This window comes from Centroberyx affinis, unplaced genomic scaffold, assembly GCF_046629955.1.
Source record: "Centroberyx affinis isolate AG114_WGS23_722 - 3 ecotype Tasmania unplaced genomic scaffold, CSIRO-AGI_Caff_v1 ptg000746l_1, whole genome shotgun sequence".
Classification (NCBI taxonomy): domain Eukaryota; kingdom Metazoa; phylum Chordata; class Actinopteri; order Beryciformes; family Berycidae; genus Centroberyx; species Centroberyx affinis.
In genome coordinates, this window is record NW_027279359.1 from 5,815 (window position 1) to 77,903 (window position 72,089).

The 72,089-nt window shown below is 44.1% G+C and overlaps 1 protein-coding gene across 1 annotated transcript; it reads left to right on the plus strand.

Annotated features, from left to right (window-relative positions):
* The first annotated feature begins 37,211 nt into the window (after positions 1 to 37,211).
* Positions 37,212 to 54,815, plus strand: LOC139644498 (axin-2-like). The gene is made up of 11 exons (XM_071519868.1): positions 37,212 to 37,408; positions 38,363 to 39,303; positions 41,988 to 42,128; positions 44,961 to 45,063; positions 47,113 to 47,253; positions 47,938 to 48,359; positions 48,501 to 48,650; positions 48,775 to 49,008; positions 49,165 to 49,269; positions 50,035 to 50,160; positions 52,910 to 54,815. Exons 2-11 carry the CDS (start codon positions 38,474 to 38,476, stop codon positions 53,034 to 53,036), a joined length of 2,379 nt encoding a protein of 792 aa, XP_071375969.1. The 5' UTR covers positions 37,212 to 37,408; positions 38,363 to 38,473; the 3' UTR covers positions 53,037 to 54,815.
* Positions 54,816 to 72,089: the final 17,274 nt, after the last annotated feature.

Genomic DNA, 72,089 nt, shown 5'->3' on the forward strand with positions numbered 1-72,089 from the left:
TGGAAGGAGATGGGACAAGACAGAGGGAGAGAGAGAGAGAATGGAACGGGGCAGTGCGGAAAGATGGAAACGAAGGCAAGTGAGGAGGAGATGGGATGGAGGGAAGAGGGGAGATGTGGAGAAGGAAACCGAGGAGAGGGGATGGTGGAGTTTGTGGGTGTTTCTCCTTTTATTGTTGTTTCCTTAGAAAATAGCTTTAGACTCTGCGCTTGGCTGATAGCACTGGCATTGGCACATGAACACACGTTATGCATGCACACACACACACACACAGACACACACACACACACACACAGACACACATCCCCCCCTTTGCTTGCTCTGCATGGCAATCACCATGGTAACAAAATGTACAGAACACAATCGGGGTGGGATATTTTTAAGTTTCAAAGGCATGGAAACAACAATAGGGACGACAAAGGGAGGAAGAGATGAGAACTGTGGAGAGAGAAAGGGAAAGAGAGTGAGAGAGAGAGAGAGAGATCAAGAGAGAGAGAATGAGAGTTAAGCCAATCTAAGTGCGAGCAGATGGACGTGTCTGTGTGTGTGTGCGTGTCTGTGTGTGTGTGTGCGTGTCTGTGTGTGTGTTTGTGTCTGTGTGTGTGCGTGCACAAGTGTCCAAGGTCACAGCCCAGAACCATCTGTATTGGGAAAAGGGGAGAAAGAGGGATGGAGGATGAAGGGAGCGGAGGAAAGGACCTGAAACACATCAAGATCACAAAAACAATGCTAAGGAAGAAAATGAGTTTGGCTTATAAGACCTCTCTCTCTCTCTCTCTCTCTCTCTCTCTCTCTCTCTCTCTGTTTCTCTCCCCATTTCCGTACAAGGCTTTTGAGGCCTAGCAGTTGCGAGAAGTTGTAAGTGTTGCATTTCCAGAGCTTTTTTTTTTTATCCTATCGCACAATATCTTTGCGCACGTGTTGCATTCACATATGTGGTTATGTGTGTGGTTGCGTACGTGTCTGCACATCTGTCTGTGTGTGTGTGTGTGTGTTCTCCTTAATAACAAGGCACCCCCCCCCCCTTGTCTGGGTGTAGATTTAGTGAGGACACCCTGAGTTCAGTTCAGAAGTTGAAGTGGGTCGCAGGTCAGGAACTGGTGCAGGTGGCCTCTTGTACACAGACCACCATCCAGCAGTTGCCAAATAAATCAGGCTCTTGCTGAGTGGTTTGGCGAGCGCGACATGCCTCCCTCCCACTCTCTCTCTCTCTCTCTCTCTCCATTCCATCTCTCTCTCTCTCTCTCTCTCCCTCTCACGTACACACACACACATACACACACACACACACACAGTGCCAAGCCAACAGCAACCCATAAAGCCCACATCTGGCCCACTTCTCCCCACTGGACATGAACAACATTGCCACCTTCAAAATCCCTTCCTTTATCCATGGCACTCTGACAGCTAAGTCACATTAACTCCTGCGTAATGTTCCAGATCTTTATTCATTTGATTTTGTCTCGGTTGGATATGGTTTGGCATATCATAGGTTTATTTATTTGTGTGTCTTTAGGCATACCAGCGCGCAGATCAAATCCAGATGTTACGACTTGCGCAGGGGGGCATTTACATAAGAGACGCACGTGAACACACGCGCGCGAATGAATGTGCATACACTTACATGCAGGCATATGCACGTAGACACACACACACACACACACACACACACACATACTCCAAGTACACGTTCCTGTATTAGAGCCTATGGGCAGCAGACGGGGGTGAAAATTCCCTTCCAAGCGTGAGGCTCCATGCTGAGCTCAAAGAGTCGAGCGGAAGCCTTACTTCTGTAGATCTGGACGGGACTAACAGAAACGTGGCAGGAAGGTCCCCGTCAGTCCCGGGCTCGTTTATAACACCGAGCCCGTGTGACTCCTACCGCCCTCATTTTTGGCGTAATGGTACAAACTGGAGACGACAGACCAGCACAGTGTGCGACTGGAGATAGGGGCAGGTTGTGCTCCATCTGCGTGTGAGTTTTACCATGACGATATGCTTCAAAAGATAATTTGATGATCTGTGTGTTTTGCTGCCAGGTTATACCCCCCCCCCCCCCCCCCCCCCCCCCCAACCCCCCCTCCTCCCCACCCCTCCATCACCACCAACATCTCCTCCCAACCCCTCCTCCTCCAATTCCTTCATTGCTGCGGTAACTTATTAATTTCTGTCAGCTGGTTTTCCCTGCCATTTAGAGATACTACCAAATCACATTATGTCTGTCATGGATTATGTGTACAGGCAATGCATCTCCTTGAAGAAGAAAGGAAAAAAGATCAAAGATGTTCTTACAATCACCTCTAAGTGGATAGGGGAGGTGGACGTGTTTGTGTGTGAGTGTGTGAGTGTGTGTGTGTGTGTGTGTGTGTTCTTCCCACATGTGTTTTGTGGAGATGCAGATAGCCCACAAAAAGGCCTTTCAGTATATTGACATCATACTCAATTTGATGTGTTCTGTAATGATTAAACCATTCTGTAATGATTGAACTATGGTTTGCAGACTGACTATTGATCGCTGAATACTTTTCCTGGGTTTCTGCTGAGTGCAATATCGAACATTTAAAAGTCAGCGATGCGCTTGAACTAGCTGCTGATCGAATGAAACACTGATTTGAGAGATTAATGTTTTACTGAGTTCAGAATCTAAAAGATCAAGGCCACAGACCCATCTTTCAGAAAGAAGGAAAAGGGATTGACTGCCTGTACGAGTGTGTGTGTGTGTGTGTGTGTGTGTGGCAGAGGATTTGAAGCTGTCACTTTGTAATTACCTCAGCAAATACAGGCTTGGAGAGAGTTGACTGAAGTCTTCCAGTTGGACAGCCCTGGGAGAAAATGAGAAGTGACAGACCACATAACACAGCGTGGGACGTAAATAACTTTTACCCCCCTTCCTCTCTCTCTCTCTCTCTCTCTCTTTCTCTCTCTCTCTCTCTGTGTCATAGAAACATGGATGATACTTCAAGGATTTTGAGAGAGAGGGAGAGAGAGATGAGCCGAAATGAGAGAATATCCCTCGCTTTCATCTTTAGAAAAAATCTCTCACATCCTCTCTCACTCGCTTTGATGAAAGTCTTTGGTTTTTTGGTGTTTTATCCTCTTACAGGAGGTGTATGTATTATAGTCTGTGTGTGTGTATGACTGTTGCACACACACACACACACACACACACACACACACGCACACACATGTGTGATGAATACTGGCATGCAATAATATAATTTTCTCACCAGAATGTGTGTAGGTGGCGTAAGGAATCTTTTGTGTGTGTGCGTGTGCGTATGTGTGCATGTGTGTGTGTGTGTGTGTGTGCATGTGTCTACATGTGTGCATGTATTGCATGCGTGTGTTTGCGCGTGCACGTGTGTGTGTGTGTGTGTGTGTGAGGGACTTTTCCTTTATAGACACCCGGTGCCAGTAAGCGTTGGAGGGCCTGAATTTTCATTCTGCATACTCCTCAAGTACACAAAGCCACAATCCATGGGTTTCTGTTCTGCCCACTGGCCAAGCCCACTCAGCTTCATTCTGTTGTCCATGACTTCACCATCCTGTGTTGTCTGGGCTCCGGGCAAGTTGTTATTGAGACAACGCTGCTGTTTTTACAACAGAAGCATGTGTCTGTCAGTGTGAATCCAGCATTGATCACTGAGAGAAGAAAGACTTCCGTATTCGTAGGGACTGATGGTATGTCTTCAAGCTATCGAGGATGTTACTCAACCCCCATTCAGTTCAACACTATTATGTGTGTGTGTGTGTGTGTGTGTGTGAGAGAGAGAGTACATATATCTACACACACACATATATATATATGCTTTCATGCTCTACTATCCTGCCTCTGGCTCTATACCACCAGTGTCTCTCTCTCCTTCTCTCTCTCTCTGTCTCTCCTTCTCTCTCTCTCTCTCTCTCCCTCTCTCTCTCTCTCTCTCCGCCGCCCTCCTTGCACCTCCACCGCTGTGCCTGGCGCGGGTCCAGCTATAGATTGTTAATTAAGGTTTGTACGTGATGCGCGGTCTCGCCTCCAAATACTACAGCAGTGTTCTTTGGCAGACATCAAAGTGTCGGTGTTTCATTCCATGGGGATTAGTGATAGTAGTGTGTGATAATGCCCCAGCCTGCTCGCTGAATTAAACGCCTGTGGCTGGGCGCAGGTACTGGGATCTAATGAACACGCACGCACACACACACACACACACACTCACACACACACACAGGCATTCATATACAGTATGTATGCTCAGAGACATGCACACACACACACACACACACATACTTAAAGAAGAAAAAAAAGACGTCAAAAACACACAACACAGAAAGGACACTCACACATAACAAACACCAAGCGAGTACAAGCCGCGCAGCGTAATTACAGAAAAAATATTCATCCGTCATGATTACATTGTGGGCTAAACATCCAAGCAAACTCTCATCCCTTTCATCATCCGTCTTCTTTCACGAAAGCCTTTATGTTGGTCAATATGTCCGCAGAGATCCCCAACACACTGACTGTCCTTCACTCATCTCTCATCTTACACCCCCATGGCAAATTGGATTTTTAAACGGCTCGCTTTTGATCATTCCCCCGCACTGATAATTGACTGTGGTTTTCTCTCTCTCTCTCTCTCTCTCTCTCTCTCTCTCTCTCACTCAATCTTTCTATTTTGCCCTCTCTTTCTCTCTCCTTCTCTTTCTCTGTCTCACCAGCCAACTTAATGAAACAAGAATCGGTTTTAAAAAAAAAAAGAAAAAAAAAAAAGAGCAGTCTCTATAGCAACTCTCGCCGTGATTTGTACAAAGGACGAATGACAAGTGTTTAAAGGGCTGCAGGGCGTTTTAATGTTCAGTTTGTTTTTTCTCTCGTCGACTGAGAAGGTCTCGGGAGACAGCAGAAAAACAGCCATGAAAAGAAAATTACAGAGAGAGAGAGACAGAAGGAGAGGGAGAAGGAGAGGCAGAGGGAGAGAGAGAGCGATAGAAACTCATCCTTGGTGATCAATGCATGTGCTATTGTCTATTCTGTTTCTTTGTCCACAAGGACGAAGGAAGAGGAGAGGAGACAAGTGATGCATATGAACAACGCTTAGGCCCTCATACCAAATGCCTGACCACAAGCTGGATATAGTAACTGCACTGGTGTGTGTGTGCATGCATGCGTGTGTGAGAGTGTGTGTGTGTGTGTGTGTGTGCCTGCGTGCTCACATGCATACACGTCAAATTTATCACTGCTGTCATGTGAAATTCTTGCACCTCTTTTGCTTTGGTCTTTTTTGGTTTGAATGAAAAGTTGATATAATGCTGAGTACATTTCAGCACCCTAGGGAACCTAACCATTCATAACTCATCTCAACCAATAGCATTATTTCAAAAATGCATGAGAATCAATTGGAAATCCCTCTAGAGTGTCAATAAATACAGTATTGTATGTTGAATGGCGAAGTACAACATATTTATTGTCCCAAAGGGAAATTGATTATGCAGTCAGGTAAACACAAGGGTAAAAACGACATGGAACAAACACTGTAGATAAAAAAAAAATGAACACATAAAAAACATATAACCAACAGAATCCCTAAAATAACACGTAAAACACATATAAGCATCAGAATCCCTAAAATAAGATCATTTATCATTCATAAAACAGTCCAGTGCCCAAAATGCCCTTGTAGTTCAGACATATATGCAACACCCAACATGCTTTTCAGCTTCTTATATTTTGGGGACAGAAGCTTTTCATCCATTAGCAGCATTATGTAGACTGGAGGCTACAGTAGCCTAAAAAGGTTAAAAAAAAAAGCATTGTTGTGACTGAAGTGACACTCTCCCCTCCCTTAACAACAACTGCCTGGAGCAAGGCACTTAGCCCTATTATTCGGCCATATCCAGCTTGTAGCTCAGTGGCCAGTAGTACAAGAGTGTGTTTGTATTGTGTAACTGCATTTCGCTGACAAAGAACAAGCATACAGAGCCAAACCTAGTTAAATCAAAAGAACCTTGAGCCTATTAGGCCAAGTAACAGTTACTATCCATGTGTAACCTGCATCAGTTATGTGATTATTTCTGCTATTCACGGGGTTTAAAATGTGTCTTGCTTACTGGCAACACTGTAATCCTCTCCTCTGTTTGTTGTGGTGACATCCTAATCATTGTCTGACATGGTTCATCGGCATACAGGTTGTCGTCCAGTGTATTGTCGCTTCTTGCATGTAAATATTGTTCAGATACAGTTAATGTGTGTGTGTGTGTGTGTGCGTGTGTGTGTGGAGTGCAGGATGAGGAGTAGAGAGAGAGACAGACAGACAAAGGGACAGAGACGGAAAGCGCCAGACAGAGACAAAGAAATGACCTTTATTTGTCCTTGTACACTGCTTTAACAGCACACACTGGTAACGGAAAGAAAGACACCGATAAGAAAGGGGACAACAATAGGAAGAGAGGGAGACCGAGTCTGAGAGAGATAGTGACAGAGGCGAAGATAAAAAAAAAGGGCAGACGGAAGAAACAGACAGAAAACGAAAGAGAGACTTAGCGACCAGACGAATACCTCTCTCTACCTGTAATCACCTCCAGCAGGTCAGCTGCTGCCTCGCCGCGCCACAATCCTCCAACTAACACTGAGCCAAGCCATCAAACGGCTATCTCTTCTTCTGCCTCCCCCTCCCTCTTTTCTCTTTACACAGACAGAAAAGACCTTGATGTTTTTCCAATAATTGGCAGCAGAGGTTGACTTTTTTTTTTTTTCTACTCCCCCCCCCACCCCCCACCCCCACCCCTTCTCTCTCTCTCCTTTTCTGTGTAGCCTATCTTTTATTTTTTTGCTCTTCCTCTTCCTTTAGAGATGAATAGTTGGCCGGGGATCAAAGGCAGACCCCTACCGGCCACTCTGGCCACCACAAAGGGGCGTTGGGCGCTGGCGTGGGGCCAGGTGCTACACATGGCCACATAGCCAGGGACAAGCCATGCAGATGGGGCCTGCAGGGCCCTTGCACCCCCCCTGCCCCCCCCACCCCTACCCCACCTCCCACCCCCACCACCCCTCCCTGTATATGAGAGGTCAGCAGCTAAAGTGTCAGAGCGTGTGCTTCCTGTAAGATGATCTGGTCTAATGTTACTAATTCTCTTTTTTTTCCATCTGTCTTTTCCCTACCCTTCTGTTTCTCGTATGCCAGTGCCATTCATATTTGTTTACTTCTTGCAGCTGTCCTGTTGCCTATTGTCTTCCTTCTCCGCATCTATCAAAACCTCTTCTTCTCCTCTTGTCCTCTTCTTCGTAGCTGTTCCAGAGTCCAGATCCGAGCCAGGCTGAGAGAGAGGCCGTGCAGCGGGAACAGAACCAGCTAAGGTAAACATCTCGTCCCGGCGGACAGGACCGTGTTTAAATGTTTGAGAAGACCCGACTGGAGTTCAGTGGAACACTTCCCTCTGCCCTCAACAGCCCTTGTTTAAATATATATGTGCTACGGCCAAGTCAGATGTGGCTGGGGCCAGTACAAATAAATTGAGGTGGAGGACACAAAAAGTGGGATAGATAAAACAAATGAACAAGCCCTTGTAATCCAAACATATATGCAACACCCAGCTTGCTTTTCAACCCCTTCAATTGACACGTTTGCAGAATTTCTCTAAGGATGGCCAAGATGTGGAGATGATGTTACTGTGTCGGAGAGGGATTCTTGGACTTTTGAACCACAGACCTTTTTGAAATTCACTTCACTAAAGCTGAGACAAGTGATGTGAAGAGACCAGAGTATAAACCCTCCCTGGTCACAACCTCTGAGAAAATATCCCTCTCTCTCTCTCTCTCTCTCTCTCTCAGAATATTGCTCAAATAATGCTCAAAGAATTCGGATACATCTCTCACCTATATTACATGTGGGGCAGTTGTAATATACTGAGATAAGAGCATACTGCATAGATCCATACTGCATTATGAGTCCCAGGATTTTCCCTCTATCTTGCCTCACAAGGTTTTTTTGTCAGAACCACCGAACTAACCTGTATTTTGTCACTTTCCATAACAAAAACACCTGTATTTCTTCTCCTGATTATTCAGTACTTTTGTTACTTGACATATCATCGATTCAGATAGTGTCCTTGTAGTGTCAAAATGTCTGCAAATATCAAAAGCATCCAGACAGTGAAGGACTAGGCATCCATTTTGGGGAGAGAAAAAAAAAAGACAACAGCAGTATTTTTCCACACTCTGCATGCTGTCATGCATGAATCCCCGGCTTCAACCATATGTTTAAGATTAGATGTACTCTTTTGTCAGCCGAGAACACAGTCAACAGAGTTCTGCTGCTTTCCCGCTGGTCATGAATCAACTGGACTCTGTCCACACCCTCTCCTTGTGGTCTTAATAGCATAATTAAATACTATGATAACAGCCGTTACATGTGTGAAGAATAAGGCAACATGTATGTATGATACTGCGGAGTATGCATCATATTGTAAACATGAGCAGATGTGTATGTGTTCATTTCTGGCATTAAACAATCTGAAGAGAAAAGGACAAGGCTACGTTTTATGCAAAAAAAACTGTCTGTTACGCAAATGTCTGAATAACAGCTCTTTAGTATGCTTCTCAGTGTTTTGTTTTGCATTAACCTTTCTCTTTCTCTATGCTAATACAACACAAATGCTAGTGGCCAAACTGCAGTGAGGTCTTTGTTTTGGAATGAAAAGCTGTGTGAATGGTAACTATAAAGGTAGCCCACAATCATTAACTGCCTCATGATCTATGGCTACTGCCAGAGCATGAGCTTTGATATATAAGATGATCTTTATCAAGTTACATAATGGCAACAAATACCTAATGTCAAAGGAAGTCAATGTGAGAGACTGAAAAAAATAAGCTATGACTAGCTGTTAGGGGAATAGCAAAGATCTGGAAACATGCCAAATTTCTTGATCCTTTTTCTGGCTCAAACTAGGGGCATGGAAATGAGAGATGTGTCCTTTGCTCTCTGGCTGCATTGGTAAGAGATAGACTGCTAAGTAAAGTTTATGTTCCTTAATGCATGAAAGTGTCGGAAACAAAGCAAGTTGTGGGTAGGCCTACTGTACATATAGCCCAGGTAAAGACAACCCCTGCTGCGGAGAGGTAAATAAAGCCAACTAAATAAAAAGACATGACAGACTTAATGCGACCACTATGGAAAAAGTAATTAGTTCCAACTCAGATAATGATCCACTTAGATAGAAAGCTTACTAATTAAAGCAGCAGAAAAAAAAATGATAATGCAATTATCTAAATAGGGTCAACTGGTTGGCTGTTTAGCTTCAGCGGTAACTTCATAGCTGTTAGAAAATTATTAGCAAAGAAGTCTGATGTTGTTTTGCCGTAATAATGGGCATTATTTTCACTTTTATGTGTTCCTCCTACAGAGAAAATAGGCCTGATCTCTCCCTTTGTGGTTGCTCCAACTGCTCACTTCCACCACCCACACAACACATTTTCCCAGGCAACAATGTTCCTCCAAAGTTTACACACAATAAATAACGATATGCCCAAAGCAGTTAGCAGTGGCCCCGCTCTCCGTTTCCTGGCTGGAGTTGAAATGAAATGGTAATTTTGACTTGAGGAGGATTTCAAAGGGATGGCCTCTACTTTTCATCTTGGTGCATACCACGAGCTCGCCGACACATTCACGCTGGGATTTGAAGGAGAAAAAAAAAAAAGTGAATTTTAAGTTTTTCTATGAACTTCCTTCTTTCTTTTTTTTTCTGCCATCTCCCCACAGAAAGAGAGATGTAACGTTCCCGAGATATCTCCCCCAGATGGACGGCGTTTATGTAAACAACCACCCCCGTTCGGGAACATTTGATTGATGTGTCATTGTCCAAAGATTGTTTCCAGGCATTTGAATAGATAATTCTGGGCATTTGATGTAGAAATTTTTCTTCAAAGGGGCAAAGGTCAGCTGTGGGGGTAGAGCAGGAGTGTCCTCTATCTCCCATGCTATTTTTGAATCGAAGGCTCCAACCAGCCTGTCTGTTTGTCACAGGGGAGATTGACTGACACTTCAATCGTCCTTCTGCTCAAGATTACAAGGTGGTTTCCAATGCTCCATCTAAGATCTGCTCACTCTTGCGCTCTGTTATGCAAAATATCTTTGTCTCAAACAAAAGCCTAACGCTGTGCGGATGTGTGCTGTGTCTGTTTGTTTTCCAGGTCTGCCTGCGCTGCCGACTGTCTCGCAACGAGATTGGAGCGAGACCAAAGATGCAGTGGAAGGATGGCCGATGAACTCCATTATCTCAGCAAAAAGGAATGAGAAATGGAATTAAAACGCCCAAAACAAGGTCTGTCACACATCATCAACACAGGCTGCTATCTTCCCCGGTATATAACATCTTCAGAAGTGCATCTACACACACAAAATACACACTGAAAATAACTGGATGAAAACAGCAACCCACTTTGTACAGTATCTTATTTCCTGCATCACAGCCATACCCCGTCTGACCCGCTAGCCAAAGCAATATCGAGGCTACACTTTCCCTGAGTCGGCCTATCACATTCCATTGTCAGTCAGCCATGAGGAAGTGTCAGGGTGACAAAAGCTGGGTGTGAAAAAAACGTTGGTGTCTTCATTATCTCCTAGCTTCTCGGCCCATGAACGAGGCCAGGGTTAATTGCTGTTGATTAAAAGTCAGTGCGCATGGTTGAGCAAGCATACAGATCGCATTCAGGGGGCCACAGAGGGAGAAGGGGAGAGGATGAGGTCGCTCACACACAATGATGTGAAATCAGTGTCAAGTGTTCCTCCTCAGTGGCTTCAGTTGGTCGGAAAGCAGATGAGGAATGTAAATGAAACATCATTTAGATGTACTTTATCTTGCGTTGTGTGTCATTACTGTATCCGTGTTTGGGTTTTATTGTGTTGGTACACGAATGAGGAGTTTCGCTCCAAAATGAGATTTGGATTTAGAAAAATGTGATGCCTGCTCTTACAAAATTATTGATAGCAAAAAATTAAAACCAACTATTAAGAATAAAAGGTAACTTGGTTAACAAAATTATAACACTTGAACATGCTGGACTATTCTTGTTTTTTTTTGGATATGTAAGTGGATATGTAGAGTTTGGAAATATAACTCTTCATATTTTATAGTCTTACAGCAAGTATGTGTAAGTCCAGCTGTCACTTTACATCTTATGTCCATTGATGCATCGATGTTTAGAAATTCACACCGACTTACCGAGCCAAAAGTTCTTGCTTGTGTGAAATGTAAACCACCAGCACTTTGTCAACAAAGACTTTTAGACTATAGCTGTTATGTCACTGAAATAATGTCTGTCTCTCAGTCAGTGTTTGAGTGTAACAGTTAAGTAAGTCTCAGGTCAGTACTGGGTTATATTTGTCTTCAATGCAGGATTGTATCGCTTTGCTGCTTTTGTAGCCATAATAATCACCACTATGAGGTGGTTTAGACTGAGGGAAGAGTGACAAGGAAACAAGGAAGGGCAAAACATTATAACCTTCACGCCGTTTGCAGAGTGAGCGCTTGCTTTGTTTAAATTTCCCAGATCAAAGGGTGCAATGCAAATTCCTGCAGCTTTCAAACCACCATTTGATGTTTCAGGGAGCCAAATTATTGTGGTGATTACAGTAGCCGTACACAACCGGTGGAGCAGGCCAAACAAGGGTCCTTATTGTGACTTTCAATTAGTGGTGTGACATCTCAGCACCCAGCATCTGAGAGGCATCCCACAATAAGAGAGGCTGTTTGGGCTGATAAAGTGATTTGGCTTGGTGGGGCCCTTTCATCTGCGCCGACAGTGGGGTATTTGAGGCTTCTGGGTATTCTCTCTGCACATCCTCACACCTCCCCTTTATTGTGACAATAGCGCCACTGTGTTCAGTGTTTCAAAGAGGCTATAGGCAGACGCTGGGTGCACTCTGAACAACTTAAGCTCGATTGATTTTCATATAGAGCAAAGCTACATTCACTTGGGCACACATTCTGAGGTATGAGGTGTGTGAAATTACCGGGGATATTCTTAAGAACTGAGATTCAAAAATACAAATCTGTAGGGATGCTGTAAAGTCACAATGCGGAATCATCACCGTTATATTATCAGCCTTTGGTTATGTTGTTCTTTTCTATTAGCAGCTTTACCCAAAGCAGACATCAGGGATGTCACACCATTAGCACTGCGGGTTCAAAGTGAAAAAAATTCACTGTGTATTAGTATTCTCATGTTGTCTGAATATTCAAACAACCAGCCATTTCTGAAGTTGACGACGCTGGCGTTATTTTTGTTTGTGTGTTATTGAAAGCCACAGTGAGTTGAAAGGATAACTTTGCCGGTGGGAAGGACAGAGCACCAGAGGATCAAGTTCAGCTGTATGTCTGATAACACTTTGCATTCTGGAGGCACTAGTGGCAGCTCTGATGCCTTGTGTTTGATTGTCTTCTTCATGTTCTCCTGCCTACAGTATAAACGGCACTGCTGGGGTGGAGGTGAACCAATGGCGAACGGACTACCGCAGTGGAGTCGAAGAGAGAGAGAGCTAGAGATTGAGATGTGATGTTTTTCTGCCAAGGTGAGGCACTAGAAGGCTCCAGGCTCTGACTCATATGTAGCAGTGAGTTGCAAAAGGCCCTGGTGGTAAACTCCGTCAAGTGCAATTAGCATCATGACACGGATGTTGTGCTGTGGACAACAGAGTGATATGTGCTAGCCCATGATCAAACGTGTCCTGTCCTGTGTGAGATGAGATGAGAAAAGCGTTGGCTCACTGTGAGATGAGACTCGGTGATTGGAGTCAGATGAAGCTCGTATCAAAAACAGGGTGAAGTTCACCATCTAGAAACTGTGAGTTCTTTTAATTCAACATAGTAGCACACATCTCACTCTCCCATGCCAGCAAATGCAAGTTTAAAAAACTGGCAATGTCTATTTTCTCGTCTCCTGTATTCCTCTCTATGCAGGGAAGTGGCATTGTGGTGACCTGGAAACGGCTATTCACTGCTGTGAGAAAGAGGCCCCCGAAACGCTCCTTCTCCCAAAGAGAAAAATATAACAGTATTAGATCTAGTTTAATTACACAGGGGCTTGCGGATGGGCCCCTCTTTTCTCTCGGCGGTGAAAACGCTTAGCGTTTGTTGTCGGTTCAAGGCTCTCTAAAGGATGTGCTGGCATGTGTAGGGTTCTGGCAGAGAGGAAACTTGGGGTGGTGGGGGTGGGGGGTGAACTGTTATTGTTTGAAAAGCATGTAAGCGGCCTTCACAACACCGCATCCACGGAAATGAAGCAAAGACAGAGAGAGAGAGGGAGAGAAAGAGGGAGAGAGAGCAAGAAAGAAAAAAAAAAACCCTCTTGCGCAGCTTTGACTGACGACTTAACAGGCGAAACCGAATTTTGTCTTTTGCCGGGAGATGTCAGATGCCTTGCCAGTGAGAGAGAGAGATGGAAAGAGGGAGAGAGAGAGAGGGAGAGGGAGAGAGCAAAAGCACACCACAAAATCTCTCCTGCGTCTTTTTCGCCCTCTCTTTTCTCCTCCGGTTTAAGACGGCTCGGTGAATGCAACAACATCAAAGGCCGAGCACTCAGAATGTACATTGTTGTTCCAGTAACCACATGAAACAGAAAGGGAGAGAGGGGGAGAGGGTTGTTTTTTTTTTTTCCTTCCTGTACATAAATAGGGAGCTATGGAGGGAATCGGTTTAGAAATGGTAGAAGATTAACTCTTTTATCTCTTCATTTCAAACGTCCTCCTCCGTCTCCTAACCACTGTCAGGATCTTCATGCCTGACCAGCAGCACTATAAAGCAGAGGTGTCTCCTGTATTAGGACACATAACTCCTCCACAAACAGAGCTGATGGGAGCAGAAATAGAGCTGTGGAGTTTTGGTGCGGAGGAGGTTTATATAGCTTCAGTCCTGACTCATTGTCATTAAGCAAGCCCTCTGTAATCGGAGCTAAACTTAGAAAGGAACAAGTTCTTACGCTGCCACAGACATTCCACATGTGTATAAAAGAGGGACTCTGGGGCTAACCTAACAAAACAGTCCCAAACTTGTGCTTCAACTTAACCGAGGCTTTATTCACGCTTGCCCTTATCTTTACACAGAGACCACCCAGGAGCAACAAGTCAGTTCTCACCTTTAGTCTGAGTGTGTGTGTGTGTGTGTGTGTGTGTGTGCTTGGTACTTTAGAAGTACAAGTGTATGCCTGTGTCTGTATACAGTGAGCACACAGCCCTGTGTGTGTGTGTGTGTGTGTGTGCGATTGAATGTGTCTGTTTTTCTGTATGTATGTGTGTGTGTGTGTGTGTGTGTGCGCGTTTCTACCTCCCACCATCTGGGCCCTGTTTGGAGAGATTTTCTGTAAAAATCACAGTCACGCCGTGGCAGGATTACCACTGTGAAAAGCAGCACCTGGAAGAAACTCTGCGCTCCTGCTCCTTTCCCTCAGATGCTCAAAGAAGGTTCTGGCTTCCCAGCTTGAGGCGCAGGATTTGTTTTTGACCTACATGGGCGTCCTAGGCCCCATGTTGCCTTCCAAAAAGCAAAAAAGCAAAAAACGCATCTCAAATTCACACTAGGTTACATCCAGCAAGGTTACAGTATCACCATGTTACAGTAAATAAACGTGTGTCTGTGTCTCTGTGTGTGTGTGTGTCTGTGTGGGCGTACATACTAGCATGTGTGTTTCCACCATATATATCATATTTGTGTTTTTTTTATGGCAAGCCAAGACACCAAAGGCTGATTATCCACACTAAAATATAAGCCCATGAATGAAAGAGTTCAATAATCCCAGATGGAAATTGAGTCGAAGCATCTTCACTGAAGATTTCCCATTAGAAATAATCTTAGTCCAGGATTAGCCGCAATCAAAACTGTTTTGATGCCCCCCCCACCCCCACCCCACCCCACAACCCCCCCCCCCCCCCCCCCACCCCCACCCCCACCCCCCCCCACAAAACCCCCACCCCATCATACACACACACACACCCCACCCCTCCCCATTATGGTAGCATTGCTATTATATAACAAATAATGCTGCATCTCTAATTACTAAGACAACATCACTACAAATTATCACAGAGAAAGTGGCCGTTCAGTGGGATGGAGGGACTGTGGTGCTGGGTGAATTGGGGAGGGGTTGGATGTGCTTTCCCTTCCCTCTTCAAGTCAGGTCACCTGGAGAAATGCCTTAAGGTAGTAAAGTTGTAGGCATCCTGCTTAGGTTATGGCCAATGCTCCCTTGCAAGTTTCAAGTCAGACGATATACAGTCAAAACAATGTTTTTAGTTTCTACTGAATATGAATATCTACTGAAAGGCTGTTTTCTCCTGTGAAGCAGACATTGCCCATCTTTCCTTGTTTGTTTTAATAATGCACATTGATTTCCTGACCGTGACAGTCGCCACTGGAGCTGTGGCCATTCTCCAGAGTGAGAGTTGGATAGGGTGACAACACTGTGTCCCTGGATTCAGGCCTGTGTGCTGACAGAATGTGCTGAATTCTGTTCCCAACCGGCCCACATGGTCGGATTATCAGATGCCATCACCACGCTACGCTAGTTCAAAAGCACCAGGCTGGTCCTCTCTTCTCTCTCTCTATCTCTGATCTGCATTGCCTTGATTCTTTCTGGTTGTATGTGTGACTCTGTGCGCAAGTATGTGTATGTTTTGCCTATTGAAGAGTTCCTGATCCCCATGGACACACACACACACACACACACACACTCCACTTATCTCCCCCAGCCCCTCAACCCTTCAGCCCCATGCTACTGTTTCCATTTTGCCATCCGCCCCCGGTCTTGACCTGCTGACCCTCTGGTTGGTGTCTGGTCGTGTCAGGGTCTGATGTTGCTGACATCATCCATCACAATGAGTCCACTGCCACCTCCAGCTCTACTGTCCATTGTGCGCCTGTCAATGAGCGGACTTGTTGTCCCCGAGGATGACGTTGGCGCGGCACGCTCCCTCTGCAAATGATGAAAGAGAGGCTTCTGCTGAAAGTGTGGGCCTTGTTTTGCTGACCACATCGGACGCCGAGCTGATCGGAAGGGCGCCTCTTTTCCCCCTAACAGTAACTTCTGTGATCTGCGGAGATAAAAAAGAAGAAAGAATGTGTTTGATGTCTAGATTTGAATAAATATCCTGATGCTAATCGTTTTTACAGCGCTAATCACATTTGGCGATAACATAGCTCTTGGTATGTGTGTGTGCGCCCGTCTGTCTGTGCCGATGTGAGCACTATTTATCCTGCATGTGTTTCATGTGAGCCTGAGCGTGTTCGGATAATTAGTTGCACGGCAGTTTTGCATACATGTACGCATGACTGCAAGTATGTGAGGATTAATCGTTGTAACGTGTGTGAATATGGAAGTGTATATGTGGACTTTCAACAAAAAGGTAACAATGTTTCTGCAGGCCCTAAATTTTTATGACACTCCCATGTTTGTGTAGTCTTAATGATGTGGGTCTATTTTGGCTAATGGAGAGGCGGGTGATTAGATCTTCACATGTTGCAGCTTCAGCAACCGCATGCAATTAAGACCTTCCTTATAGAGCACAGAAAGACTTTGATGATGCTAGTCATAACAGATTTAAACCAGAAAAGTCAGAAGTCTGCAAGAATTCTCTGTATCTCTGCCACTCGTTGCCGGTGATTCAATTTGCAGGTTCAGTCATCCTAAGCTGTTGTTTTTGACACATGTGAGACATACGTAATCTATCCAGTGGATGAACAGCTCAGTGGAGATAGTGTGTTTCCTGGAATTCCACAGGGATCCACATCTGGAATGGATTTTTACTGCCTTATGAAAGCTCCGGCTGCTGAGCTGAAATGAATAGCAGCAGCTCAGATGTTGTGGTTTTACCCACCTCTCCAAGTCAGGTAGCCTGGAGACCAGCTTCAAGGTGGTAAACTTGTAAGCATCTGGCTAGGATATTCCCAAGCTTCTTTGTAATGTACAGGTCAGAGAATACATGGTGAAAATAATATCTTTAGTCTCTGCTGAATGATTGTTTGAAGCAGATACCTTGTCCATCTTTCATAATACTGTATGTTCTAATGTTGTATATTGATGTTTCACATATTAGATCTGATCTGTCTATTTCATCATCCGTTATACCTTTGCTTGCTGAGACAGCTGAGGGTCTTTTGTCATGTAAATTCAACAGAGCCTCCCTACATCCTATGGCCCATGTCCTTTGAAGAACTGGGAAGAGGCTTAGACAGACCTAGACAGAGAATTTGCTCAGGAATTCACCATAGGTGTCACACATTTATCACGGAGACAGAGCTTGCCCCCCTCCCTTGTCAAAAAAGAAGAATCTTGCTTGCTGCCACACCATATGGAGAATTGTCCCAATTTCTTTTCCTTTATATCAAATGCAACGCTTTTCAAGTCAAACCTTTTGTTGCGCATACCACATGCGAATTGGGCTCTTGTGTGGCGACGCAAACTTTGCGACTTTTTGATATCTCGGTGAGTGCCGTCTGACAAGTTTCTGTCACTCACTTTTTTTTCCTCTTTCTCTTTCCACCAGCAAGTATATTCTACCCCATCGATTGATTAGCATACATCAAGCCCCTGTCGTCATGGCAAAACTTCATTTGAATCTTCAGTACGTTCCCCGTGTCTTTCAACCAGCAGCTGTCAGCCACATCAACACGAGACGCGCTCCGCGCCAGACAAAGTTAAATTGAAGCACACTCTAACACTATATATAGATAAAATGTCACTTCTTTCAAGAGACAAGGCACCTTCGAAGTCGTCAATACAGAGCGCTTTATCACGGGCAAAATAACTTTGAAACTGGAGGAGAGAGTAAAGATGAAACGATTATTCTCTCTTCCCACTTTATGCTTGAAAGAGGGAAAAAGCGCGATTATTCTAAAGTGGGTAGAAGCGTTTAAGGGGCTTGCTTTTTGATCTGCCTGTCCGTCAACGAAAACGATGAGCACCTCCTGATGCTTCTGATCGTTAGGTGTCCTCAAAGTGTCTCAAAGTCTCTTTGTTATCGCTGAGTGCGTCGATTAAAGAGAGGAATATCATTTATTCATTTTGCCATTGAGCGAAAGAAAGAGGATTCAAGAGCTTAGTGTTCATTTTCGTCAAACTCTTGAGGTGCGGTGATGAAGTCAGCTTTCTTTTGAGAGATGAGCAGAGTTGAGGAAAAAAGATGTGGAGTGAAAGTTTTTGCACTGCAGATTTTGAAAGGCCCACTGATCTTTTTGATGAAATAAGTGATGTTCAAACTTTATTAAACTTTTCCTTTAACAGCAGGCTGCAGGACGACAGTACTGAGACAGATTCTGTCTAACAAGGTGTTACTGTTGGTTGTAGGTAATACATAAACATACCGTAACACACACACCATCAACACATATACACACAATGTCTCTCTCTCTCTTTCTCTCTCTCTCTCTCTCTCTATCTATCTACTGTATCTAATGCACAGACACACACACAGACATACACATAATCTCGCTTTGACCTCTGTCTATACATTTATCTATATTTATCTCACATGCACGCACTCACACATGCACACATACACACAGTCTTACACACACACACACACACACACACACACACACACACAAACTAAGAGCACAGATAGAAAGCTTAAGTACATGTTTATTGGGATATGTCAAATTGATTTCAGGGATGTGGACGCACATAGCATGCCAGAGTCAACATACACTATATGTCTGGTTCCCTTTTTCACCAGAGGACAATGGCATATTCATCTCCGCTCCATTTTCCAAATGTGGTATCTGATTCTTTAACATGCCTCGCAGTCTGGAAGTCCCTTCCATTCCTACTGTTTCAGGGTTTTTTTTTTTTTTCAGATACTCAATCCTGTTGCGAGGTTTCTCTTAGAAGTTGAAAAGTTCTTTTCAAGCCTGAAGTTTTTGCCGTCTTCACTTTTCAACTGGCAAGATGAATATCGGTGGGACAAAGCATAGAAAGGAAAGGCTTTTGACAAGACTTCTGAAGGCCCAGGAGCTCGTCCTGTCTCTCCCTTTGCAGTTTTCCCATAACTGGCTTTCTCGCGTGGCTGCTAAAAAGACACCGTATCAAATGCAAACTGAGAAGTCACAGTCTTTCAAGATACATCAGTAGGGCCCTTGTGGAGATGCTGCTCTGCTTAGGTTTTTCACAACTTTTGAAAAATGAGAAATTGGTGCATTCTCTCTTGTGTTATTGGAGCTGCTGACAGTAAGTTCATGTTCCGTATGTGCAGAAAGACGATGCCATGAATACATGACCTGAAGCGAGTCGAGTTTAAAGATGCAACTTGTCAGACTATATCTTATATCTCATTTGATTTTCTTATAAGACAGGCAATATTTTGCTGTCATAAATTCACTGAAGTGGTGTTTTACATTTTTATATTAAGCAGACTTCTTTCATTCATAAAAATCACAGGCAGAGATATTCACTGTAAGACACCTATGAAATGCTAGTATGAATGGACAAAGGCAATTATGCTGTCAGGCCGCATAAAAGGACTAATATTTTCTTTTCAATTCAGATAGGCAATCATTGCAGTTTGTAGGTTGTGCTGTCTGCACAATCTGTGATGGATATTTGAAGTCTAAACAGTCAGTGTTTTGTGTTCACCAAGGCTGGGGGGCCCGTGGTTTAACACTTTCAAGAAACACTTTCTGGGGCGGCATTGCGGGGCAGCATCAAGAAAACCTGAAATAGCTGAAACTAGACCTCTGTGCAAATAATCACCCTAGGCCTCTGTAAACCATCATGTTTATGCATTGTAAATTGTGAAAAGGAATGCTTTAACATTGTGTGGCATATGTATTTCAAGGTTTTGAACATTGGATGGTATCCGAATTTCACCCACACAACCACAGGCTTTTGCTCTCGCTTTCTGACTGAAGTATCATTCAGATTCCTAAGGGACTAAAAAAAGGAAACCTTTTTTTGAGGCTTCCTAAAGAATGTGTCTGAAACCATTCCCAAACATCTTCCATGCATTTAAGTATCGCTGCTGTCGGGTCAAAACTTTTCTCCAACATGTCAACTCTTCAGAAATTAAGAAAAACAACCTTATTTTTAGATTGATGACCATGCATTTTTGAAATTGCACAATAGGTTTTGAAAGGGTCTCTGGAGCCGTGGGGTCATAAAATGCTCTCAACCCATAGAGGACAGTATAATCCTTCAATTCAGGAAAAAAATATGAAAATGACCAAAATTGGACAAGATTTTCACTTACAACAGCACTTTGTTTGTGCTGCTTATACAAACACACAGCACAACATATTTTGATGTTGCGTCAACCTCCCTTGCACCTTTTAAGGAGTTTGTAAGTGAGGTTTTTGGCAGGAGTGCAGTCGCCACACCGGTTATCTCCTTCCTACACTGTAATTCACTTTGTTCTAACACACCTCCTCCTTTGATCTGTGGTTTCGTAACCTCCTCTTTGTACCTGTTTACCTGCTAAGCCTACTAAGAGAGCAGGAAACGACTTGGTGATGTCATGTCACACACACACACACACACACATCTGAGTGTGCCCACTTCTTGCATCCTCTCCAGGTCACATTACCTACATCACAGGCTCATACACACACACATAGACCTCCCTCATCCCATGGCTAGAAGAGGTGTGGGGGGACACCTGGATAGTGTTTCACCTGTATGTTGTGCCAAAACACAGCGGTATGCAGCGAGGCCATGGGAATCAAAGACAAACTGAGGACAGTCACAGACATGGGAGTGGAGGCACTGGCTCTACCTTTGTAAAAGGAAGTGAGTGTGTGGAAACATTGTGTTTCCACACCTCACCAAACTGAGTTTCCTTACGGTAATCAACCTTATTCCCACAGGGTGAGAAACTCAACCCAGAAGAGAAAGTACTGCCCAGTTATGTCCTACTGTTGTGTACCAAGATGCACATCATACAAATGTCAGGAATCGGACAAACATAATTTTCCCAAATTTAAAAAACGTATTAGAAACTAATGGGCCTCAAGAATCCAGAGGGATATAGGTTCACATTTTAAGGTCATATATTTTCCCATATTTGATCCCAGAATCTAGCCTATAGGTAGCTAGTAGCTAACTTCCCTGCTAAATTCAAATAGTTGTTGTAGTTTTTGTTCCCAAGATTGCTAGCTACTGCTACTGAACTGTTAGGTCTATCTAGTCCTCACTTACATGTTGAAGTAACACTAGTTTGTCATGCAGAGTGTGACATAAATTCAACATTTTCTTGGAATTCATAGTATTCCCATGATGCACATGCATCATGTCACATGCATTTCCTATCAATATGGCACTTTACAATACACACAGCTAATTGGCTGTGTTTGTCATTTGATTATAATCACTTGTTAATTTATTACAATCACCTGCTATTTTCCTACCAAGATGGCTGTGTGGTGATGTAACAGAATACTATGAATAAGGTCAGTGACTTCAAATTTGGATTCAGTCATTGACAACAAAGGTCAAATGGCAGGTCACACATTTCCAAAATCTTGAGAAGTGATAGAAATTCTTAATTATTTTTAGCTTTGACATTTTACAGTAAATGTTACATTTTGTCATTTCTGTTGCTTGGACCAATCAAATGTGTGGAACCAACCTATGGAAGCCTCTAGGCTACAAATGTACAGTTATGGCACTCTTCCGGCACCAGGGAAAGCATTTCACTCTCTCAGCTCTGAAGAGATACATATATTTACAGAAGGGTCTATTTATGTATGTTCTTACTTGACAAGAAAATCAGTATGTGCAACAAACAGACATACAATAAAAGTCAAACACAGAGGTCAGTTTGATGTCATCTCTCAAAACAAGCGACAGTCCAAACAAGTCTGTGAGACATAATTTGGCATCGAACTACGAGGCAGTTACGACAGGTGTGTTAAGATCTCAAAAACTCTGCACTCATGCCTTCTCCTGCAGCCTTGATCTAGCCGCGCTGACTGACACACACATACACACACACACACACACACACACACAGACACGTACACACGTTCATAAACTCCCACACACATACACGTACATGCACATACACATACACACACACAAGTGAAAAAAGCTCTCTCTTTTGTGAAGCAGAGAGGTGATTTATATCGGGCAGAAAAGCAAGTAGGGTGACATTTTGGAACTTTGGAGCTTGATAGGGGCTTTGAAAGGAAATATGATAAGCTATGTCTGTGGAATGTCTTGGCGAGAATGTGCAAAGATTTGAACTCTCACCTCATCTGTGTAGCTGCTGAACTCCGGTTGCAATAGCTTGTGCATTCCTGTTCATTTGACAACATGTGGCTAGTATTCTTTTTTTTTTTCTTTAAATGTTCAAGCCTGCAGCATATCACAAATTATCCCACAGCTCGCTGGGCTACATAGCCCGCTAGACATGAGTTTCACTGTGAAAACAACTGGTATAGTGGGACCTAGATAATATAATACTGAATTTTCTAAAAGATTAGGTCTGGATTTATGAAGATCAGGAGATTTGTAACATTTTGTTCATTTACTTTGCAATTATTTAGTTTTTGTATTTGTTTTTTTACAGGTGTCGGTTAATGTTTTGGAGGAAATACCATACAAGTAAGGATAGAGCTTGCATGCAGCAGAGGGTAAGTACTTGTTTATGTGCTGTTGTGGCCTTTAAGTGCACTGGGGAAGTTGGAATGAGCGGGACGGTATTTGGGCTGAGCTTGTTATCAATGCTTGTCACCTGATTTGATTGAAATACTAAGCTGCCATGATCATTTCTGCTTTTGGGGAATTAATCAGCATTATGATCCCCTTAAAATGAGTGCCCATAAGCCCATGGATGATATGGCCTACATCACTGACCAAGCTTATTATGTTTGTACATGCAATCACACACACACACACACACACACACACACACACACACACACACACACACATACATTTTAAATGCATACATTTTAAACTGAATTAAGCTATAATTTATACAAATACACAGCCCTCCTACAGGTCTTGAGACATTTGGGAATTGCACACAAAAGTGTGTAAATACAGTATATGGAAAAATACTGTTGTTCTGCAATACACATTTAAAACAATCAATGCAGTCTTGACACTCCGTCATTTGACGTAATGTAATATAATCCTCAGCTATAGACTGTGGTGATCTGGTTGCCAAGTCACGCTCAGCATATATCATACTGAGCACTGACCAAAGCCTTGAAAGTTAAAATTAAGGTCTAGAAGAGGTATGGAATTTTGGGGTTCCACACACACACACACACACACACACACACACACACACACACGTCATTAGTCCCCTGAGCTCCAGCTGCCCAAGGGCACTAAAGTCACGTTGTCCCAGTATGATTGAAGGTCCAGCTGGTAGGCCAGCCCTTTTGATCCCTTTCCCTTTTATGAGAAAGACAAACAACTCCTCGTCGTCACCCACACTGGAGTGATTGATTCAGACACACACACACACACACACACACAAATACACACACACACACACACAAACACACACAAACACACACACACACACACACACACACACACATTGTAATTGCAGTTAGGCACACACATGTATGTACACACATTTACACAGTGATCACAGATAGACACATGCACACACACACACAAAAACACGTTTGGTTAAAGGAATAGTTCACTCAAAAATGAAAGGTTTGTCATTATCTACTCACCCTCATGTCAGTCGAGGTTTGTATGTATGTATTGTATCCCTGTCTGCCTTCCCCAAAACAACAGAAGTGAAGGGGATCTGTTTCTCTACAGTTCCAAAAACAGCAAAACATGACCATAAAATTACTCCAAACAACATATTCCAACTGTTCTGAAGCCAAACAATTGCACTGTGGGTCCAAAAGTCCAATATTTACCTCATTATCTCTTAGATTTTCCTCACTGACAATGATTCACTCTACAGTAGCAAACAGATGTTGCCTTCAAATGCTGTTGGAAATATTGCAATTACAGGTATTTGAACGACCCGATAAAGTGGTAAATACAAATGAGAGAGTCAAATTATACATCATATCCAAAATGCCAAGACCTGATGTTGTCACTGTTTAAGTTTTAGGTGTCACACATATGCAACAGTTAACCAATAAAGTAAAATATCAATTATGATGTGAATAATCTCCTCTTCATTCTGCCATTGCAGAGCAAAGTAGAGCTACTTTGTGCCAATTGGTTTCTAAAATAGTCAGCAAAAAAGCTGCTTTTGTTTCAGGTTCCATTTTGTTATTTCTGAATAAAAAGTACATGAATACACGACAAATCGTGTTTACAGCTTTCAAAATCAGAAGCAGGAGCTTACGAGGAGCACATGAATGCAGCAAGACTCTTCCACCTGAGCTCTGTCAGTGGGGAAAATGTAGGAGATAATGAGTTAAATATTGGACTTTTGGACTCACAGTGCAATTGTTTGGCTACAAAACACTTTGAGTATGATGCACGAGCTGTCAGGAGTAATTTTATAATCATTTTTTGTTGTCTGACATGGAGCTGCAGCTAACTCACTGTGTGTTATGTGGACACGCAAACTTCACCAGCGTTTCGACTGACATGAGTGTGAGAACATAATGAGTGAATTTTCATTTTGGGGTGAAGTGTTCCTTTAATGAATGCCCTCTCTCCCACTGTAATCACTCTGTTAATGACCTGTTTGAACTCTGAATGAAACCCAGAGGGCAAGAACAAAAGGTGGAGAAAGAGAGAGAGTGTGAGTGAGAAAGAAGGAAAGTGTGTATGCAGTGTGACTTGAAACCATGCTGAGGGTTTTTTCGAGTGAGAGGAGTGAGTGATCATGAAGGTGGTTGGAATGACTCCTGTTCTCCAAATGTTATCTGCCAGACGTTTACATTAGAGTTAGGGTGTTAAGAGAGTTAGAATCTATGATCAAGAGGACCTTAGTAGTTGATTTGAATTATTTATTTTTGTGATTTAGGAGTAGAAAACACCAGTTTCCCTAATCCTAACCTTAACCCTAAAACTGAATTCTCATGTATTAGAATTATAAACTAATTTGATACAGTTAATATTTGTGAGCATCAACAACAATCTCCCAAAGCTAGAAACCAGAGAACCAAGGCTCTAATTGGTGATGACATCAAGAGACAAAACAGGGAACTGCTAAATCAACAAGTGAACTGTAGACTGATTTTTGCGTACTCAAAGAATGTTTATCTGACATGTGTCATGCAAATGAGTGTTATTGCCTTGCAGCGCTAAGAGTTAAGAACCAGGAAATGTGCCCATATCGTTACAGGATCACTCTGGCCACTGTCCATTACAGTAAATGTGTCTCCTGTTCAATGCAAATGAAGCAGGTGAAGGGTTTGTTTTTCGATGACATCACCAAGAGAGTCTTGGCTCTTTTGTTCATTAGCTTTGGGAAAATGTTGTCCATGTTCACGTATTTCTAGGCTGAGCTGTCCAAAATCATAGGTCTAAAAATGTCTCACAAATACAGCATTTTAGATTTACTGACAGCTTGAAATTGTTGAGTAGACTCAGCAATGTTTTTCTATTGACTAAATCCTCTGCTACAAACTTGTAAAAGTTACATGCATTCAGTGTTGTGCATCTGGCTCCAAGCTTTGCAAGTTTTAGTTTAATGTAAACGTTTATTATAGGGACTCAGTTGATCCGCTGATAGCATAACAAAGCACAACAGCTCCAGCTTTAACCACGACAATCATCCTGTGATTTACAAGCTAATGTCCAACCTTGATGTTTGAGTGTTTTGACTAGTTGTTTTCTGCACATCTCATTGGCACTCCCCCCTTTGGCAAACTATGGGGACAATGGAGGGACAATAGAAGGACAATAATAGAGAACGAGCTATAGGAGGGAGTGAGAGAGGAGGGAATGTGCAGCCGGATCTACACTTCCTGGGTCTCTGCTACCCCAGAGGCCATTATAGGGCCTCCTTTTTTCCTTTACCCGTCCATACATGGGATTTGCATGAAACTGACTTTGATGGGATCTCCCTGCAGCTAAAGCGCTGGGACAGATCCCGCGTTCGTATTCACAACTGGGTATTGCATGGTGGATGAGAAAGAACATCCGCTCAGAAACGGGTGTCGTCTTTCTAATTTTTGTGCCACAGGGCGTCAGGATGTCTGAGTTTGTTGGGACTGTTAGTGTGTAATGAGAGAAAAGACACTCATCCCTATACTTAATATGCTTTTAACTGTGCAGGTACAGAGAGAGAAAGAGAACACGAGAGAGAGAGAGGGGGAGTGAAAGGATGGACAGGATGAAGGACAAATAGAGGCAGAAACAGAGCTACTATAAATAAAGAGATGGAAAGAGAGAAGTGCAATAAGGCAGACAGACTGAGAGATAGGAAAATGTAGACAAAGAGGTCTGGGGAAAGGAGAAGGACGTAGAAAGTAAAAAAAAACACAGAGATAGAAACATAAAGATAAAGCAAATGAGGGAGAATGAAAAATGAATCGAGATGGTGTGAGTCCTAAGGGTCAGGTTCTCTCTCTCTCTCTCTCTCTTTTATTTTTTCTTCTCCCTCTCTCTCTCTCTTACGGTAATCCCTCCGGTAGCACGGAGCTGTTAGGCTCCACCATAAATCAGCGTTTGTATGAAATACCAGCGGGAGCCAAAGGTCAAAGGAGAAAATTAGCAGCTGTCTTTTCCTCTCCTTTCATGTTAGCCGCGGGGCTAATCGCCAAGCGCGCCATCAGCCTCATTTCCACTTTAAAACAAACTCCCCGACAAGCTGGGGAGGAGCTGTTTGCCCGCTCTTACATTTTATGGCACCGGATTTTATTCTGAGAGGGAGGAGGAGGAGGAGGGGGAGGTATGTGTGTGTGTGTGTGTGTGTGTGTGTGTCTTTCTCTCTCTCTCTCTATCACATCATCCTCAGGTGTGGGTGGGCAAACACTGGAGCATGCTCTTTTCACACTGCTTTGTTGACACATTTCAGCAGGCAGGGCCGGGGGAGTAGCGGCGACGAGGCTCGGCCTTTGCTTTGGGAGGTCTGCTCCGCTCAAAGGGCCGCTACTCGCTGATATGACGCCTTCTTGCACACTGGCCTGCTGAACTCTGATGACCTCTCCAGACCAGGGTTTTCAGTCGTTCCCCTGCCCCGCGCTGTCAGGCCTTCCTGGTAGCTGAAACACCCCTCCCATTTTGTGGATTGTGTTTTGGCAAATATGGTTTTTATTGGTTTATGGTTTTTATTTTGGAGGATAAGTGACTTGCTGTTTACCCTTCCTCTATCTGTCTTTATCTCTCTTCTCTGTGTTTTTCTCTATCTCTCTATCTTTCTGCACGTCTGCACCTCTGTCTTTCTCTTCCTCTCTCCTCTCAATTTCAACTTGTTTTTTTAAGCATGACATGTAAATTCTGATGCTGGGTTCTGTGTTGCCAAAAGCATATATAGACAGGGAAATAATGCATAAATAAAGGAACAAGAAAGAGAAACAAATCTCTCCTCTCTTTCTACACCTCTCTTCTCTCATCCCTCTTACTGCCCCCCTGTGTCTGTAGCTTTGTCTTTCTCTCTACCTCTTCACTCTTGTCTATTTCTGAACCTCTCCTCTCCATATATACCTTCTCCCTCTGTCCCTCTCTTTCTCTCTCCTTTTCTGTCTTTCTCTCTACCTCTTCCCCCTCTCTCTGTCTCCGTCTCTCTCTCTCTGTGGGAATGTTTTCCCTATTAGTTGTCAGTGCAGTCAGTGAGGTGCATAGCAGCAGTTCTGCTTTGTTGATGTTCCTTTTTTGCCTATCTGGTGTGCAGTGTTTTGAAGCTCACCCTCCCTTTGCACACCTGCTGAGTAGCTGCATGACACTGGGAAACATCCCACAATAGGGTCAAAGCACTTTTATCTTAGTTTTAGTTTTGGATTCAGAAACTCTGTCAGGAATATATGAACAATAAACAGATGGCCAGGACTGGGGTCCTAAATGATTGGCCTCTTAGTGTATCTGCAACTCCCTTTATTTACAGTCTGTGGGTTTTACTCTTCATCTAGTAAAAATATGATAACCTCACAGCACAAAACCATCAGCCATGGACTTCGTTCCCACGGTGGCCATTATAAACTTATGTCACACTCGGGGTGGGATACTATCCGAAAGATCAAGTAGCCTACAACCCAGCTATGTCGTGCTGTGTACCAAGATGCACATCATACAAACGCCGGGAATCGGACAAGCATTTACTATTTCACAGATTCCCCGCTGAAAAACATAATAAAAACGAATGGACCTCTAGAATCCAGAGGGATAGTTCACATTTGAATATATTTGTCCCATAGCTACCGGAATCTAGCCTATAGGTAGCTAGCTAGTGGCTAACTAGCTATTGAGCTAGCTAAATTCCCTGCTAAATTAATTCAGTCATCGTAGTTGTTGTTCCCAATAGCTTGCTAATATGATAACTGTCTGGTCTATGTGAAGTAGGCTAATGCTAGTTTTATAGGTTATCTATAGTCTTCTGGGTAGAATTTCCCACCCTGAGTGAGACGTTAAAAATGGCTGCCATGGGAATGAGGTCAATAAGGAGTGATTTGGTGTGTCTGCGTCTGTGTGTGCGAGAAAGAGAGACACATAGTTGCTTTTGATGTTCTTTAATGTAACATCTCAGAACAAGACAGAGGGGGAAAAAACTAAAAACAAAACTGCGAAACCTCACCAACCTCCCCACATGTACACACACCTACATGTACACACGCACAGGCGCTCACTCACACACAAACACACACACACACACGTACGCACACTCAGCAACAGCAGGAGAAAGAGGAGGGAGAGTGTGTGTTTGAATGAGCATGTTTATGTGATTTAACTGTGTTCCCAAACAATCAATAGGAGAGCTGTTCTCAACTCATATCTAATCGATTTAGAGCTGGCAGAGCAGGCTGTATACCTTTATGGTAAATAAACACAAAGCGCCCTCCCATTAAACATGATTGGCAGGCAATCACCTCATATGCCAAAACATCCAGTTGACAGCCGCAATAATTATGGATTTTTTTGACAAGCATATCTGTTCCCTGCTGTTTCATAGAGGTAATTTGCATCTGCATACAGGATAATCAGTGGCATGCATGGCTACATTTCTCAGCTATTATACACCAACCTCTTTTTCTATTTTCTTTTTTATATCCAGAAAAACTTTAAGGATCACTGTGTCCTCAACTGTCAACAAATTCATTGGAGAAGTTGGGGAATTAGTGCCTTGCTCAATGGCTCAACGGTAGTTGTGAGGGATGGGAGAGCAAAACTCTTCACCTTCTTCTTATTTCCTGCCCAGATATTCCCATGATGTCCGGGGATTTGGTCTGAGCCGAACTGAACTATAAGCTTAAGACTCCTGTTGCTATGTCTGCCCTGGGGTTGACCTGAATTTCTCTCACATCCACACACACACACACACACGCACACACACACACACAGTCACTACACACTTAAATACATACATGCGGGGGGAGTACAAAATAACAAGAACACCCAACAAGTACCTAATAAGGAGTAGAGCCTCTTATTACCTTAAGAACAGCTTCAATCCTCCTTGGATTGAAGCTGTTCTTAAGGTAGATTGAATTTGTACAAGTCCTCAACTGTGTGTAGTTGGATACTACACACACAGTTCTCAAAGAAGGAAATGGCCTCCGGTTGTTTGAGGGATGAAGGAGATGGAAACCTACTTCGCACTCTGCACTCCAGAACTTCCCATAAAGGTTCAGTGGTGACTGGGGGAGGCCATGGAAGGTGTTTGGCTTGACATGGTGTTCATGGTGTTTCTGTTTTTCAAGAAACCACTATTTTCTTAAGCAGTGTGTATGGGGGCATTGTCATCTTGGACTATGGGAAAATCATGATGGAACAGTGTGTGCACCTGGTCCTGTAAAATGGCCTCATATTCCTTGTCTGTTATACAACCATGCAGAGAAAGCATCAGACCTAATGACTCTAATGAGATGGCTGACCATACCAGATACAGATCCACAACCATGTTGAACAGTTGATGTCAGACATTGTAGGTTGAAGGCATCCTTTGTCTTTCTCCAAATGTAAACCTGTCCAGATATAGGAAAAAGGTGAAAGATGACTCATCATATTACATTTTCCATTGCTGGGGTTTTGTGCTTATTACACCAGGTTAGGCATATTTGTGTGTTAGCCTTTGATATTACGTTACGCTGCTTTGATATAAGCAGTTTATGAATGGCATAGATACTGTAGCAGCTTTCTGAAGCGCACAACACACAGTTTTTGTTGAGACTGTGTCACAGAGATGTTAATTAAATTCTGTGGTCATAGTTTTGTGGTGTTTAGCAACTATCCTGTCAGGTGTCAGGTGTCTGTCCATCCCTGTCAGTGAGCTTCCACTTGTGACCACTGTTCCTCTTTGCAGATGCGTATTTTGCCGTGATTTTTGAGACTGCTCCCTTGGCAACATCTAAGTTTTTCTAACTGTTGCATTTGTAATTTGGGGATCGAATATTTGGCCTCTTTGGAACTCTGTTAGCTGCCTCATGTTACTTTGAAAATTCACATATGAAAGTGGTGATTGTCAGACCTCTTTCAAAGCTGACACACACTGCTAATTGGCATTCATCTTAATATGACTCGCCTGCGTAGCTCCCTTTGTAATTGTGGTTCAGTTACTTCAAAGTTAAAGTCCTATTTCAAGTGGTTTTCCGTTATTTTGTCCACCTCTGGTATATAAACTCACATTGACCTCGGATCTTGTGATTGTTGTGGGGCTTATTTGTTGTTTGTTTTCTCCTTTTTTATTTGAACTGTTCCTGTCCTACTTTTGCTCTGTAAAGTACTTTGTGACAGACACTGGGAAACAACTTGTGCTGAGCTACACACTGATGGAAAACAGTTCTAAAGTGACAGTGAAAACAAAACCTGTGTGTATCACTTCACACAAACAGGTGATAAAGACACTTGTCAGGTTTATGCTAATCACACACTGAAGTGTTTGTCTTTGCCATAGATTCCCACACTGTGTGTGGACATTACAAACATCCCCACCTTTCTGTTAAGCTCCTCGACTTAACCACATCGTGGTTAAGTCGATACCAGCTGGCAGTAAATATTGTATTTTAAACAATGCCCCATTGTCAGTCTGCTGGTTTCATTGTTTCACTCTGCTGTCTCTGTTGGTTTTGCTGCTGTCTTGTCCAGAAGTCAACAGTTGTTGAACACTGGATCATTTGATCAATAGGGCCAATTCATTTGCCTTATCACTGCATGGATTTTCTGTCAGGCCGAGCCTCAGAAGTACCAGAACCTGTTAGCCGAGGCTCTTTGTCAGTTTAGCCTAGAGTTGGTCTGTAACCAGTTTTGTTCAGCTTATTATAGGCTTGAGTACTGCTTCATATCAAGCACTTTTCTACATCATTTGTCTGATGCTCTTTAAGGATGGGCTACTGAGTTCAAAATAAACACGCAAGCATTTCTCTACTTTCAGAACCAGAACATGAATCATCTTATTTGTCACGCACAATAACTATCAGGAATTTGTTTTGGTGACTACTGCAGAAACATATCTAACACAGTAACACAGTACATAGTGGTACACATGATACAGGACAACACTACCTCACATTCAGTGCAAGAAGACAGTGCAGGACATACAATAGTCAGTAGACTAGTCCCTACACTAGTTTGCTTCCTATAGAAAGCCTAGTGCAAAGCTTTAAGGCTGGAGGCCTATGGACAGTGTCAGTGTAGATTACCAATTATAAAGGAACGCATGTAAAAGATTTGTAGTTGCTGTCAATTACACTATTTAGCATCTCACGAAGCAAAGAGAAACACTTTACCAAGAGGAAGAGTTATTGGTCAACCATGGATGCCGTCTGTCCATTCTCTTCAATTCATATCTTTCTTTTTTCTTTTCTATTTTTGCTGTATACAGCTTTGCACATCAAGATGCACCTGAAATACTGGCAGAGATAAAGAGAGAGAGAGAGAAAGAGAGTGTGTGAGGGGGAGAGAGAGAGAGAGAGAGAGAGAGATGCCTATGACCCGGTCCAGGACGCACTCTGTCCGTCTGCCTGTCTGGCTGAACCGGCTGGCTTGGCAAACGTTTGCTCACATCAGATAGGGGTTTTGGTTACCACAAAGGTTTGCCGGGCCAAAACGGATTAGGCCAAGCATCACAGGCATTGTTTCTATACATTATTAAACTTTTAAGCCACCGCAAAACAGGATTATAACAAAAAAGAGGGAGAGTGGGAAGAGAAAGTAATTATTCATCTTCAGTGCTCACATGCACCCCCGCCCCTCCTTTAGCAAATCCCCACTCAGGACAACAAGTTTTAAAAGATGACCATCAGGGATTTTTTTTTTTCAGCCTTCTTGACACTTTTACCCGCCTGTCACCCACTCTTGACTTATTTAGACTTTTTCTCAAAGTTGAAATTAAAGTTTATTTTCTCAAATTGGGCCTTTTAAAGGGACTGGTCTTAACAAGCCATAACAAGCGGATGAATGGCTGGCTTCTCAAACTTTAAGGGTGTTATGCACCATGTCCGACTTCAAAGCCCGTCTTAACTCCACACTTTAATTGTATCTTCTTCAAGCCTGTCTGCCTGACCGCCATCTGATTCTGCTGACAACTGCACTCCTCTCTCTTCTTCATGCTCATCCTTGTATCTCTCCATTCCTCCTTCTCCGTCTCTCTCCATCCGTCATGACAGATCCCCCCCCCCCCCTCGCTTTCCTTTAGCTCTTCTTCACAAGCTAAAGTCTCTCCGCTACAAGTGTCAACTCAGGCACGAGCCCTAAATTACTTTTTTTTTTGGATGGGAGTTGACATCTACCACTCACCCCTCAGCTCATGCAAACAGAATGATGCTATTTTCCCCTCTTTCCCTCTCTCTCTCTCTCTCAACTCTATTTCTTTCTCTATCGTTCCTTTTTTTTTTCTATTTCTCTCTGAGCCTACAAACAGACATTCACGCTTCTCTCCATATGGGCTTTAATTTGCCATTGTCCCCCAAGATATTCCTCGCTCGGGCTTGAGATAAAGGGATAATCACTTCAAAGGGAAGCTAGGGGGGAGACTGCCCCCTCCCTCCCAGCTGAAAGGAGAAGTGGACAATACGCTAATTGAGAGGGGGAACTGATCACAGGGTCTGTTCAAAGGGACGCCTGGCCACGCCCCCTCCTCCCTCCGACGCACTTAATTTTATTAGTGTTTATGGTGATGCTTCAGCCAAAATTATCACTCAAACCCACCACAGCCTTTGAACTCCCAAATATTGGGTTATTTGCAATTATCCACCCTCTCCTCTGTTTTTCTGTGCTATTTTAGCACAAGTGTAGGATTTGAGCAGAGGAACGGATGGTAAAATGGGCCGTATAGAATTTATTGTTGACATTGTGCAAAATATACTGTGGGCTGCAATATGATGCAAATCCAAAAGTTCAAATGAAAATGCAACAAAAAGAAAGAACACAGGCCTACTGTTTGACTGATGCAACTTGTGCCACATCATCAAAGACATCTGCAATACTGAATCATAGAATCATACTATATGCGATAGATAGATAGATAGATAGATAGATAGATAGCTAGATAGAAATTCAGTTTAACAAATTGTTCCTGCATACTGTCCCAATTAAAAGTCTTGTCTAAGATGTCAGTTTCCTTGTATCCTCCTCTGACACCTGTGCTGAGAGCAGTGAAATGTATACTTTCTCTGTGTTGTTTTAATTCAGCCTCTAATTAAAGAGCAGCTTCATTTCCAGTCTGTCTTGATACGGCAGATGCCTTTAATTTCTTCCCAAGCACGAGCCCTCAATTAGCCTCCAGGTCACCCCATTTTATTGCGGGCTTAATAGCAAGATGGTGGTGGCGCTCTCATCCTGTATTGTGCTTTTAAAGCATTTGGATCTTCCTGTGAAATGGTTAGGGCCCCAACAAAGGGGTCAGGCCGGGGTCAACATCAAAAAGGGCTTCTCGTGGCTACTTTACAGCACCCTCTTTCTTTTGTCGCTGCTAAACAGAGGAGTGGGCATTCAAGGGTCAACAGGTGTGGTCACATGGGTTCAGCATCCCAAGAGATTTCCCGAATGAATTAAAACAGGCAGGATCATATTAAGCACTTGTATTTTGGCTGTGTGTTTCTCATCATTAAAGTTTTAGTTGTGGAAATTGATTAAAAACAAGGAAATCATAAATTCTCTAACAGGCTGAACTTCACATGTCATCAAACGCAGACATAGAATGATCAAAGTATTAACGAAGCTTCCTGCATATCAGCAAAAAAAAATTTAACTGCAATCTCTGGACATTTTTTTTCATTTAGGGTTTTTTTTTTCTTTTGCGCAGTGATATGTGCGGCCTAATTTAATTTGAATGAAGTTAACATCTTATCCTGAATGTGAAATATCCCACTTTTAAGATTGTCCTCCACTTCAAATATTACATTTTAAGACCGCTCTGTATCTCAATTCTCCTTTCAAGACTGACTTTAAAGAAGTTGCTGCACAGATAACAATATGGTGACATATTTCATGTCTTAAATTTAGGCTCGCTGATCAAGTTAAGTGCCCCCCCCCTTAACTTCACAGTGCCAACGCCACTGACCCATTTTGTGATTTTGTGTCCCATCTCACAGACAGCAGGCACTTCCCCATTCTGAAGTGTTGGAAGCTATTGTGCATTTTGGGTCCTGGATTGTTTGGATTTGTGGCAGCAATGTTTGTTTTACAGAGCTCTCCAGTATAAACAGTGGCTATGAATGACCTCTGCATATTCACACACACACACACACATACACAAACAGAGAGAGAGAGAGAGAGAGATCATACTATGTGTCTGTTATCCTAGGGCTTTGTGATAACACCTTACAGTGAAAAATTCTTAAAAGATTAGGTTTGAAATAAGCTGGATTCGATTGTCAGACAAGCTCATAGCACTTATCCAGGAAGTGGTTGGCAGGGTGTCAATGTAATCAACCGGACTCTTATGCTGTACCAACAAAACAAGAAAGGCTTTTTTTGATGAGTGAATTTTGTCTCTCTGGCTCACCACAGCTCATATTTTGGTACAAGAGTGGAGTATGTGAGAATAATTCAACAGAATATACCACGGCTAAAATGTACTATATGGAAACTTGTGTCGACTAATGCAGTGGGAAGGTATGGCGCATCAAAATTGAAAATTATCATAAGGTTCTGTCACTGAACTGCTTGATCCATGATAATCTTACTCAGCGGTCAACAGTGACCACATCCAGCGCTAACCCATACTGGATGAGATCACATTTTCTCCCTAGCCATGTAGCCAAGTGCTTGGAAAATTGGACATTAAGTGCAGATTTGGACAAACACTTTATCAGATGCTGACACAACAACAAATCCACATGGGAATACCTATACTGCTGATTTCTTTATGTATGGTACAACACAAATTAACTAACGGCACTTGCAGGCCTCGGAGTAGTTGGATTTCATTAGTTCCCTTGTCCTGTACCATCATGAGAGTTTTGTGAATTTGAATCCTCTGACTTATATAATTATATTTCTCCTTTAAAGTTGATTTTCAACATCAAAGGGACAATATAGCCTTTGAAGTACCATGGGATTGGATCACTGTCTAACCCACTCTTTAAGATTCTGTCACAATGACATTAGGGAAGTCATGTGAATTAAAAGACTACAGAACAGCTCTTGCCTTTGCTCTCTGTCCAATTTCAATCAAAATGTCATGCTATGCCATTTTCCTTGTATGTGGAACTGGCAAGTGTGTTAGGCTGACGTCTTTGTGGCTGCAAGCGTGTGACTAATATATAAATTATTTGACAGTTACACTCTATAGGATTATCCAATCAGGGGCTATACCTAGAAGAATAACTTTTGAATTATTGTGACAATTATTTTTAAATATATTAAACTGTAAATTATCGACTGTCACATCCCCCTTGCCTAAAAGAACCCTAGTAATCCTATAATAACGTAGGAATATTACAGGAACATACATAATGGCAGCATAAAAGGTAAAAAAAATACCATAAAGTGCGTTTAGGCCACCATAAAATCACTATAGGCTACTGCAGATACACTATAAGCCCATATAGGAATAATATAGGAATACAAGGGGAAATTTAAATATACCATAAAGTAAGATAAGGTCACTATAAATGAACTATTGAGTACAGCAGACACTCTACAAGTGATGAATATTATAGGCTAATTATTTTTAGGTTAGGAATTTAGTTATTATTATGTTATTTCTTAGTTCTGCCATTTGAAGAAGCCATAGGCAACAAAAGCAGCTTGCTCTGTGTCTCTGTTAAAACTTTATGTAGTAACAGACGGATTGTAAGAATAATGCTATTGGGGCGGTAGATCACTTACTTCTGACGCTCCAAAGCCTCGGGGAGTTGGCTCTAGATTGCCTGTCTTTGATAAGGTCCTCGCGCGCGAGTAAAAACTTTCCCGCGTTATAAAAGTTTATTAAACATTTATAAACATCTAAATCTATCGGGTGGGTGGATGACGAGCGGGCGAGGGGGGTTTATGAGGCATATTCGTGCTGCTTCTGTTCGTTTTTTTTGTTACGGCAAAGACGAGTAGTTGTTTTTTTATCTATCTTCCGGGACCAGGCCAGCGGTTCTTTACTTTGAAGTCCACAGTTAAACCTTCAGCCCAGTTGGTTTAGAAACAGCCTGGAGGAGATCTACCGCCTGCCATGACTTCTTGAAACACTACCTGGGGAAGAAAGTCCGGGTTGAAAACGCTTCTCTCTCCTTTTTTTTTCTTCCCGTGGTTGTATTAAAATTGTCCTATGTGATAAAACATTAGGACGCAGAACAACGCCGGCGCAGCCTGTTGGAGTACTTTACTTTCCCGTTTATAATAAGGGAGGCTACTCGGGTACATGGATGGTAAGTTGTAAGAAAGCTGTTCCACAGGCCCCCTCTCTTGGCCGCTTTGATGTGCTGCTGCTGAGCTTTGAAGTTGAGAAATGTGGGCTGTGTTTCTTGTTTGTGGGCGAGAAATACGGTGAGATAGATAAGGAGCTTATCAATTGTGTGTATATATGAATGTATGAATGTGTAGCCTAGATAAAAACCGAATATTTGTTGGGTGGTGTGTCTCTTTAGCTGGGAAAAAGTGGGATGTATTCTTTAGTAAGAGCCCCCCCTCCTCCTCCTTTACCTCCTCCAGATTTTGACACCCCCAGTGATCTACATAGGGACTGTGCCTGCCTACTCTGAGGTCAGTTGTTGAATGGGACAGGGTACATTAAACTACATTGGTTGTTTTGCAGCGAGATAGGACACATGTGGCACGGCATAGGCTTTAAATAGTCCGTCGTCGCTTTTTGTGTTGGATTACCATTTGGAGAGTTTTGGATTGGATACAGTTCTACGGAAAATGGAATAATAGTTCAACTTTTTTTACGGGCTTTACTCTGGATGAATTTGCTCTGCAATGGTATGTGATTGCATGTATGTTGTGTTTTTTTTTTTTTTTACGCACGAGACGTTTATGTAGCAGTCATATAGGATTTTAGCATCGGTTACAGTATGATATGTGGTTACATTGTTGCACGCCTGTTGTTGAGACTGTAGTAAGCATTATGTAGCCTTTGTAACAGCCACAGATATACTTTTCGGCATTTTCGCTGCGTATCATTCATGGTAAAATATAATATTTCAGTCCCTTATGATTTGGCACTGAGTGTGTATTTATGGCTCAGGCTAAAATCACTTCTGGGATGAGGTTTATTCGCAGTTATAACATGTCTTTTTATCGTGTTGGTAGTTCAGACACGTTGCCGGGGCTGTGGCTTTAATAATGTGCTGTAATATCCTTCTTTGGCTGATATTAAGGCGATTGATCGCTACCATTTACGCATGAGCGACCGGCTTCTCCCGCGGGGCTTTTTACCCTCGTACATTATAACGTTAAGGTCATTGTGGTGCAGATCTGATGCATTTCCACTCGTCTGTGCATCTCTGGCATGATGAGGACAAGTGTGGGCTACGTGGGAAACGAGTCTCTGTGTGTAATGCAGGCAGGAGTAGGGTACGGTCCTCCGAAACAGATTGGGAATTAATTGGAGTTGAAGCCTGTGACATGGACTCGTTAGGAAAACACGTGTAAGCCACAGTTATGAGAATACGGTTTTGGTGAGGAGTAAGGCGCTGTGCGATGATTATTCTTGTAAAATGTTTTTTGATGTGACAGATCAATGCATATTGAGAATGTAGGCTGCAGTTGATCTCTCATTTAGATTATAAATAGATAAATGAAATGAAAAAGCCTTTCATATTTTCTTTCTCTGTGAACCCGGCGAGGGTTTTTTGAAAGGGACTGTTTACTTGATGTCTGCCTTTGAAGTTCAGCAGGATCTGGCTTTGATTAGATCAATACTTTGTGTTTCAGAGTGAAGAGGAGCTGAGAAGCTCCCCCGCTGCTTTTAGAGAGTGAGGAGGATTAGGTTGGAGCTCAGAGGAGGCACGACGGCACTCTCACACGGCAACCGGAGCTGGAGCCATGAGCAGGGCGCTTACGGAGCACATCAGCAGTAGCTTCCGAGAAGATGCTCCTCGTCCTCCGGTACCGGGGGAGGAGGGAGAGGCGTCATGCTACAACCCCAGCAAATCTGCCAAAATGAGAGCCCAGAGCAAGGTTAAAGATATCCCCGCCGCCGCGCCTCCCGGATCCACACCGAGGAGGAACGAGGATGGACTCGGGGAGCCAGAGGGCAGCGCGTCCCCGGACTCGCCCCTAGTCCGGTGGACCAAGTCTCTGCATTTTCTCCTGGGCGACCAAGACGGCGCTCACCTCTTCAGGACCTTTCTGGAGCGGGAGAAATGCGTGGACACTTTGGACTTTTGGTTCGCCTGCAACGGCTTCAGGCAAATGGACTTAAAGGATACCAAAACGCTGCGAGTTGCCAAAGTTATTTTCAAGCGGTACATTGAGAACAACAGCATTGTCGCCAAGCAGTTGAAACCCGCCACCAAAACCTTTATAAGGGATAGTATTAAGAAGCAGCAGATAGACTCTGCGATGTTTGACCAGGCGCAGACGGAAATTCAGTCCACCATGGAAGAGAATGCGTACCAGATGTTTTTGACCTCTGACATATACCTCGAATACGTGCGCACCGGTTGCGAGAACGCGGCTTACATGAACCACAGCGGTCTCGGCAGCCTCAAGTTGATGTGCGGATACCTTCCACCTCTCATGGAGGAAGAGGAGTGGAGTTGTAATGACCTGAAGGCAAAAACGTTAGCGTCTGTGGTTGGACTGTCTGCGAAAACCCTGAGGGCTACTGCTACCATCCGGACAGCATCTGAAGTGCTGGAGAATGGATGCAGGTAAGAGCTGCACTCACCTAGGCTGTTACCCTCCCGGGCTGCGCCACGGGAATGCATTTGTTGCTTAATGTGTGTTGAATTTTGTGTTTTTGAGCATGCAACTCCCCTCATAGCTATTCATTCATTAGTTAAACTACAGGGTAAAACCGCATATATGGCAATTGGCAGTTATTTCACAAATGCCTGGGAGAGATAAGGCACTTGATCAAAGGGTCTCGGAGGAACATGCCTGTATATTTGTGCCCTCTTGCCTCGCAGTTAGTCAAGGGGGATGGAGGGGCGGTGGGGCGGGGTGGGTACAAAACATCAATGGATCTGGTCCTTCCTTTTAAGTAAATGGTGTCTCGCAGGCAGCCCTCTGCTGGCTTGCTCAAGTTTCCTGTGCTTTGAAACCCTTCCTCCGGTTCAGGCATGAATTCAGACACCGAGCCTCATGACTGCTGCAGCTACATGAAACTATATGATGCCACTGTAAAGTTATGCAGCATTTCTCTCTTATTCTTACTTACTAAACTGTATAGTAATTGTAGCCCGATGCAAAATCTCCTAACTCAAAAGAAATGCTAATACAGAGTTAAAAGAACTCACGCACTCACGTCTTATGCCAAGCAGAGATATTGCTCTCTTGGTCAGAGATGAAAGTGGAAGTGTTTGTGGAAAGCATTTGGGCTTTTATCTTAAGAACTCGTCCCACATATTGTCCAACAGCTGAAATCTCTTCAAGCCAGGAACATTTTCAAACACTGGATTTTATGCGTGAGCGTGCATCAAAGAGCACTTTCAAAGTTTTTACTGAACCGCTCTGAGTATTGTCCTCACATCTGGACGCAATTATTACTGAGAGGTCTGACAATGTCTTGTTGCTTTGGTGTTGGTAGGAAAAGTGCAATCAGCAGATAATCCACACTTTTCCTGTCAAGTTACTAAAACATTTTGTGAGATTAGGGACTGAAAATTGTCCCCAGCATGTCATATTTAATAACGCCGTTAACAAGAAAATGATTGAATAAGTATATTAGTGTACGCACTAACTCAAATTAAACACTCCCTCAAGAGTTTTAACCTTCATAAGAGTAGATTTCAGATAACGCCATAACTTGTTTCCATGATGTTTGAAAGTGTCCATGTTGAGCTGGGAACTGAAAAGCACCGGGATTGTTGACATGAGGGCATCTCCTCAGTTTCCTGGTGTGATCCCCAACATTCTTGTTTTTCACCAAAAGAGAAGCGGGAGAGAGAGAGAGCCCCCTCTCTCTCTCCCTTCCGTCACCCTCTCTCTCTCCCCCTTTCCCCCTGCCCCTCGCCATCTCTTTAGGTCAACCAATTTCCATCTCAAACATGTGGAACTAATTTTGCCACTGCACAGATTCTTTTTTTCCCTCTCCTATTAAAAACCTTCAGCACTTTTCCTCCAAACTGATAGAAAAACACAACAACAACACATCCTCAGCTCAGCTCAGAAAACTTCAACCACCATTCCCACTTTGCCTTAGATTGTGTGTGCATGTGTGTGTGTTTCAGTGTTTTTCTTCCACTTTCCTTTCTATCCAGCGCTTTTATCTCTGCTTTTTGAAAAATCTGTCTGACAGAGACCAAGCATGCTTTGGAGGGAGACAGAGAGAGAGACAAGAGGAGGGGAAGGGGGAAAGACAGGAAGGGGGGGATCATGAAAGAAAGAAAAGAGATGGAGAAAGAGAGCGGGGGGTGCAGAGAGCCCAGCTGTGCTAAATACCTGACTCTTTGCGCGGACCTTCCAAAGGTCAGGTTTGAGCTTGGGGCCTACGGCTTTAGTCATGCTGGGGTTCTCCTCTCAGCACTCCCGGCAGTAGGCATTCTCATAAAGAAAGGGGCCCTCCTTCCCCCTTTCCCTCTCTCTCTCTCTCTCTCTCTCTCTCCCTCCCTCTCTAAAGCTCAAGTTCCCCCCTCCCCTTCTTCCCTCCCTCTTCCTTGTCCACCCCCTTCACTACTGGAACAGGAATGCAACACAGCAGGAGAGAGTAGAAAGAGAGAGAGAGACTTTAGAAAGGAAGGGGGTGTTGTTGGAGGGGGGGGGGGGGGTAAAGGAGGGGCCCCAGACTGAAGGATAGAAGACATGAGAGAGAGAGAGAGAGAGAGAAGGGGGAGAGAGGGGAGGAGAAAACACTCCAAGAAAAGAGAGAGAGTGGAGTTTCAGAGAGTGGAAAAGTGCGGGAGTAGGGGCCTTGCCCAAACAAAAGGGTGGAGAGATAGCAGGAGAGAGAGAGAGAGAGAGAGGGAAGAGTGAAGTGCTGTTGTTCATTCACATACAGCTAAGGCTGCTCACTTCACTCACCCCACCCTTCACCCCTCCGCCCCCCACAACCCCTGTATGTTAGGGGGAAGGGACATGAAAGAGAGAGCGAGAGAAAGAAAAGAAAAGAAAAGAAAAAAGAGAACCCACAGCCCCAGCTCTGATACTGTTGTCACATTCCTTGGGCCCCAAAGTCTCGCGAAAGTGACTCTAATTACAGAAATCTGCAAAGAACTTCAGCAGAACAAACTCCAAGCTGTCACTTTTGCTTTTAAAAATCTGATGAAATGAACACCAGAAGGAAACCCAGAGCAAATAAACTTCACCCAAATCTATCACGTCTATTCTCTGCTCACCACAACTTAGGAAGAAATCACATGAAAAAGGCGCCAACCTCTTCCTGTGTCTCTTACAGGTCTCACCGGCGAGGAGACCCCGCCAGCCCCTACTTTGTCAACTCGGGCTACATCTTTGCCCCCGCCACCAGTGCCAACGACAGCGAGATCTCCAGCGATGCCACGACGGACGATTCCATGTCCATGACGGACAGTAGCGTGTAAGTGCTTCCTCTGATTTTGGTTCTTATTAAAATCAAAAAGTGGGGGTCAGTTTCATTTCAACTCGGCCTGCTCCGGAGATGATATACCAACTTCAAACGGCTCATTTCCATTCAGCTGACCCCGGCCAAGGCTCTGTGAGTTTTAGAAGTTCCATAGTATCTAAACTTTCCGGGATCAGAGTTCAGTCAACACCTTTCCAGGAAAAAGACGAGGGGTGAGAAGAAAAATATTTGGCCGTGCAGTTCAAAAGACTCAGCTTTTTTTTCTTGGGGCCAGGGGATTGTGCTGTTGCGAAAGAATGGCCTGTAATGTATTTTAATTATCCTCCATGATTGACTTCAGGTAATTCTATTAATGTGTAGTTGTTGCTATGGCCTCCAGGGAGATAACTCTGGGAAAGTCATTATGTCTAAAGACCTTTTGAAGTTTATTCTGATGCGTTACAGGCTGGAGAGAGGGGGAAAAAAATGAGAGAACGTCTTGATGTGGGTGGGGGCGTTGCCTCATTTTCCTCAAAGTCGAAATGTATCCATCCCACCCACCCTTCTGCCACAACAGACTTGTTTTTTTTCATATTATCTAATCGCTTTTTCCCTTTGAAGAGCTGGTGGAGAGGGGGAGAGGGAAATAGCCATTCGGGCCTCAAGACAAACTCATTGAAAAATGTTGGCACCAAATGAAAGGAGGCTTACTCACATGGTGGGTCGGTTTCCTGCCACTGGCCTCTGCGGCGTGCTGAGATCATGTGTCTGCGAGGCTTTCACAGGGGTTACTCATTTCTGGACCTCGGGACAAGGCATGAGGAACTCCCACTGGCCAGACTAGGGCACCCCCAAAAATCACCCCCACCCACCCAAACCCTCCACAGCCTCTCTCTCCTCCACCCTCCAGAGCCAATAGCGGGAGTGGTGAGGCTCGAAGTGCAAGGGAGTGAGAAAATAAAGTGCACAGAGTATAAAGGGCTTAACTGAATCGCTTTCAGCCTATTGTTAGGCGAGGGGAGCTTAGGGGGATAAGAGGGTGGCTGGCTGCTTTGAAAATGACTTGCACAACTGAATAGGAGATCCCCATAAAGTAAGGGCCCATGAAACCATGAAAGAGTCCACGACTGTTTTCTCTTCCCCAACCTGCACAAAGGGTTCAGCCATCGCATGGTTTTGCCAGGGTGGGGACAGTTTGGACTGATAAAAACAAAGTTAGCGCGAGGTAGATGGTGAGATTTGTTTGGGAATGATGTTTTGCTGCTAAGTTTGGGGTTCTTGTTAGTACACAAGTTCCCCATGGCTGTTGAGTTTGACTTTTGAAGAGTTTCCTGTGTTTCTTCCCGCGCCTCAGGGGATCATGGCTTGTAGTCTCAAGGGTGCAGTTTGTGAAGCATCGATTTTGGTAGCACGCCCCACTTATTAGAAGCTCTCTGCAACATGGTTGATATCGGCAGCTTGGCACTATACTATCTGGTTCTTGTTGATTATGTCACTCAAACACTGTGATGTGATTTGCAGACAAAAGATGAAAAAATATGGGGTTTTTTTTTAGAAGAGCCCGGCCAGAATGATATCATATCTTCATTATTAAACAGCATCATGTCTCAAAGTCATATTCTCTCAGTAGTCCTCACCAAGGTCTTTGACACAGGCAGCTCTCCCGTCCTTGTCCCCTGCTCTCGTCTCTCTCCACCCCTATCCGATTTTAATAAAAACCCCAGCTTCTTCCTTTCTCATTCAAGGGAACAATTTGATTAGTGGATCCCTTTTATAGTGGTTAAAAGGCACACTGCAAATTTGAATCTCATTTCCCAGATAAAGAACAAGAAGAGGAGGATTTGGGGAAGGGGGGGGGGGGTGGAAGAAGGGGTGGGGGATTTTTTTTTTCTCTTTTTGCTTATATCTTATTTATGGATTTACTTGGACGCTGGGGAATGCTGCTGCACCAACTTCAAACATTACCTTATCTTACAAACCAGCCTTTTGATGTTGCTGAGATCAGAGGCTCACAGCAGAGCGCTTGCCAAACGAAGATGGCAGCGGGTGCATATGTGCATGAGTGTGAGATTTCAAAGAGGCAGCGGAAAAACTAGCGTTTGGGCTAGGTCAGACACTTCTGAGCAGCCAAAACGGCCAAGATAATTGGCCCGGCTTAAATGGCAGCTGACTGGAAAAGCTAGCAGACACAGAGAATGAAAGACAGAGAATAAGATTCCCCCAATAAATGCTTAATTGTCCGGAGACTAGTATTCCTAGTTACATTTTTTCCTATTATTGTTATCATGTCAGTGCTACAAAGCTAGTAGCACTTCAGCGGCATTACCCAGCCAGCTTTAGCCAGTTTAGTGTCTGACTATAACTAGCTACTGGGGGGAGCAGTAACTCTCTTCTGCTTTAAAAACAGACACTTTTGCTGTTGACCAGGACTGATGTAAACTTATCAGTGGGGCTCTTCTTTTGAAGCCCACACTGGGATGTTTAGCATATCTTTCCCATTGTCCTGGTGTGTTTTGTTATGTGTGTTTTTGTTGCCTTGGCTTCAAGGGCTCCTCAGTCCTTTGATTTAATTGCAATGTGCCTGGTGGGTGGTTACTGGGTGGTGTTGTGTCGGTCACTTCAATGATGAACTGCCTGTCTCCACAAAGATTGGCTACTGGTGCTAATCCACCAACAGTGTTGGTGTGGGAGTATTGTGACCTGTATGATGAGAAGCAGTAGGTTAGCAAAAATAACATCCATTAGATAGTTAGCTATTACAGTTAAGTGTAATTACAGATGAGGTCAATTTGAATGGCCTGACTGACTTTTGGTGTCTAAGTGTATATCATTTTTTTCCCTTTGCAGAGATGGAATACCTCCATACAAGCTGGGCACCAAGAAGCAGCTCCAGCGAGAGATGCATCGCAGTGTCAAGATCAATGGCCAGGTTTCGCTACCCCACTTTCCTGTAAGTTCTACTTCCTTAAGTTCTACTTCCTTTCTCAACGTTTCCCTTTTTTTTTTAATCTGCTAAACTCAAACTTTTACACGCTGACAGACAACTGGGTCCTGATTCCCTCGAGGAGTTCTGTTTTATTTTATTTTTTTCAGAGCGCATGTTGTGACAGAATACTATATTCCATTCCCCCGCTCGTTTTCATATAAAAGTCAGGGTAAATGAAAGGCAGAATTTGCATACCACTTCACTTTTTCTTCTACCGTCTCAAGCCTCCCCCTCCCATCCCAGTAGCTTCTGTAGGGCTGTCAAATATAAACTTGTGTTGCCTTCTTTGTATTCCATCTCAACAGCTGTAGTATATGTAGTGTTATAGCTTCATATGTTTTAGGAAATCAGCGATGATTGTCATGGTGATAGCAGTGGTGATGCTGATCATGACAGTGATAATGTTAATGATGAAGTTGAGGTCAAGATGAGAGGGCAATACCTCAGTTACTCTTTAAACTAGCCAGCTGACTACCAAAACTGCTGCTTTAATCCTTCTGTCAAACTTCCAACAGTGCCTGCCACTCAATTGCTTTTGTCACCCTTTCCCCTTTCCCCCCGCCCCACCACATTGTCCCGTTACCACCCTCCACTCCATAGGGCCATTTGGGGTCATGTGTGCATTGGATCCAAGGTTTTGTAGACCTTCAGTTTTGTGGCACCGTTTAAGGGCCTAGGTTAGAAGAGATTGACACAAAATGGGAGGAGGGGCGGGGGGTCTCTTTGAGGCAGGAAAAGAAATATGAAAATCTTTCCCCTTCCTATCCCAAACACAGGTATGTGTATGTGGAAGAGTTTTCTCTGTGTGTGTGTGTGTGTGTGTGTGTGTATGTTTGTGCATGCGTTTGAGTGTGTTGTCTGTTCCTCCTTTTTTCTGTCTCCCTCTCTCTCTTTTCTCTCTCGATCTCTCTCTCTCTCTTCCTTTCCCACTTGCACTCCTTTAATGTCTCCCTCCTGATTTGGAGATGGCTCTGTCTCCCATGATGCACCAGCCCCAGGCAGCGGGGGCCCCGTGCAGGGCTGGCGCTCCTTTGCCAGCAGCCCCGCTTGCCTTTCTTCTCCTTCCCTTCATCGTCTCTACAAAGAGATGAGAGGAACAACAAAAAAAGAGTCAAAATCAAGAAAGCCAGTGTGCCAAATAACAAAAAAGTAAGAGAGGGAGAGAGAGAGAAAGAGAGAGAGAGAGAAGCCGGCGCATATAGTTAAAGAAAAAGGAGGATAATGTGACTAGAGTACCTCTGAGCTGCCCTGCGTGCAGTCGGGAAATAAATTACTACTTCCCCTCAGATCTCCCCGGTATTTGACTCCGCTATCCTCTCCCTCCCTCTTTCCCCTCCTTCCCAAACCCTCTCTTTCTCTATCTCTCTCTCTCTCTCTCTCTGCCACAATTGCCACTCCACAAACGCACATCTCAATCCTCTCTTCCTCTTTTTTTTTTCTTCTTGCTTTTAATTTTGTCCCCCCTTCCCTTTTTTCTTCCCCTCTCCTCTCCTCGCTCGCTCTCTTCTCTGTCGATATCTGGCTTTTATTCGGAGATTTAAAGCCGCGTGTCCCTCCCACCCCTAGTGTGCGTTTGATGTTTGACAAGGGCCCTTTGAAGTGTGCTGACTTCAGAGGCTGCCTAGCTGATGGCTTGGTCGGGCTACAGAGGGTGCAGGCAGGGGGCCTCCCCTCCGAGCGAGACCAACTGCTACCCCGCCACCGCTACCCCCTTCTCTCCCGCTTGCCCGGCGGCCTGGCACTGCCAAGGGCACTGGGCATGAGAAGATCTGGGGAGGGACGGGGGGAGGAGGGGAGGGGCTGAGAAGGTTCAGGTTAGCTTGAGGGCAAGGGCATCTGGATTAGGCCTTTTGGAATAGTAGCAGGCTTTTTTGGAACAAGATAGGATTAGGGCAAGGGCAGTGGATTAATGCACCATATTGCATCCGTCAGAAACACTAAGCAGTCACACACACACATACACACGTACACACTCTCTAATGTGTCCTTCCTCCCGTGTTGTGTGCCCTACAGAGGACATACAGGCTGCCTAAGGAGATGACCCCCGTCGAGCCCTCGGCCTTCGCTGCCCAGCTCATAACCCGGCTGGAGAAGCTGAAGAGGGAGCAGGACACCATGAGTTCACTGGAGGAGAGGCTGCAGCAGATCCAGGAGGTACGGACATGCGCATACACACACACACACACACACACACACACACACACACACACACACACATTTTTCTAAGCAGTCTCACACTTCTACCTTCCACCAACATTTAGCATGGCCCCCGCTTGGAAACCATAACTTGTATTCGAGTAAAAAGTTAGCTCAGGAGAATTGTTCCATATTGCGACACAGAGCCTTTATGCCAGCTTTAGCATGTTTAAGAACAGGGAAAAGACCAAGGGAATTGGAAGTCTGCCTCAGTTTAGCTACTTCTTCCCTCTCCCTCTCTGTCCTCCACTATTTCATCTGGAGGAAGTTTCAAACTTATGTTTCTTGACACACTTGAAGTTCCTTCAAATAGTTAGCACTTAGCTACTCTCCAGTGGCACGTTTGCTGAGTATGTGTAGTGCCAGTTTCTTTGTGAAGCACAGGCACACTCTGCATTATAGATGAAGCGCACCCAAAGCCTGTTAGTGAGGATAACGGTGCGGCAAAAGGGAAACTCAAATCAAGTTATCCAAGCGTTTGCTCTTGCTGACTTCAGAGGACGATAGATATAAGTTGGTGTTAGATGAGACATAAATTCCTCTGCTTGCTGGTCCAAGGAGTGTTTTCCACATGTGACTGTTTTCTGATAGTTTGGTCAATTGCCTAAACTTTCTTTATTTTGTGTGTGTTTGCATGTCCAGGAGGAGGAAAGGGAGGAGAGCGGCGACCTCGCCTGCAGCACCTCCCTCCACCACCCTCTGCTCCCCTCTGGCAGCCAATGCGAGGAAGACCCCCAGGCCATACTAGACGAGCACCTATCCCGCGTGCTGAAGACGCCCGGCTGCCAGTCGCCAGGCGTGGTTCGACACTCGCCGCGCTCGCGCTCCCCAGACCGGACCGGTGCCTTGGTGTCCTCTGGCCACGGGCCCTTCCTCGGTGCCTATCCCGGGGCCTCCAAGGTCCTGAAGACGGGCAGGCAGTCGACCAAGCACATCCACCACCACTACATCCACCATCACCACGCTGGGCCCAAGACCAAGGAGCAGATCGAGGCTGAGGCGGCTCAGCGCGTGCAGTGCCTCTGCCCTCCAGGGGGCGCCGATTACTCCGACTTCACCCCTGCGTGAGTGGAACTTCTGATCTTTGCTGACACCAGTTGTCATAGCATACTACACTAGTAACTACAACTTGAGATACAACCAGTTTCCCCACTGGTGAAGCTGCTCTGTCTCTGATTCTAATTTGCCTCTCCTGCCTCCTCCAGTCGCTGCAGCACTTTGTCCACACGGCCGGTCAAGGCCATCGAGGAGGGCGTGTCTCCGCCACACCTGCCGCTGGACGCCACCGACCGCTCTCAGAATGTTTGGCAGTGGATCCTAGAGAGTGAGAGGCAGGGCAAGCACAAGCCCCACAGGTAGGCGTCCGTCGAAAATCACTAAATCTCTGTGCTGTGACCGCAGATCAGCCTCCATGGACACTACTGATTCACCAGTTGATTTCATTGCTCTTATTATATTTCAACCTTTTCACCCCAACAGCACTCAAGGCCTAAAGAAGTCCAATCCCTTGGACTCAAAGACGCTGCCCGGCCGGACCCACTCCCCCTGGGGTGGAGGCGGCATTGGCAGCGGGGGTCACCTCCGCGCCCACCACCCCGGCCACCCCTTCATCCAGGACCCGGCCATGCCACCCCTGCCCCCACCCAACACCCTGGCACAGCTGGAGGAGGCCTGCCGCAGACTAGAGGAGGTCTCCAAGCCCCCTAAACAGAGGTATGCAGCAACACTCATACACAAAAGCACACATACAAAACTCACACTTCCAATCATGCATATTCCCCATCTTCCACATTTGAGTTGTCCAGTGTTTTCTCTCTTTGTATTGAGGTGAGTACTGATTAGTCACTGATCTCTCTGTGATTTTGACAGGCATTCAGCAGCAGCCAGCAGCCTTCAGAGAGACAGGAGTCATCCTGCAGCTGCCTTCCCCACTGGAGGCAGCCCTCTAGCCAGTCCTGGACTTCAACCAGACGAGTAAGGATCCCTCTTCTCACTTCTGTCTCTCTCTGTCCTCCTGTGCTAGTGTTTCTCTGCATCTGTAACTAATTTCTTTCTTTCTTTTTCTTGCCTTCATGCTTGCTGTCTTGCTTGCAGTCTTGCTTTCCTGCTGTCTTTTCTCATACACTTGCACGCACACAGACACACACTTAGTGTTGGTTTTTTGAGCTTTCCCCCTCTCTCTCTCTCTCTCTCTCTCTCTCAAATCGTGTTTTCACCCGCTTCTTCACAGATTTTCTCACTCTTCCCTTCAAAGAGAGACGTTGTGAGTCAGCATAGCTATGGCTTTGAACTCCTCTTCTCTCGCGTTTTAATCATTTAAGATTAAACATGCTTTAATTCAGTATCCTAACTACCCCCTCCCACCCCCCAACACACACACACACACACACACACACCACTGCAACCCAAAAAAGATGAGTTAAGTAGCCCTCGGTAACTCTGAGTTTATAGCCTTCCTTCATCTATTTGTTGTTGAATGGGGTGGGTGTTTGATGTTTGGCCATAGCCACCTGACTGTGACGCCTCTTTTAGTTTTAATTGGTTGACCTTCGGTGAGCCAGCTGTCTGTTGGCATCCCCTAACTGAAGTACAGACCAGAAAAAAGCCCTGTGTGTGTGTGTATGTGTGTGTGCAATGGCTAACAGAATCTTTGTCCACATTCGACTCTCTGACCCCTTCCCTTGCCCTTTCTCCTATGAGTCCAGCTGTTTAAAATCAATTTTTATTCTGCATCCCCAGGTCCAAAGAGCTGGTGGTCACCTACTTCTTCTGTGGCGAGGAGATTCCTTACCGCAGCATGATGAAGACCCACTGCCTCACCCTGGGACACTTCAAGGAACAGCTCAGCAAGAAAGGCAACTACAGGTGAATATGCAGCACCAGCAATGGCACATAGGTCACACCACACCAACACACACCTGGAAAGAAGTGTATTCAGTTAGAGGACACATCAAACCTGCTTGGTTAGGGTTCGTCCTACAGTGGTGTTAGTGTGTGTGTGTATTTGTTATTGCATATGTATGTGTGTGTAAGGTTGGTTCATCTGCTGAGTGTGAGTGTGAGATATTGGAGCCCAATAGTCTTAAGATGGAAGAGGAACTGTGGGCTGATTCACTGTACTCGGAGCTTACAGAGAGGAAGAGGGGGGGATTTTTTTCTGTACTGGAGCGATTTTTTTTCTCACATCTGGTACTGATTTCCATGGTAAGGCAGCCTTAATAAATATGGCTTTGAAGCCCGGGCCCTTTTATTTTGTGCACAAAGACCATTGCGAAGGCCTTCAAATTCCTCCTCCACACTATTGCATCAGGCATCTGAATCAGAACCGCAAGCACCTTCTCCTGTTAATCACCGATAGCAATCCGCGCCGGTAATTAACACGGCAGAAATGCCTACTGTTATTCAAAGTGTCAGATGTTGCAAGGGGAAATTCCAAAACAGCGCTTGGACTCGTTAGTTCATTTAAACTATAATGGCCAATCAGTTGAAAAGAAATCTCACATCAGGAGGCCCTGAGCTAAGTCCAGGCTTACTGCATTAAGTAACCTTTGCAGTACTGCGTAGGTTGTGGGCCATTGTAAAGACATAAAGCTGGTATGCCCATGACATCAACATTAGGTTACAGCCACATCTGCTTGTTAGGCAAGAGAGAGAAGAAGGCCTGCAAACAAGTCATTGCACCCCCGCTATCCCATAACTCTTCAGCGAGCAAAAAGAGGAGGAGGGGGGGGGGGTGGGGGTGGGGGGCAATTTGAAGCGTCTGGCTTTAATGGCAGCAGAATGTGTGGAGTTGGTTAATTTGGACATGGCAGCGGTACAGCGGAGAACAGTACGGCGCGGCTCTGCCAGACGATATTGGTGCCAGATGTTGCGAAGAGAGAAAAATCCTGCCACATAAAACATGTTCCAATGGAAAGACTCCTTCTTCTTTCTCTCTCTCTTTCTCTCTCTCTCCGTCTCATTCTCTGAAACAAAGTGATGACTTTGAACTATTTGTCAGTGAGGATGTAGCATTTTCTTCTTCTTAAAAAAAAAAAAAAAAACCCAGCCGCAATTATATCGAGGAGGCTCGCGCTTTTATTTGGTCTATATTAATGAAGATGGTAATGGCCAACTCCTGTCCACCAAAGCTTAGATAATAGGGAAAGAGCCTCCATTGTTGTGGCTTGTTGAAATGCACCATCATAAAACAAAGCTATCACTCCTCCGTTCCGTCCCGTGGAATATTTTACAACTGCATATTCAAACAGAGAGTCTTGCAGCTGTGTAACCCACCCTCCACATTCTCTAAACTTGGCCAAACATTTCATTTGCGTCTAATTACAATCAACATGGAAAAGAAAACTGTATGTGTGTACGTGTTTTTTTTACTCTCCCCCCCTTACATGTGTTGTTTGTACGACTCTAAGCTGAGTGATTGCTCATAAAACACGGAAAAGGTTTTTTTTTTGTTTTTTTTGGAATTCCTCGGCGCAGGCACACATGGGCAAAATGAGGCATTTTTCCATTACAAAGCTTATCATTAAATCCCCTCCTGCTGATCTTTTGCTGGGTTTAAAGTAGAGAGGAGAAATCATTAGGAGCTCCGGGAGACTTCACAGTCACCAACCTAACCCTGGGAATTATCTCTGTTTGAGAGAAGAAGAGTGGGCTAGCTAGGTGACCCGTGACCTCCAGGAGACTGTCTGAGTGGTCGCCACCCTCCCCCCTCCCAGGGTTTCGCCCCTCAGGCTCGGCCTGCATCCAATCTATCACACCCACTCGCCCAGCCAGCGAAGGCCTCCGCTCCGCTTTCTTCCCTTCCTGCTCCTTCTTTTCCTCTGTTCTCGGTTGGTGATCGGAAAGCTGCCCGAAGTGTGTGTGTGTGTGTGTCGCCTCGACTGTGTTGATTTGTGTGTGTGTATGTGGGCGCACTGGATTGTAGGACTGTGGACTCATGCAGTCACAGGCAGACTCTCAGGCACCTGAAATGTCAACCTGTGTGACAGAAAGGCCCTTCATTTGACAGCCAGCCCAATTAGAAGCCATGGAGACACAGAGAAGGCCAGGGGAGAGGGAAGGGTGGGGGCCTTAAGACAGCCTCTAATTAACCCTTCAACTTTAATAAGACCTTCCAGGACAGATAGGCATCTGTAGAATGGCCAGCAGTCAAGATGAACAAGTGGATGAGGAGACAAACACACATGGATGCACACACACGCACACACACGCAGGCTGTTCCTAGCAGCTTGAATTATCACAGGGAGTGTTTAAAGGGAGGGTTCAGCTCTGTTTGTGAGGTGGTGTGATGTGGAGTCAAGCTTTGCCTTTGAAGTGTGGAGGGATAGCATTGAAGGCTATGACTAAGTTGTTTTGAGCAGGATCCATTTCTGGCTCTCAGAGTGTGTGTGTTTGTGTTTGATTTGGACTAAAGGGAGTTGTGCGCGAGCGTGTATATGGAAGTAGTGTGTAGGTGCCTCAAAGCGGTTAAAAGACGCTAAAATACATGAGATACGCTCCCCGATGCCATTCTGTCAGGTTTTGTTGTGTTCAATTTTTTTTTTTTTTTTTCCCGCTTAACACCTACGCTCAACGTTTACTAATCACGGACCTCTCTCCTGTTTTTCTGCCTCAGGTACTACTTCAAGAAGGCCAGCGATGAGTTTGAGTGTGGTGCCGTGTTCGAGGAGGTGTGGGAGGATGCCACCGTGCTGCCCATGTATGAGGGCAAGGTCCTGGGCAAGGTGGAGAGGATGGACTAATGCCACTTTGTTGCCAACCAACCAATGCCCTTCCCCGCCCAACCAAAATGCCAAACCGTTGCTAAGAAACTTGAGCAAGAGACTCGATGAAATTAACAAAAACACTCTGGACTCCTTTTTTTTTTTTTTTTTTTTTTTTTTCTATTTCTTAATATTAAGCTAAACAGAGTTAATATATCCAGCACAAGAGGAGTGATTGAAGGAAGACGAGCCAATGAAGTATGCCGAACCCAGAGGAGGCGCCGCCCCTCCCTGACTTTCTCAACCAATCAGCCTTAGAAACACAAGGGAATGACACGAGAGACTTAAAAAAAGACAGTGATGATGATGATTGGAGGCCAGTGGGGGGGAGACCCCGCCTCTTCTTGAATATAACCACTGAAGATGCAGATGACTGTTTTTGTGATGTGAGAGACTGACGGTGCGTTGGCGCCGGCTTCCTGGCCAAGTGCAGCGGACTGACAGGCACTGGAGAAGCCACCGACCTGCTCTTAACGTTACACTCTAACATTGCTACAAAAACGTCTGTACGTGTGCATATACATACATGCATATATGTATATATACATGTATTATATATATAGATGCTTTTTGTCATGAGTTGAAAGTTTTTATTGAGTATTTATTGAAAAAAAAACCCACCCAACCCCCTTCTACCCTTTCCCAAGTCATCTTAAACCTGTGTCCCTCCCCCCTCCCTCCCATTTCCAGCCAATGGGCAAGCTGCTTTGAGTGTTGGGAGAATACTGTGGTGATATTGTTTTGTGTTTGTTTTTTGTTTTTACTTTACACAAAGGACATGACACTAGCCTAGCACCCCCCATAGCCTATAGCCCTGTCTGACCCGTACCAACAACCTTAGCAGTGGTCTTCTGCGAGGCGCACTCCCTCCACTATTGTAATGGTCAACCCCAGTCTTATATGCTGCTGATAGTTTGTAATGTTATGTTTGTCACACTAGTGTTCTCTCTCTCTCTCTCTCTCTCTCTCTATCTCTCTCTCTCTCTCTCCTTTTCTCTCTCTCAGTCCAGCAACAGAGCTCAATCTTTTTTGTTGTGCCTTTGTTTGTAAACCAGGCATTGCACAGGGGGGAAAATGAAACAGTTGCAGAATTCATACAGAGAGGGGACCTGGAGCACAAGTTGTACCATCTAATAATGGCAGTGTTTACAGCCCGCACACCAAAATAACTTGCGCTAACAAGAACCAGTTTGGGTCACTGAGAAACGACTTCTTGAGGAAGTCAGCTAGCGTGTCAAAAAAAATTGAACATTGAAGAAACGTGGCTCCGATATCTTTTGAATGTTGTTACAGTAACACCATATATAGCAGAGCTCCTGTATACATTGTAATTATGCATTCTGAAGTATGGATACTGACACACATGACACACGCGTAGAGCACACACATAACATACAGGCACACACATGAACACACACAAACAAACACACTATCGCTGGTGTTTTATGAGTACAGCACCTGTGCCTACATGGATGCCATACCATGTGCTACCCTGTTTCAGGGTTTTAATATATATCCCTTGGTTTTCAGAAGGGTTTTATGTTGAAAAGATATTTTTATGCTTTTAATAATATCCTGTAATCATGTTTTTTGTTTTTGTTTTTACACCATGGCCTTTTTTTTGTTTTGTTCATTCTATCTAAACTGTAAATTATACATTATATAAAGAGTTTCATTTAAAGATTTACATGGACCTATAATTATTGTAATTATTGAGAGATGTAGCCTTTATTAAAGTTTTATATTTTTCAAATGAAAGCTTTTGTGCCTTGTATTGGTTTGTCCAATGTCCTGAAATCAATGCTTCTTTCTCTTTGAAAACTGTAGTATACAGTTTTTAAAGCATATACTTATATGTTTTCATGTCATTTGCCAGACAGTACTACACAGCAAATCTTCCAGTGTTGTTTTTTCAGTGACAATTAATTGGAGTCGACAAGTGTTGATTAGAGTTATTTGTCCACTTATAGATCAGATATGTCTCTGAGGCAGCTGTTCAAAACTATCTGAATGTGTTAGATGAACTCTGATAGATGTGCGTAAACACTGGCATAGTGTTGAGTTTTACACTCAGTTAAATTAAGACTGGCGATTGTGGTGTAATACTGGTGAGATAGAAACAACACCTTAGTTGCTGAGGCCCTAATGACAATTGTGTTTTCCAGGCTTGATACAACCAAAAAGTAAAAACCCTGGATATAGCACGTATTATTCAAAAAGTCAAGTGTTACACATCAAGCTTGGGTGCTGGTATTATTGCGTATTATTCCTTTGAAGGAATAATAACCCATATAATCAAATATCCTGACATAAGTCCCATATGTTGATAGTGAAATATCAGCTGTTAAACAAAAATTGTAACACTTGAACATAAATTATAAATATTAGTCACTAGAAATTACACAATACACCATGCAATAGTCAAGGAAAAATCATTAAATTTGCTAAGTGGAAAATGCATATGGAACCTATTGTTGGTTAATGCAATACTAGCAAACTGGCATTAGTCCTGTCAGTAATCAGCCGTCTGTGTGTGTAAGGCTTCATGTCTTCCTCAGCGATGAAGCATGTCAATTCTTATTCCTCTTCTCCATATAACGGCATAGGGCAGTGGGCACATCATACAGCTGTTATTCCAGTGGGATGCTGGAAGAATGGCTCAAAAAATAGAGATTTATTCTTGTGTAATCATTATTATCCAGGTTTAAAACAAACCTGAAGAACATCACTCATGCTGACAAAAATAAGCATTCATGAATGCAAGTAGTTAATTTACACAGTAAATAGAAAACACTAAAAGCCTGTAACCTTTTGATGAGTCGGGGTCCTTAGCCCCTCAGTGGTTAAAAGTGTGGGTTCTGTATTCAGCGCTTAAATGGGAGACATTAGGCATGGAAATGGGGGCATGGGCTAATTGGTCGATTAAAGAGCAATGAGGACCAGCGCTACTCTCTGACAGTCAACACAAACATTTAATGAAGCACCCTGCATCCCCTATCAGAGGGCTTAGCCATATTTGCTTCAATTATCTGGCTTTATTTCAGCAGTGGGGAAAAAAATCATTTAATACTCTGAAATTATTCAGGGGTGGAGAGTGGGACGCTGTCCGCTGCATGCAGACTCACTCACTTGTGCGGCTCAATTCAAATTGTTGACATAAAAAGAGATTTGCAATTGCCAAAAAGTAGAGGTAGCCACATAACAAAGATAACAACAGTCATTACTGACAAGCTTTCACTTCCCACAAAATGATTTTCTCATTCCTTTCTCCCCTGGTAGCCGTTTCTGGCAATATGGCAAAAAAAGAGGAAGAAAAACAGACAAGCTGCCAATGCTTGTCACATCTTTTATGAGATACTGTAGGTTTTTCTCTTTCTGAAAACATACACACACTCCATTGACTAAATTCTTGTTTTCACTTAGTATTTTTTTAACACCACAAGTAGCATATTAATTTCCTGACTGTTCTCATCAAAGGCACAGTGCAATGAAACTTCGATGCAGCATCAATACATGAAGTATTTCCCTAACCTTGAAATCAATTTCGCCATGGTTTTAATGTTAAAACGAACAGGGCCTAATCAGGCTGAACCAGCTAGTTTCTATTGAACTGTCTGGAACGGGGCAGGTGTAACCCTCCACCCTTCACCCCTCCACCCCCTCCTCCTCCTCCTCCCAGCTCTATTTTTACAGCCTCTTGGGGCTCCGGCTTTGAAGAGAAACCTATCCAGGAAAATTGCTTGCATTTTTCCCCACCAAAGTGTTGATAGATGGACATTGACTGTCGCATTCCCTCTCTCGCACATCAGGAGCTCCGACTTCTCCTTCTCTCTCTCTCTTCCCCCTCCTCCTCCTCCCGCTATCTCTCTCAGCCTTTCTGTAGCATTCCTTTCCTAATAGGTGCTTTGTTTAATTGCGCTGCAGGTTAGACGCAGGTTCTGAAGTTTTTTTTACGGAAAGACAACTTCCATTTGACGCTTTTCGACTCCTTTAACTTAAATTTGAATTCAAAGCACTCAACTTTTTCACAGTTTCTGTTTCTTTTCATCGCTGGAGAAGAAAGAAATAACTGTGGTGTAACTTTGATTTCATTGGCAGCGTATGCTTTTCTCACCCCACCCCATCCCACCCCCACCCCCAGCCCCATATGCCCCATACACCCCTACCCTCATCCCTGTCTTTTCTCTAAACAGTGGCATTCATTTCTCCTTGCATTGTGGTAATTGGCATAGCATGGTTGGGGCTATTGTAAACATGCCTGTGTGAGACTGGTATAAAGAGGCACCAGTCACTCCCCAGGCTAAGCTAGTGCGCGCGGCAGGCAGGGGCTGCTGCATTCGGCCTATTGTGCTGCCGAAGCCTTTGTAGATTTGCAGTGGGCCCCTTTTTAATCGTCTTCTCATACACCGCCTGCCGACTCGCTTTGCATATTTAATTGCCAGGTAAAATCATTTTGTCGACAATCCGTTTAATTATTTGATTGTACAGTAACCGTAAAGAGTGAGCGAAGGGAAGAGGAAGGGATAAAGGGGATAGAGAGAAGGAGAGAGAGAGAGAGAGAGAGAGAGAGAGAGAGAGAGAGCAGCAGGCAGCGGAGAAAGAAAGAGGTCTGTTGCCAGAATAGACATCAAAGCTGTGCCTTGATGTTGATGTTGAATGGGCATTAATGGTTTCTGAAGGCAAGAGATTGCACAGGAAAAAAAAGAAAGAGAGAAAAGAAAAAAAAATAAACCCTCCTTTTTCTCTGACAATCCCGCCAGCAATCTCAGTAAATGCATAAACATTGGAACCCTGTGCCAGATAGAGAGGGTGAACGGAGAGAAAGAAAATGAGAGAGAGAGAGAGAGAGAGAGAGAGAGAGAGAGAGAGAGAGAGAGAGAGGCTGGTTGGATTGTTCACTTTCATTTCCAGTAATGACCGAAGGGCGAGTGGTAATGGAGAAGAGATGGGTCAAATGGGCTGATTGGAGGCCAGCGGTGATTAGGAGGCTATCACCACATTAAATCTTCAGGTTTAAAGACCAGATTAATCAAATAGATGCCCATTTACTCATCTTAAGTAACAGGGTCCTGAAAGACCAATAAAGCAGACTATGTCCTAATGTCTCATCCTCACGACTGTAACATTTAGCAGGCCCCCGTTCCCCAGCAATGCAGATGCTGGGAATCTCCTCCTCTTTAGGAAGCATTGAGCAACATTTGAACTTCCATTGATCCAAACATTGGATGGATACCCAGTTAAGTTTCACTGGAACCAGTACAAAGAAATAGCAAAGTCTTGTCCAGTCTTGATTTTGCTTATACTGTAGCTTCTATTTATTTTATCTATTTATTAAACCTTTATTTAACCAGAAAAAGCCTCATTGAGATTAAAGAGAGTGTCCTGGCCAAGACAGGCAGACACAGAATACAGACAATAAAAGTTACAAATTGCACAAATGAACATAAGAAATCACACTGTAAGACATTAACAATAGCTTCTAATGATATCTAGTCAGGAGTAGGTGCTGTTGGAATAAAATTCAGCTTTGAATTTTTATTAAAACTGTTTATTACATGTAATAAACAGAGGGTAAAAGACATGTTATGTCATTATACGGTATACCCCATATCCCAATGTGAACATCAACCATCTCTAGAATTGTTCTTCATATAGGAGGGTTTTGTCACCATATACTCACAGGTACATTTATGCAATGCAAATCATCTGTTAATGTGTGCAAAAATGAGTGGATTTCAGCATTAAGTAGGAGAAGAGAGAGCCCCAGAAACAAATGCAATATGAGAATACATCTTGCACAGGGTGGAGGATGGAGAATACTGCATTTGCATTCTTCAAACGGCCGTCACTGTCCTCTCTGCTGTCACGATACACCCTCGGTCTCAACCGAAATGTTGTCTCGCATTTCATTATGTTTGTGGTGGGGCTTGGCATTTGCGTGTGAACGGTCCAAGCTGGGGGCTTTAACTGGAGCTTACCTCTGAAACTCATCCAAAACCACCTTGATCCTCTTTGGGCTGGCACTGCTGGAGATTCACTCTCCCTCTCTCTCTCTTTCAGTCTGTCTGTCTGTCTGTCTGTCTCTCTCTCTCTCTCTCTCTCTCTCTCTCTCACACTCTGCCTCTCTCTCTCTCTCCCTCTCTCTCTCTCTCATGTTGTCAAGTTTACTTATCTTTCCAGCTTTCCTGAACTATCTTGTTTCTCTGTCGTTCTGTTGTGAGAGGGATGCGTGTGTAGGTGTGAGGGTGTGTGGTGTGTTTGTGTGTGTGTGTGTGTGTGTGTGTGTGTGTGTGTGTGTGGGATGGGGGGGATCTGGTATCTGGAGGGAATATCTAGATTCAACATAACCTTGACTAGAATGCATCCTGTTGAGCAAGCACATGACGCGGCTCCTTTTTTCTGACTTTACCTTTTTCCGTGGAATTTATAAGTGATGTGCACACGATTTTAGGTTGAACAAACAGAGATGGGAACGGGCTTCGTCTTCAGTGTCAATAGAAAAGAAAAACAGTTTTTCTATCAACCTGTTATGCTGCACTCATTATTTTTCATGATGTATGCATGATAAATTGATAACTAAGCTGGAAATGATAATATCCATTATACAACTGCAAATACATACAATAAAAGTTCAAGGAAAGTACATATTTGTAAAAAAGAAAAAAAAAATCATGGTTGACAACAAAGATGTCTTTTGGGATGAATGCCTGCCACTCACTTTCACTGGGCCGGTTTGTTTTGTTCACTTGTGATAAAAGTGTACAAGTCATTAGCTGCTCCAAACCAATTAGAGGGTTGGTCCGTGACAACGCTAACTAAAAGTGAAAGCAGTTTATTGATGCTCAGAAAATATATCCCTATCTAAACCTCTGATCTAAACAAATAAAAAGACGGTCGCTGCCAGAAGACGGCGTACCCTGTTATAAGCAGATTCCCTAAGAAAAATGTGGACAGCACTGATCATCTGCGGTCGGCAGTTTTGCAGTTACAGAAACCACAAACTATACGATTGGCCACAAGATCTCAAGAAAAAAAAAAAAAAAAAAAATACAATATATGAGCTTCTAGCCATCATAGCTTCTGCCCCGACTTCAGAGGAGTCGTTTTGGACGTTTGTTCATTTATTTTGGGAGCATCCATCCTTCGCTTTCCCTTTCTCTCTACCTCTGCCAACTCTGTGACAGCGACGGATAGACATTGTCTATTTATTTTGTCTAACTACCCCCTGTCGAGTCTCAAACCAGCCCCCAAGGGAAGCCTGTGTTCCTTGGGCAAGATAGAGCTTTGGGCCCAAACCACTGTCAACAAGGGGAACAATTTGGCTGGCAAAGGCCATATTTACAGATTGGTGAACCACAGCTGTATTTAGCAGTGTTCTTTCGTCAGTAAACACCGCAGGACGGTGTCTCTCTCAGATCTTGAGAGGAGAAACAGAGATAGAATTATGCCATGCAGCCCAGAGTTGGTCTATGCGGACCGCCAATCGGGCCGCCATTGTTTAGAACTTCAGAACGGCCAAATGATCCGATAACACGAGTTTGTCATGGCACGCAAGCCCGTCCATATTCCACAATGACCCAACGGAATGCAGTCCCTCGAAAGGCTTCGCCTGTGGCCTCAGCAGACGGGTGTGTGGTGTATTTTGAATCCATCAAACTCTTGTCTTTTCTTGTACAATCCTGGATATTGGGAGCGGCATTTCTAAAAATACAATGATTAAGGCGTTGTGGTTTTTCACTTGAATGCCTGAACAAAACTCCCTTCAGGGCATTGTACACACACAAAGTATGTTAATGTGTCAAGATATGGCAACCTAGAGTCTTGTTAACACTTTGGCCCACATTACATTGTGGGCAGCCTGGTATGCAAACAGAGAACTGGTTTGGAGTTTGGGGTCAGAACAGGCTTTGAAGCTAAACATACTCCTGTCATAAAGTTATATCTGGGACAGATGAGACCAATAAACCAACACCACACTGTGGCCCTGGAAGTCCGGTCATGAGGTGGTGGCATAGACAAGTGGGAAAGCTGAAACCCACTACAGATACAGGCCACTTCTGTGAGTCTGGCTGCCTCTTTGGTCGCATGTGGCCAAGTGACGCCTTATAAAAATATTACTTTGTTGTCGGAAGTGCAAATGCTAGCTTGTTAGTCTAACAGCTAACTTGAAATGACTGCTGGGATCAAGGTGAAGTTGGCGAATATAATTGCTAGTAAGCTAGCTAAGGAGAGGAAGCCGTTAAGATCAGGGGTTGGTCTGTATGTTTAGATTTAAGTTGATGCCATAAGACTCCAGGATTTGTTAAAATTTTGCTGTTGCGGTTGTTGTTGCTATGGTTGTTGCTGTTGTTGGGTGTGGAGGCAGAACATGGAGCCGGCTACCCAAGCTGTGATTTAGTTTTATTATCATCATACTATCAGTTCAGTTCAACTTGTCATTCCACCTGACTAAAGTGCACAGTGAAATTGATTCAATATTAAGTTGATGTCGTAATATCACATGCGCGCACACACGCACACACACACACACTCATACTAGCTTTGGTGCTGTGAATGAGCCTACTTTTGGTCTGTGGGGAGAAAGTACCGAACATGAATCAGGTTTTCCCAGAAAACAAATCCATAATTGATTAGCACAGCTAAAACTTGATATTTGATCAACTTTGTTATTTGTTTAAAAACCTCCCAAAACCTCCCCACTCTGGCACTGTATGTTTCACCAGCGGCCCTGACCTCTCCCTTGAAGGAGTAATGTGCGATCCAAGACCCCAACATGAGCGAACCACAGAGAATTTGTGTACACATTTAGACTCAACAACATGGAAGCTTTTAACATTCACTTTCACCAGACATTGTCATGCATACATTTTGTCTCGCTGGGTGTGGCCGCCATGGACAATATTGAACTGAGCTCTTTTTTAGAACTGGGGAATTTCTCTGTGCTTTTATCTTAAGACAGCCATAGCGCTTCAGTGTTGTGCCTCACACATACCTTCAGGTCCGCAGTCCATTCCCCAGACGGCTGTGGGAAATGTGGTGAGGCCACTCTGGGTTTGGAGGCCTCCCAGGCACCACAGGGATAAAAACTAACCTCCATCATGTGACGCCGTCATGTGACTCAGACTCTCGTGGAACTGGAGTTATATTAGGAGGAGTGGAAAGGAAGGGGGAGGCAGACAGAGAGTGGTACAACACAGATGCACTGAGAATTTTCATTGACTCGATCAATATAACAAGGTAAAATAAAGTCCACTGTGCACTCATCATATACCTCATGTCAGGATCCCATGATGGTTGAGTCTCCTCCTTCTTTTGCTGCTAAGATGGAAACCAGATTCCTCCTTGCCAAAATCATGTGGGTTTGTCACATGGTTTGGGAATAATCCTGACAAAAAGGTATAAATTCTGCTTTCAACTATAAATTGTCATTTGAGATTATTAGGTAGACTTCCACATCATTTAGAGGCTAAAACGATCTGAACGTTCCTTGTTTTTTGTTTTAGTTTTTTTGAGTTTCACCATCTAAAACACTTCAAGTTAAACCATACCAAGAGTTTACACATGCCTAAATGAACCTCTGAAAACCACCTGGGTTGTGGGTGTGTGAGCCCTCAAGCCAAACTGGTTCCCATCGTAGACGCTCTGCCTGGCAAAGCTCGGGGCTTAGCCGCCATTGTTTACCCTTTACCCACAGAACCCAGCACCTGTTAGAGATTGAGCTGTACACAACCCAGCTGCAAGCCATTTTCAGCTAACACCCAAGAAGATAACTACCCCCAAAGCACAAACGATTAGGCTAATGCTGGCCTTGATGATGGGAAGGGACTAAGTTGGATGAGAAGGTAGAAAGTTGCAGGCGCAAAATGGCGGCCACCGTTAGCAAATCTGTCCATCTCCGAGCAAGGGGACAGGACGGCCGATGGGGACTGAAGTGCCATTGTCTCTCCTTGTTTGTGTTCTTCATCCCACATGCCACTTACTGATGGGGCAACACGGCCCCCCTGGCGCAACAAGAGGCCGCCATTGTGAGGAAATGGCTTTGGAGTCTGCAGGAGCCCACAGCAGCCCCGTCTTTTTTTTTCTACTGCCTCTCTGTCGCCAGCTTGTCCCTCTTCTCCTTTGCTTTTCACACACAGGCAATTAAGTCTGTTTCCCAATGCTGTGATCCCCTCCAACATTCTTTGTTCTTGTTTTTTTGTTGTTTTCCTGTTCCTTACATTTTTTTCCCTCTCCCTCCCTCTCTCTCTCTCTCTTTCTTGCGGGTTTGTTTCTCGGGTGAGGAGGTCGTAGGCTGGGGGTTGATCAGAAAGAAGAAGAAAAACGAGGGAGGGGGTTACATTTGCAGCTTTATGACTAACCACATGTGTTTCTGGGTCTTTGTATTTACATGTTTCTCATGGAAAAGAGGCTGGTGGAAGGGGATGATGGGAGAAGAAAGACAGGCATATGGTTCTTGTTTGGCGAGTTAAATTCAGAGCTGGGCTGTTTGTTTCCTGCGATGAGCAGAGGGAAATACGTTCTCATAATTATCTTCAAATTTGACTCCTCCCCAAGCAGCGATGAGGCTTTTCCTTGAAATCAGGGATGTGCGTACGTAAATACATAAAAAAAACAAGTGCATAGCCTCTTGTGTTTTTATGTACACAAATATATATAAACAAGGGTTTGTTCGATGAAGAAAAGTCCCAGTTTGTGGTGCTTTGAAGGAGATTCACTTAATTTGATTGTTGAGTTACTTTAATTGAAGGGTCTGTAAAATGAACATCATTTCTCTCTCTCTTTCTCTCTCTCTCTCTCCTCAGCAGTGGGCACTCCCCTGCTGTAACTCATTCACTCTGCACGCCTTGGGCACCTCAACTCCTGGCACTGAGCTTGCCATTATAAAGTGTTCATGAGAACCAGAACCAGGTACATTGCTCCCCCGCTTTTCCTCTTGTGTCTCTGTGAGGTGTGCCAGCCCGGACCCACATAGGTCTGAGGTTGTCCAAAAGCCTTGTAGGGGTGTTGGGGGCTGGGTGGGGGGTGTGGGGGGGGCATTCCTTTCCCCTTTGCACACCTTTGGCTTGTAATCTGCTCAAGACTAGACTTTACATACACTGTGGGAAGTATTTGCGTCCAAGATCCCTTTAATTGCCATAGATCGTGCATGGGAGGTAAAGGTTGTGTCATTTTATTGGACCTATTACCTTGGTGTTGCCTTAAAGGAAAAATCCACCCTTGGATACTCTTACACTGTTATACCATCAATTTGTAATGTTCCATGCATTCCAGGAGTCATTTTGTGATGAAGTTTTGTAATTTGGTTTTTGGTGTACTCACTTTCCCTTAACCTGCCCCCCAGTTAGTGATTTCCTACATTTCCTAGAATGACCTACACCCCGCTCAAAATGTAACAGCTTGTGGCTGCATTGCATTGTAGTCTATTGAGGCTACTGTCAGTGGAGACATTTGTATCTCTTCCTCTTCTACAGTAGACTTCTCTCTATTTGATTGTTGAACCTCAGTGCAAAATGGTGAGTCTAGAAAGGAGCCCTTGCTATTTGATTCTGGTGGACTGACATTTACTGGTTTAGATACAAGTTTCTGCTATCAAACTCGATAGCTGTGCTGGAAATATCTCAATGTGTCACGCCATGTGCATTTGGCCAGTTATCTGTGGGAAAAGAAAAATATGCCATCAAACAACAAAATGGACCCAGAAATGTACATCAGCAATAGCTGTTTTTTAAGGTGTTACTGTGTTTAAAGGTGTATTATTCTTTTAACACACAAACTAATTAGGCTATTTCAATATCCAATTTTCAAGAACATTGTTCCAATGCATGCATTGAATTTGTTTCTTATAGATTAAACGTTTTCATTACAAGGGATTGCAATCAGAAGGAAATGAGAAGACAATAGAGCTATAAAGACATCAAAAACCAGACGTCAAATAGACATGTTCATTTAAAACAGTTCAGTTCCAGATGAATCACAGACATCTTTCAGTTTCCTGGAGGGAGGAAGCCCTGCGGTTTGTCGAATTGGGACACTGGAAAAGCAAACAGATTATTTATTCATGTGTTGATTTGGTGGTTGTTTTTGTCCCCCTTGTCACACTCCCGTTTCAAATGTCGGAGGACCTCATTTGGGCTGTGTCAAAATTCGCCACGCGGAGACGGAAGAGAAACCGTCGTTGCTCCCACCGAGAGAGGGCAGTTTCAGACTTCTTCATCTGACTGCGGAGTTAGTTGTAAACTCTTTGGAATCATTTCCTTAAGTTAAATGAAAGGAATGGAGTTTAGGTTCTTGATCTTGTCATCCACCTGGCCTTGGGAGTGTTGGAAGGTGAAGAAAAAGCAAAACAAAAACAGCATATACAGCGAGAGAGGGTGGGAGGTCATTTGTGATGGCGGAGGGAAGCAAGCCAGAAAAGTGAAAGAGAAAGATAATCAACATAGCTGTATTTGCCGGGGTGTAGGCTGATGTAAACAAACGCAGAGCTTATGCAAGCTTTTGATCTTGTGAACCGTGAAATCTTCTCGGTGAAAACAGGAAAATTAGGCCTCACTGCAGGGAGGGAGGAGGGGCACAGCAGGCAAAGGCTCATGGGAAAAGATATTTAGTCTGAGATGGGGAGTTCCAAGCTATTAAATGAGCTTCCCCCTTCTGACTTAATTTGATACAGCTTAACACTGTTTTTCCCCCAAATGTTTAACCCTGAGGAACTCATAAGGATCAGTATTGGTGGAATTATTGTTCCCTGATGAAAGTGGCAGAGTTGTAATCGAGCCTTTTGTAGTTTAATTGTCTTTATTCAATGACAGGTCCTCGTGGTGAAAGACCATTCAGCTGGGGCATACTTTGGATAACAAGCCACCAATAACTAGGCGATTAGTTTATTTTCAGCCATAGATGGGGCACGTAATGATAGTTCCGGAAATCTGTGCTGAGGCGCTGTTCTTTTCATGTGAAAATCCCATTGAGCAAGCTGATTTTCATCAGAGGGCCACATTCCCATCCCCAATTTTGTTGACATTGCAATAGGGGCTGGAGGGGATGGGGGGGGGGGTGCAGTGATAAAAGGCATGGGTGGGGGGCTACTTGAGAGAAAGAAAAGAAGAAATCAGATGCTTTGCCCATGAGCTGCGCTTTTAATTTTTTCCCCTCACGTAGCTCCCTGGTAGGATGTGTGAGTTTGGTACAGAGGTGAGCAGCTTCCCTCCCTCCCCCCTGGAAAGCTTGTGCCCAAGAGCTATCCATTTGAACTTCAATGAGAGGCAGCCTTCTTGTGAGGACTTGAAACAGGCGTCTTTGGGAGGCTGTTAGAAGTGCCCGGGCATGCCTTCTTTACCTGATGTGATGTGAAGCTTACTTTTGTTTGATGATTCCATACATAGATACAAACCGGTAGCCTTGGCTGGAAGAGAGCTAGAAAGACAGGGTGCGATGGATGAACGAGACGGGAAGATGGGAAAGGGACAAGAAGATTGACATTAGCTCCGCCACACCTGCTACTGAGTTGTTGGGGAGACGCTGCTCCTCGTTTTCCAAATCTCGCGGAGAGGTTGAGCCAAGAGAGGAACGCAAACAGGACTTAATCTTCACCTTGTGATTGGACAGCGTGATGGAAACTTCGGTATGAAAACTCTGATGTTACTTTCCATCTTTCGACATCCACTGCCGTATCCGTCTCCTTCCTCAACAACCATTTGTAATTCCATATGTCTTCAATTTCTCTCAGCAGATACTGAGCTGATTTCTCCACCAGATGTGTAGCGGATACCTCAGGACTCAAAGATGAATACCCCAATTTCACAAGACAACTGAGTTTCACATTCTGATGTTTCTGGCCTTTGTCTGCCTTGGTTGCGATTCAACTTTATATATCAAAGGTTTCCCAATCTAAGTTTGTTTGCCTCTTGAAATTCAGTCTTTGTTTGTACGCTTTGTAAAAAAAATATTTTTGAGAGCAAAGTAGTAGCCCTAAGATGACAGGCATCATATTAAAATGGCCAAGTAGCAAAAATGTCACCAAAAAGCACATTCTGCATTACTTTTGATGGAGATCCGCCTTTTAAGTTCCCTTTTAAGATCTTTTCACATCAAGAAGGGAGAGAAAGGGCAGAAGACAGCAGACAAAAGAACCCAAATGCAGAGGCTTCACTTTCCCCTTGAAGATGTTAAAATTAGTGTCTTAAAAAAAAATCAAAGGCCCAACATTAAACGGCGAAAGATGCTTGAAATGTCGACACTGCAGTGTTTTAGAAAAAAGGACATAAGATGAGAGATACTTGCGACTGACTTTGGTGTCACTTCAAAGCCTTGACTTTAAGAAAGTGGGCTAATATAATACTGATAGGAGGATCTTTACCTGGCTCCGCTGACCCCATCTGAGGCTTCTGACAGTCCAGCCACAGATCCTGGGACCACGCTTTCACACCATGGGGTAAGGGGGGCTGGGAGGGTCCACGGGTCGCGGGGGCTAGGTTTGACGTGTAACCCTGGAGGTCGTCTTTGGTCTCTCCCTCTGTGATGGCCTCTTTCTTCTCTTGTTATGCCCCGAAAAAGATGGCCGCCTTTGAACTCTACAGTAGCTATAGAAACGGCTGGAGTTCCTCCACTTTAGCGCTTGGCTGTCAGTGTCTGACTGGGCCATCGTGATGGGTCGGCGTCATTAGAAGCCAGCGCACACAGGACACACATTGACACATTTGCTGACACAGGGTATATAAACAAGGCTCTGTGGAAGTGTGTGTGTGCGGGTGTGTGTGTTTTTAGGGGGGTAGGGGGGTCATTTTAATTGGCTTGGCCTACGAACTTAGCAACAGAGGCCTGATGTGTTTGGACTACTGAGAACTCACTTTTTGATATTGCAGATTTAAGATTTTACTTTGCTAACAAAATAAAACTTTGACATCTGCTGTTAACTTTACATGCTGAATCAGGGACAAAAGCTCATGACAATATAGTTCCATTCTTCATATGGATTGCCGTGGAGTATTTCCAGGATTCATGGTTGTCATTGTTGCCTAAGGTAAAAGATCAAAGGTTACTATCTGCTGTGTGGCAGAATTATGAATAACAAGATTATTAAAGTCATTTATCACTGAGTACTTGACATCTTCTGCCTTGTGTTTCCTCACAAGCCCACTGAATCATAAAACCTTTCTCTTCCTCTAATTTTTTGTAAAGACTTTAATTTTCCAGTCTCTGGAACTTCAAAGAACCGACGAATCGCAAGTCCACATCCCTCCAAGCAGTCCATGATTCTCCATTCTTTCATTCCGACGGCCCCTTCAGTAAATATGTGCAATCGCCCCGCTTTTCAAACAGATTCGTTTCCCATGTATTTATTTTAAATGAATATTATTAGCTGGCCTGGCAAGAAAAGGTTCTTATGCTAATCCAGAGGAATCGCAGGCATTTCCATTTAATGCCTACTTATAGGCCATTCTTTAACGACTATTTGCCTCACAGTCTTAGCAAATGAGCTCTGCACCCCAGACTCCTCTGCGCTCATAATTTCATTGGAACGAAGAAGCCCCCCCTTTTACTTTGATCCCAGAATGTGTTTTTGAATCTGCTGGTTGTGTATTCGAACATCAATGGAGACGCGGTCGCAAGTGCTTGCTTTCATTATTTTTCACAGAGATAAAACGAAACAACAGAGGGAGGGGAGGGGACCGGGGGAGGTGGGGAGGGTGGATGATGGGAGGAAATGAGGGAGGGAGGGTGACTGTCCGGGACAAGCCTCGCATTGCCAATGAGGCCATGTGTGTCGTGGGCAGAAAGTCATGTCTTTATCAGATTGTGTGTCCTGCTTATTAAAATTGCTGACCTCCCTGCAACCCCTCCCCTAACTCCTCCTGTCTTCTCTGTAGCCCTCTTTCTTTTCCATACTGTCCTTATCTCGCGGTTTGCCGGGTAAAGAGACAGAGATGTCAGTGTCTGAACGCTTTCATATGAGGGCAAGGTGCTGCTGCAGGCTCAGTGCAGCCAGCAGTCTCAGCATTTTTGTCCATTGACAAGTGCACCTTTTCCGAGCTCAAGATTCACACATTGGAAAATTGTATTTCCAATTCTGACAAACAATGAGACTGGAATTAATATGTTTACCTGGAAAAAATTACATAAATCAGAGATGGGTATGCCTAGAGACACCGACAGACTAATGGGTAATAGCCAGCTGATATACAAAGTAGTATTAGCATGTTTGATTTCCATGTGCAAGTTTGATGTTTGCTCATTGCAGGCTGATGCTGATAAGTCACCTTCACCCCTGCACACCCTGCCCACCCCTAGTGTGGCACCCTGTGCTGTGATTGTGGGGAATGAGGATGGAGGCATCCCACCAAGGTATAATGAGTGGTGGGGGCTTCTTTGATTCCTAGAAAGCTTTCATCTTCAGTGAAGGCCTCCACTGGTAGACTGCACTTTCTCTCTGCCCCCCTTCCTTTGTCTCTTGCCTTGATGTGAAATGGTAAAGATAGAGAAAAAATCTTTAATATGGCCCCCATTCGATAGCTGTTACCACTCTTCTCACTGTGATGTTCACATCTCATGCATCCCTTCTCCCTGTGTTCATGGTTTGATAATTGGGATACCATCACTGAACCACAGGAACCAATTTTGCCTGTTTTCAGTGTGTGCTAGAAAGTTAGCGAGGCAACCTTTTGCCTATGCAAAAGCTCAAAATCATTATGACTTGGGTTTATAAAAAATCCTCTGAGAGAGGCTTTTGGGGGGCTTTAAGAGCACAGCAAGTCACTTTGAGGCAAAAAAAGATTGCAAGATTTGTGGCGAAAAAGAAGCAAACTTGAAAGGGAAACAAGAAAGAAAGCATTTGTTCTTTCTCTGCGCTTGCACCCTCAGTCTAGGGTTCTAATCTCTTATTGTTTCAGACCCAAACAGAGAGACAAAGGAGTCGCAGATCAAAACAAATGACTATCAAGCTATCAAACGAGCACCACCCTGCTATGATTCCGAACGCTGACTGCGGGAGAGCGAGAAGAGAGTCAGAGTCAGGCGGGTCGCGTATTGTTTCCAGTCACTTTGATGCAGAACTTAAAACGCTGGCAGAAAAAAAAAAAAAAATCAAACGTCTCCCATGAAAGAAGGAGAGAGGAAAAGGAGAAGAGAAGAGAAAGAGGGGGCGATGCGAAACATGCTAACACCCTTTGCGTATGTGCACTCGCCTTTGTTTCATTAGTGGTCCGGCTGATAACCTTTATTAAGCCTGATCTGAAATTAAACCCGTGGACCGGCGGCGCTTTGAAGCTACAACTGGCTCTTTTCCTGTTTGCGCTGTAAATGCAGGTTGTGGTGCGAAGATAAAGCACTTCTGAAGGATATTAAGACTTGAAAGTCCCATGGCTATTCACTGGTACATATTTGATGTTGTTCTTTTGCTCCTTGGCCAAATTAGCATATCTTTTTCAAAGCCCCCCCCCCCCCCTCCCCGACAAATATAATCCTCTGCCATCATGTGTTCACTAAAAGTCATAAATGATAGAAGTACACTGTGTATACCAGTGACACATGAAAGTACGATAACCCGATTAGTGATGATGACTCCAGTTTGTTTTCTCCCCTCCTCTCTATTCTCTTTCTTCCTCATCACCATTATCAGCATCCTTTTGCTCCCTCCCGTATTTTTGTCTCTTTCATTTCGGCGCACATCACAGTCACTTTCTCTAAGTCGTCTTACCAGTTGCGGCGGGGTGAGACAACCTCTGCCACAGTTTGTTCACTTTCATTCAGTCTCTCTCTAGAAAATGTTATCATTATCTAATTTTAGTAGCTATCATATCATCTCTCGGTGTGACAGCTCTCTCTTATCCCTTCCCTTTCCCTTTCCAAATCGAGTCATGTGCGGCGGGTGACAGGGCAAACGTGCCACACTACTGTAGATGAGCAGTAGACTGCAAGTTAAACTGCAAGGCACATTCTCTGCCTCATCACAGTGCACACATCAAAACAAAAGGCGGTGACAGCCCCATTGTGATCTATTATTTAGCCCCCTCCGTATTTGATCACTAGTGCGTGCCATACTGATGATCATGCAGATTAGGCCTGTTTCTTCCAGCCGCCCTGCTAAACTCCTTTCCCTTTATTGTTTTGGGATCATTGTTTTTGCCTCTCTTGCAAGTCTCGTTATGAGCCAAACTGGTGATTTTCAAAAGCGACACATTCCCATGGGGGAAGTTGACATTCCAGGTCATTAGGCGGCACCTAATAGGCAATATTTTGGGGCACGATCAATAATTGAGGTGCATGTTAAAACTGTGTACACACAAGATGCCTACGTCTTTTTCAGGCATCCTGTGAATGTGATTGACCCACCTAGTGTGTGTGTGCGCGCGAGTATGTGTGTGTGTGCCCATTCATGTTTTCATGTGCTGTACGAGAAAGAAGTGTGTGCTGATATAATTATTGGCTTGCTGGTTGATGTGTGATGGTAAGGGAGAGGGAGCTTGCTGAGATGGCCTCAGTCTGTTTCCTTCCCTCTGTCTCCCTCACTTCCTCTTCTGTCTCCTCTCTCTTTTGCTCTCCCTTTCTCTCGTTCCTTCTCTCTCAACCCATGATTAATGAGTCACTAACAACAGCACCCATTATTTACTAGGCCTGAGTGCTGAGGAAAGAGAGGCAGTAAGCCATCCACTTTTTGCACAGGGAAAAAAAAACCTTTTATTGTGTGCTATTCTGCCTAAATTTAGGTAAGGATAAAATACATATGCCCACACACTTACATTGTTAACATAGAGGTTCATTTTACAGTATTTGTTATATTCCCCTTTCATGCTAATTCCAAAAAAGAGAAAAAGTGAGCTTGCTCAGGTACTTTATTAGACAAATTATTCCTGAGGGGGCTGAGGGACACACCAATCAGGGCTAATCTTGTTTGATTCCAAACTCGAACGCTGCTCCCTTTAACCTTAACCACTCGTCCGTGCAATTGTTCACTCGGTAGAGAGAGCAACTCTGTGTGTAATTAGCGGAAGACCCCTTTATGAATAGAATTAGCATCATCTTTGTCCTCTCACCAGGAGT

Bases quoted from the DNA above. Each gene is read 5' to 3' on its own strand.
- LOC139644498 (XM_071519868.1), top strand. From the start codon at position 38,474: ATGAGCAGGGCGCTTACGGAGCACATCAGCAGTAGCTTCCGAGAAGAT. The intron at 42,129-44,960 runs GTAAGTGCTTCC...TTCCCTTTGCAG, and splicing joins TCCATGACGGACAGTAGCGT to AGATGGAATACCTCCATACA. The intron at 48,651-48,774 runs GTAGGCGTCCGT...TCACCCCAACAG, and splicing joins GGCAAGCACAAGCCCCACAG to CACTCAAGGCCTAAAGAAGT.